The sequence below is a fragment of the Dendrobium catenatum genome, unplaced genomic scaffold (assembly GCF_001605985.2).
Source record: "Dendrobium catenatum unplaced genomic scaffold, ASM160598v2 fragScaff_scaffold_1483, whole genome shotgun sequence".
Classification (NCBI taxonomy): domain Eukaryota; kingdom Viridiplantae; phylum Streptophyta; class Magnoliopsida; order Asparagales; family Orchidaceae; genus Dendrobium; species Dendrobium catenatum.
The window spans coordinates 2,059,323-2,127,525 of NW_021319945.1; the positions used below are offsets into that span (position 1 = coordinate 2,059,323).

The window sequence follows — 68,203 nt, forward strand, 5'->3', positions numbered from 1 at the left end:
TATTAAAAATATATAATACTTAATTTTTATTGCAGGGTAAAAATTAAAAAAAAAATCAAGTTAGAATGTTTTGATTAAATTTTTTATCATAATATATTTTTAATTCATTAGATTTAATTTAAGATGAGGGTCATATAAATTATTTATATATTACCCTCATCTAATAATAATCTTTAGTGCTTTTTCAAGAAAAAAACTGAAGAGCAAGGCTCATATTAAATATTTTGTTGATTTTTGTTTTTGATTTATAGTCACATATTGTATTAAATTATGTAACTAACGATCCTGTTTTTTATCACAGTTTTTTTATAGATGTGAATTAAAATATCTTGTCGGTATTGATCTTCACAGAGCGGTATTCCTCGTTATTACCAAACAATACCTAACAATACCGACCAAATACCGAGCAAAAACCGAGTAACAAGCCTCTGACCGAACGTAGAGCTACGTCCAATCAGAGGACGTAATAAAAGTTCTCAGGGAAGAGGAGAGCATAAGAAAAAATACTTCAAACTTAACATACACATTTTTATTCTCACAGTATCTCGTAAAAATTCAAATGAAACAATCCTGAAATAAGAAGTTTATAATGTAGAGTGGAATAGGATCAAAATGCTAAAATCATCAAAGAACAATATAGATTTATACATAAGCATTAGAGCTCCTTGGCAAGATCCAAGCATAAACAAATTGTGCTCATCCCTTTCAGCTATTTCTTGGTGGTTAATCTACGACATCACTCAGTTTGCTTAGGAAGTCAGATTTTCTTCAAAATATATCTGCAATTAGAACAAAGAGAAAAAATTATGAACCAGACATATAGATCAAAACCCAAGAAATTTAAGAGAGACCATGCCATATGTATATAGAACAAAAAGGTGTAGAACTGACCTTGAATGGAGCATGGCGACAGAAAGGGCAGGAGAGTTATTTGGGAGCAAAAAAAAACGTAATATTGGAGGAACTTTTATTTGGTCCAGTGCAAGGACCTAGAGGAAGGTTCGGTTTTGCCTAAAAAAGTGCAAATACCGAGTTTTTTGAAAAAATACCGAGTTTTTCAAAAAACTCGGTATTTGCACTTTTTGACCTATTTTTGCCTAAAACCGAACCTTCCTCTACATCCAGTGAAAGGACCTAATAATTGCTCATATTGGAGAGGGAGGCAGTCTCAGGAAGAAATAGGGTATTTACCAAAGGGATTTCCGACGGATGTTTCATCACAATTAAATAAAATATTGGCCAAAAAATTTTCAAAATTCACCGATATACTTAATAACTGACAAAATTTCCGGCAGAAATTTTTCTCAGAAAACTCTGTCTATTATGCATATATTTCATGTAGTGCAATAATGTTTTTTAGGCACAATTCTTTAATAAATGTGACTCAATTTTACTTTTTTTTTTTGTCATATTTTTTAAAATTATTCAATTATCGCTCAAATTTATTGAAATATCTGAAATCACTCAATAATAATTGGTGTTGAACCCCTTCACTATACATTTTATAAGATGAGGAAATAATCATCCCCCTCTAAAATTATATATGCACGTCACTTATGAAAACACAAAAAATTACATAGTTAAAATTAATTGATATATCATCCAAAAAATTATCTTGATCAGGCATGAAACTTGAGGCAAAATCATGTTGGAAACTTCTTTTCCTGAACTTCTCAGAATACAAATCCAATGACACCAAATTCGACCCAATCCGAGCACAAATGGGTCCAAATCGAAGACCCGAAGCACATTTGGAAGGTTAAAACCATAGTTTGGATTACTAAATGGTTTCCAAACATGACATGCTTATAGTTGAATCGAGCGGCTCGACGAAACAAATCCAACGAGCCCAATATCATTAAGACATTCAAAAGCTCAGTAAACAGTCCACGATTGAGGGATCAACATCAGACCTCCATTCTAATCATTCCCAATTTACCATTGATCTTCCTAGCTTCCATTTAATTGTAATGCTGTTTTAGAAATCTATAAATAGCCCCCCCCCCCCCCCCCCCCCCCCCCCCCCCCCCCACGCCCCCCCCCCACCCCCCCCTCACTTCTCATGAAAGGGGGGCCCAAACAAGGAGGGAAAAAAGAGACGAGAAGAAAATAAAATCAGAGCCACCAATCTCCCGATCGACGATGGACTTCCACCCATCGTCGGATTTCTACTCGACGCCGGACCTCCGCCCAACATTGGACTTCAGTCCATCGCCTTCTCCCCCAAGAAGGACTTCATTTGTAATCAAAAGCAAATACTAGTAGATTCATTCAAACTAGGCCAGACCCCGTAGTTTTTCCCTTTTTCAGGTTTTTCACATAAAAAATTAAAAATATTGATGTCTCTTATAAATGTTGCACCCTTTATTTTATATGATTTTGTGTTGGATCTTCGTTCAGAACTAAGACGTTAAACTATATTTTTCTCTATCACTGCGAATATTTCAGGACACAACAATATTTTTTTTATAAAAGTGGGATTAAGGATCTTTTTAGAATGGCTGTAAATATTTTTAAAAATAATTAAAAATTTATTTTTGGGAAAGTAATTTTGTTAAAACTGTTAAAACTTTTTGAAAGCAATGATAAAAAATAATCAAATAAAATTATGATTGCAATTTAAAATCAAAACACTAATAAGATTGACCCTAACAAACCTTAAAAACTGCTGTTAGACTACTAAAAAATGTCTACTGTCTGATACTTACTAAAATTAGAAGCATAAATAAAAATAGCTTGAATATCATAGAGTTATATGGTCGTAATTTAATTAACAATTGTAGCTAAAAGTGTAACCTTTAAGCATATTGTTTACATTTTTTTTTTTACAGTACTGGAAACATTATTTTATTACTAAAATTCACTGTTACATTGAATATCTTGCAAACAAAAGCATAACAAATCCAACTATATATGGCATTGCCTGCTAAGTACAGAAATTAAAATACTTGCAAATAATTTCTCCATTATATTTTGATACTCAATCACTTGCTGAACTTACTGAAACTTTACCACTTAAAAACAATACAACAAACATAAACAATAGAACTTCAACTATTTTATATGACTGGCATGCATGCAATATTTGTATGTAATAATTCAAACTACTATAGCCTGGCCTACTCCTAGTTAATGGACTCTTTGGTTATCATCTCATGCCCTACGCCGGGACTGTGGCCGGGCACAGTCGGTCGGGCGTCGTCGAGGGACACCCTTGCCATGCTACCTGCGTCTATGCTTTGGCCACCAGACTTTACAGTGACTTCAATGCTGTTACTTACTCTTTGTTTTCCTTCATCCTTTTGCTCTACTATGTACCTTCCTCCAGCTACTAATAGAACTTCTTCATTATGAATTATGAAACTCATAAGAAGAGCACAAACAAAGAATGCCTTCATGCCAGCCATTGCAATTGAGAGCTCAAACAGAGAAAGAGGAAGGAGGAGAGGAAAATAGAGGCAAATGGACGTCGAAGTTAGAACAATGAAGAAAGCTAGAGGAGCAAGGCACAACTCTGACCTCCCTTGTTCACCAATATTTATACAGGAAGAAGCGTACCATATGTGAGAATCTTTCATATGGAATTTCCACCTCTAAACTAAACTACACCTTCCCTCCCACTTCATTTTGCTGCTGCAAACTGTTGTGTGAGTAGAAATTAAGAATTTATGCATGTGTCACATCACATGATTTTCTTAATGGGAAATTATTCTAGTTTGAATTTAGTTTTTACTTAGTAATGTTTTTCCTGCCTTCACATTTCGATTTTTTTATTATTTCTTTGAACTTGTGCATTCATGACTATACATTATTAGTCAATTTAATATTTGAATGTGATCAGCTTTATATATCAAATTTCTTCTTTTATAGTTGAAATAACAGTGTTAAAGCTGACTTAAATTCTCTGTTTCTATATCATTAATCTAATTAAGTTATTAGAACCATTTAAAAATTTTTCCGACGCTCGATTTACTGTTTAAAAGAATTTCCAACGGAAGTTCGTTGGAAACTTTCAAATCCGTTGGAAAATGAAGAAAATTCCGACGGAAAATACGATGTAATAAATGATTTTCATGTAGTGTAATCTTAAGCTCATAGAAGCTAGCTTTATCTTTTATATAAGGATGTTTCCTTAAAATTTAAACGTTCACTTTAAATTAAACGTATTATAAATCTCATTAGAGTTCAAAGCAAACCAACTATCCTTCGGTCTGTGGGCTTAATTGAAATTCCCCACTTTCCGCCTAGCTTTTAAACAGTTCTGTAGTTAGAATTATATATTAAGAGAATTGGACTGACACAACTCTCCTTGGCCTATTGGTTGAGAGCTTAGGCTTTCAAGTTCCAACTAAGAGGTTCAAGGTTCGAATCTATGTGTATGCGTTGTGTGTGTGAGTTTGTCTTAAATGACCTAAATGTCCCCAAAAAAAAAAAAGAGAATTGGACTGCAAAACGTCCCTTTCCATTTTCCACCACCAAAAGTGTGGAGGAAGGAAGCTGGCCATGTAAGTTGTTAACAGTAGTGACAGCTTGACACTTGTAATCAATTTGGATGGTTATTAGGAATGCTGAACTTCAAGCGTTGGTTGAGAAAGCAAGATCTCTTTACCGACACAGAATATTCACCATCAAATCTGCTTAGTTCCTACAGACGCGGGACTAAAGGCGCACGCTGATGATTTGAACATAGCCGCCAAATAAGGGAAATTCTTTAGACTAATTTAGTTCGACAATTCAAACTTTAATTTGTAGATACCAGCTAGCATAATTGAAATTCTTTACTTTTTATTTATTTATATAGAGGATATGAAATTAAATTTTATCTGTATTATATTTTTGTCTTCGTACTCATAATGTTAAGCAAACAAATAGAATTCTTACAATATTTAATACATGAATTTTGATTGATTTGAAAATAATATTATTTTGCTTCAAATTTGGAAAGATTCGTCATTAATTAAAAGGAAATAGTTCTTTCTTTTTTACGTTGATCTGGGTTTTGATTTTTTCTTTTTGGTTGCGGTTTTTCGGTTCATGGTGGTTTGGGCTGTTTTGTTGGGATGCTAGCTGTGAAGGTGGTGCTCGACTTTTGTTTGGAAAGGGTGCTGGGCGGGGGGTATGTTGTTGTGGTTTTTCGTTCTTTTGCTATGTTTCATAACTCTTCCTCTAGGTAGTTGCATTGTCCTCTTTTGCAGGTTCCTTTATGTTGGTATGTTGCTTATCGTGGTTATTGTGTTGCTTGCATGGTTGTCTTGATCGGATGGTTGCTCTCTTTGGGTCCTCCTTGGCCTTTGATCTCTGTTGGCCTATATGTTCCTTTAAAGGTTGTTGTTTCTTCTCTTATGTATTGCTTTTTTTCTTTGTTTTCTTCTGTAATAGATTTGATCGACGACTCGTAGGTTTTGTTTCAAATGATGTATTTTAGAAGGCTGTTGATTCACTAATGACTTTTAAATTTTCTTTTTATTTAGCGTGTAGGCACCATTGTGAGGGTTTTAATAAATTAATTAAAAAAAAACTCCAAGTCAATTCAAATATTCAGAACATACAAATATATATTATGTAGTCCAAATGAACCCTAAAGAAGGGAGACATGAACCCATCAATATCCTAAATGATTGGATATGTGTCCAAGTGAACTCAAATCTAGCACTTGAAGCATATTTAGAAACTTGTGAATTAATTGAAAAGCCAAATGATATCTAAATCTTGCATACTTATAATCAAAAAGAGCAGTTTGATGAGATAAATAAAATGAGTACATGATCATTTGATTCTGACATCGAAACACTCAAAATGCTAGATAAACAATTTACAATCAAGGAGATTAATATAGATTGTTCAAAAGAGTTTTTTTAGATTTTTGTTAAATTTACCTAAATCACGCTCTTAAAATGCTACTAAAAGTGCCTCATTTTCTATGTAAAGGGAGTTCCATAGGTGAGAGCTAAAAAAACTCACTTGTATTTCTTGGTGATCTCACTAATAACCACCATTAATAATCACTATATATATCATCTTCATCATCAGACTTTTATCATCTAACTATTAACATCTAACTTGAATTGTTCGTTTGTAAACACCATATAATTTCTGTTGCGGGCTAGAATATACGCGGCGGTAGAGTTAGTAAATTTTCATCTGAGCGTTGCACGAATATCTAGCATATACAAAAAGAAGAGAAAAGAACACTTGGATTTTTACGTGGAAAACCCTGAAAAGGGGAAAACCCAAGGGGCCACGCCCAGTTGAAAACTTCCACTAGTGTCGTTTGAGATACAATAGGCTGATTCGTCCCACAAATTAGGACGATCAGATTACAATGAGTTTCTTCTGAATTGAAATTCAGTTACAAAGTTGTGCAGAGTTCCGGCGTCACCTGAATATCCGGCAAAATTCCAGCGTTATTCAGGCGGCGGAAGGAACTCCGGCGGTGGTTGAGGAGCTGATTCTCCTTCTCCTTCTCTTCTTCTTCTTCTCTTTTTTCTTCTTCTTGCTTTCGGTCCCCTCTCATGAGAAATGAGAGATCTATTTATAGATTTTCTGGAGTGGCATAGCTCATAAATAGGTGTGAGATCAAGGGCAAATAGGGAGTGGTCGAATGGACGGTCGATATTGAATCCCTTGATCGTGCACCGTTCGTTAGATATTTGAAGGTCTTAACGATGTCGCAATTCGGTGATCTTGGGCTCGTTGGATTCATCTCGTTGAGCCCTTCGATTCGAATATAAGCTCGTTAAAATCAAAGATCGTTTGGTAACCCAAATTGCAGAATGAGCTTTCCAACATCACTTCGGGTGCTTGATTTGGGCTCATTTGGGCTCGGATCGAGTTGAATTTGGTGTTGTTGGGTTTGTATTTCCGAGATGCTCAATAGATTTTCATGCTATGATATAATTTAGCTTGAATCAATAAAAAAAAAGGCTGAGGATGAAATAATAATATTCTTAATAATATATATTCCAAAACATTAGATTTATTTTAAGATGAGTATAATAAAAATTTCGATTAATCTTTTATTCATTGTTCTTATCTCGAAGCAAATTTAATTTGATCAAAATATTCCAACCTAATTAAAAAAAATTGTTTCATACTCATAAATTTTTCATTCGATTTGAATTAGGAAACCGCTGAAATGATTTTTTTTTTAATTTTTTTATTTAAAGTTGAGAACTGCTTGGCCGAGCAGGAATTGATGCTAGTCCTTAAGCCCTGCTGATGTGATATAATTCTTTTTTTAATAATGTTTTATTATTTTTAAATTTAAATATTTTTCATTTCATTTTTAGAAGAAAATAAAGACAACTATAAATAGTCATTTCTATAAAATACTACACTATACAATTAAATAGGGGCATGACTTAATTGAAATAGTTCATTATATAATTAAACTTATAAATGTCAACTCTTCTCCACATTTGAAGAAGAAGAGGGTTTCATAACTGATAATAATCATCAAATGCTCATTGTAAAAATTATAAAAGAAGTTATTGATGGGGGAGATGATTATACAATGTCAATTCATTAGCTTCAATGTAATAGAGGTTTGATGCTCATAGTTGGACAGCTGAAGTCAACTAATTGGATTATTAGTTAGGCGACAATGGCCGTGGTTGCTGATGGTGGAGATGATCATACAATGTAAATTGTGCTCATCCCTTTCACCTACTTCTTGGTGAGCTGATCGACGGTATCACTCAATTTGCCAAGCTAGTCAAATTTTCTACAAAACATGTCTACAATTAGGACAAAGGATAAAAAATTATGAACCGGATGGATATTTAAGAGAGACATACCTTCCATATCGAACAAAACGATCTAGAAATGATCTTGAACAAAGCCAGATGACAAAGAGGGCGAGAGAGCTATTTGGGAGGAAAAAATTCATTATGTTGGAGAGGTTGGTAGTCTCAGGACGAAATAGGGTCTCTACCAGCAGTTTATTTGGCAAATTTTTCTGTCGGAATTAAATAACATTTTTGCCGAAAAAGTCCGTCCTAATTTCCTACGAGACACTAATTAATAACTGACATAATTTCTGGCAAAATTTTCCGCCAAAAATCCAATCAATAATGTATTTATTTTCTGTAGTGCACTAATGCTTTTTAGTCGCAATTCTTTAAAAAAAAATATTTATCAAATTTTTTATCATATTTTTAAAAATTATACAACTCTTGGTCAAATTTATTGAAATATTTGAAATCACACAATAATCATTGGGGTTGAACCCCTTCAGTTTACAGTTTATAAGATAAGGAAATGAACATCCCCGTTGCAAATTCTAAAATTATATATGCACGTCACTAATGTTAATTAACATAAAAAATTACATAGCTAAAATTAATTATATATACTTCTCTTAATAGTGGGATTAAACTAGGGATGATTGCAATTTTTTATTAAGATGAATATAAAATTATTATTGGGAAAATAGTTTTTTTTAACTATTATTTTTTTTAAAAGCAATGAGCAATAATCAAGTAGCATTGCCATTGCAGCTAGCCTAAAAATAAAAAAACAATAAAAAAAATTGTTCCTAAAAATTAAAAACTTCTGTTAGACTAATAAAAAATGTCTACTGTCCGATACTAAAAGCCGAAACATAAATAAAAATAGCTTAGAAATCATATTGTTATACTGTCGTAATTTAATTAACAAGTGGAAAAGTGCAACCTTAAAGCATATTTTTTAGAAATTTATTTTATTTTTTGTGTTGCAAAAGAAATTATTGTTAGCCAACTGGCACTAGAGGTTTCTTTGTAGCGGGGTGTCAAAATGGGTCAGAGTTGGGTTGAACCTAGGTTAACTCGGGTTCAAACGGATTGACTCTAATGCGACCAAATTTTATAAACAGATCAAAAATTTAAGCCCAGATCCGACCTGTCGGGTTACCTGGTTGATCCAACCCGTCCCACTAATCTAGATTTTCTCGGGTCAAGTGAGAACGTGTCGGCTCGATTAGCAAGCGTTGAGCAAGAGATCTTTAAACAGTCAAAACTATCTGTAGGTTGCTTGTTGTCATAGCAGCTTGCTCAGGTAAAGCAGAAAAACAGCAACTAGTAGAGAGAAATGTTAATACGATAGATATATTAATATTGAATATAATGGTATAATATTTATATAAGGACTACTAAACTTAGAGTTACTAAACTACCCATAGGTAGTTATATAAAGCTGAAAAGTGTTTCTATGCAGGCGGCTTGCTCAACAGGGAACTCAGGGTGATGGAGCAAAGAGGTAGTCGTCTTAGTGTTGGAGATGGTGTGGTTATCATTATCACGAGCTAGGATGCTAGGGTGTGGGAGCGGGGGAGCGGGCATGATCCGGGTGCAAGCACGTCAACGGTTAACCGAGATGGTGAGAGGCGAGAGTGGGACGGCGGAGGGTGAGCACGTTCGGGTGAGGGGTATGGTCCATCCGGACCCGAGCGCAAAATGGCACCATAGCCGGAGGGCTAGCTCGGCTGGCCTATCTTGCACGGTCACGAGCGTGGGAGAGGCGGACTGGCCAAAATCTGTTGCGAGCGTAAGCACGGAGTGCATCTAGCAGGAGGTCGGACCCGAGTTAAATCAGATCAATTTCATCAATACTAAAATAAAAAATAATGGAAAAGAATTGGACACCTTACGAACAGTACTGGAAACATTATTTTATTACTAAAATTCACTGTTACATTGAATATCTTGCAAACAAAAGCATAACAAATCCAACTATATATGGCATTGCCTGCTAAGTACAGAAATTAAAATACTTGCAAATAATTTCTCCATTATATTTTGATACTCAATCACTTGCTGAACTTACTGAAACTTTACCACTTAAAAACAATACAACAAACATAAACAATAGAACTTCAACTATTTTATATGACTGGCATGCATGCAATATTTGTATGTAATAATTCAAACTACTATAAAATAGATACAATTTCCCGCCATATATTGCAGCCTGGCCTACTCCTAGTTAATGGACTGTTTGGTTGTCATCTCATGTCCTACGCCGGGACTGTGGCCGGGCACAGTCGGTCGGGCGTCGTCGAGGGACACCCTTGCCATGCTACCTGCGTCTATGCTTTGACCACAAGACTTTACAGTGACTTCAATGCTGTTACTTACTCCTTGTTTTCCTTCAATCTTTTGCTCTACTAAGTACCTTCCTCCAGCTACTAATAGAACTTCTTTATTAAGAATTATGAAACACATAAGAAGAGCACAAGCAGAGAATGCCTTCATGCCAGCCATTGCAATTGAGAGCTCAAACAGAGAAAGAGGAAGAAAGAGAGGAAAATAGAGGCAAATGGACGTCGAAGTTAGAACAATGAAGAAAGATAGAGGAACAAGGCACAACTCTGACCTCCCTTGTTCACCAATATTTATACAGGAAGAAGCGTGCCATATGTGAGAATCTTCTATATGGAATTTCCACTTAGGAGAGATTATTCTGTGTTGAGAACGGACCGTCTGAATTTGTTGTGTTTTTAATCTTTTTGCTGCACTTTTGTAAATAATGAATAAAAGAATAACAAATTTATAATTATGAATGCACTTTTGTTAAGTATTTGTTGTGCTTTTACCTAATTGTTGCGAACAATTATTACGTCCTCTGACCGGACGTAGAGCTACGTTCGGCCACCAATAACATGTCGCGACGTGCTCTTACTTTTTACCGTGCGGCCCGACAACTTGACCCGGACCGGAACCCAGGAATGCTATGTTCTGGTATTGCGAGTTATTACTCGGTATTTGCTCGGTATTGCTTGGCAATAATGAGAAATACCGCTCTGTGAAGAGCAATACCGAGCAATACCGAGTTGTACCGAGTTTTTATAAAAACTCGGTACAACTCGGTACAACTCGGTATTGCTCGGTATTACTCGGTATTTGCTCGGTATTTGCTCAGTATTGATTATTGCCGAGCAAAATCAACCAATACCTAGCAATATCGAGCAATACCTAGCAAAATCGAGAAATACCGAGTCATCCTGGGTCCGTTCCGAGTCGGGTTGTCGGGGCGCACGGTAAATAGTGAGAACACGTGGCACGATTCTACTGGCGGCCGAACGTAGAGCTACGTCATGTGACCGGACCAAATAAAAGTTCAATTGTTGCAGCATCAAAATGAAGTGGGAGGAGATATAGTTGGATTAGATGTTAGGAATTAAAAAAATAATAATGTATATCTTTAAAAAAAGTAAATATTATAGTTAAAGTTGTCATTTTCAAGAAAACTAATAAATAAAGCTGTTTTTTTTTTCTTTTTGTTTGGGAAACAACATTGAAACTGATTGTATTAATAAAAAAAAAACTGATTTCATATTCCCAAGAATAAAAAACTTACGGTTTCTTTAAATTCTTTGACATGTTTTATTTCAAGTCGTTAAACAGCTGCTAAAGTTGTAGGTTAAAAAAAAAAAAAAAAAAACATAAAAAAACCTGATTTCATACTCCCAAGATGAAAAATTTTGCAATTTCATTAATTTCCCTGAAATGCTTTTTTTCAAGGCGTTAAAAACCTGCTAAAGTTTTAGTTAAAAAAAATTTATAAAAAAACTTATTTCATCTGCAGTTTCATTAATTTCTTTGACATGTTTTCCTTCAAGGCATTCAAAATCTGCAGCAATCTTTGATATTTTTTTCGTTCTTCTCCGGCGGGGTGATCACCGCCTACTGCAGAGCTACAAACTCGCCAGCCAGTCCTTATTTTCACGAGCTGAGTTCGAGCACATCATTTAAGCTCGACTCATCGTTTGACTGACGAGTTGAGCTCAAGTTAAAGATAACTCGAACTCGACTGGACTCATATACACTCCTAATTAAGCTGGCCATGTTAACAGTAGTGAATGGTGGCGTGTTGATACTTGCAATCAATTTGGACGGTTCATAGGAAAGCAATATCTCTTTCCCGACACAGAATATTCACCATCAAATCTACTTAGTTCCTACAGACGCGGGACGAAAGGCGCACGCTGATGATGTGATCATAGCCGCCAAATAAGGGAAATTCTTTAGACTAATTTAGTTCGACAGTTCAAACTTTTGTAGATACCAGCTAGCATAATTGAAATTCTTTACTTTTTTTTTTATTTGTATAGATGATACGAAATTAAATTTTATCTTTATTATATTTTTGTCTTGATAGTTGATACTCATAAATTTCAGCAAACAAATAGAATTCATACAATATTTAATACATGAATTTTAATTGATTTGAAATTAATGTTATTTTGCTCCAAATTTAGAAGGACTCATCATTCAACTCTAAGTCAATTCAAATATTCATAACATGCAAATATATATAATTTAATTTGAGTCCAAATGAACTCAAAACAAATGCGACATGAACCCATCGACATTATAAATGATTGGATATGAGTCCAAGTGAACTCAAATCTAGCACTTAAAAGCATATTTAGAAACTTGTGAATTAATTGAAAGGCCAAATGATCTCTAAATCTTGTGTGTGTATAGTCAAATAGAGTAGTTTGATGAGATGAATAAAATGAGTGCAAGATCATTTGATTATGACATCGAAACACTCGAATGTTAAGATCAAGGAGATTAATATAGATTGTTTGAAAGAGATTTTTAGATTTTGGTTAGATTTAACTAAATCACGCTCTCAAAAATGCCATCAAATGTGCCTCATTTTCTATGTAAAGGGGGTTCGAGAGATAAGAGAGCTAAGAAACTCACTTGTATTTCTTGGCGATTGCACTAATAACTACCATTAACAATCACTATCATTATCATCATCTAACTACTAACATCTAACCCAATTATTAGATTTTGAATTGTTCGTTTGTAAACACCATATTTTTATAATCCCTACTACGTTAATTTGATAATTATTATCAGCTATATATGTAATTCCATCTTCTTTTAAATGTACCGTTGAGCATATTATTATATATATAACTATATAGTGTATTATTACTATTGAGCTAAATCACGTGAATTTTTTTCTTTCGTCAGTTTTTCATGTATAAAACTTATGACCTATTACAGCTTGTATCTTTTAATGTTAGCTTTAAGTAGAAAATTAAGATATGTATATACCAAAACATTAAATTTATTTTAAGATGAGTATAAGAAAATTTTGATTAATCTTTTATGTATTGTCCTTATCTCGAAGCAAATTTAATTTGATCAAAATATTCCAACCTAATTAAAAAAAAAATGTTTCATATTCATATATTTTTTATTCGATTTGAATTTGCAACCGCTGAAATGATTTTTTTTAAAAAAAAAAAATTAAAGTTGAGATTCTGCTTGTCCTAGCAGAAATTGATGCTAGCCCTTAAGCTCAGCTGATGTGAATATGTGATATAATTATTTTTTTTAATAATTTGGTATTATTTTCAAATTTAAACATTTTTCATTTCCTTTTATAAGATAATAAAAACAACTATAAATAATTATTTCTATAAAATAGTACACTATTCAATTAAAACTTCATTTGTGACGGCTTTCGTCATGCTTCTTAAAGCAACTTTCTAGTGCAAAGATTTTAATTTTTATAGTAGAAAGTTGTTTTAAGAAGCAGTAAGAAAGTCATTCTCAAATGAAACCTAAATATGGGGCATGACTTAATTGAAATAGTTCTTTATATAATTAGATTTATAAAATTTAGCTCTTCTCCACAATTGAACAAGAAGAGGGTTTCATAACTGATAATAATCATCAAATTCTCATTGTAATAATTATAGAAGATCGAAGTTATAGACGGTGGAAATGATTATACAATGTCAGTTCATTAGCGTCAGTGTAATAGGTGTTGGTTGCTCATAGTAGGACAGTTGAAATCAACTAATTGGATTATTAGTTAGGCGATAATGGTCATGATTGCTAATGATGGATGTCAGACCGTCGAGCAATGCAATAGACTTCCTAAAATCTCTTAGCCCCCAAACCTCTCCAATATAGAAAGTGATGCCTTCTTTATTGTTTTTTTATACATTCATTCTGATAAATTTGATCGAAATTTAAAATATTCTATCAAACGACTCAAATTAATCTTCTTGATCATTGGTCATTTAATAATCTCAGAATTGAATGACTTTGGCTCATCGGATAGGTATGGTCGATCCACCCAATTTGACTATGTGCATGCAATACTCTTATTATATTTAAAGTTCTCGATTCGCGTTCATTTAGAGTTGGAACTGATCACTTGTAGCATCGTTAGAATTATTTGGTTAAAATATAAATTTGTTGAAATTAGAATTCGGATGTTGTTAAATTTAATTCCTAAAAAATTTAATGTAAAATAATGCATATATGCTCAAAGTAAATTTTTTTTTCTCAAAAAAAAAAAAAAAATAAAAATTAATTTTTTTTCTCAAAAAAAAAAAAAAAAAATCGTGAATTCTCTGATGGCGGGCGTTCAAGCGCTCACCTAACTTCAAAAAACAAATTCCCATAGAATTTCCTGCCAATTTCCCCAAAAAAAGAATTTCCTGCCAAAGCGCCCACAAAAATGTGGCTAGATTTGCGCTCCTTTATCAAGAATGCATGAATTTCTCATGGTTCAATGAACAAGCATTCAATTTGAATTACGGTTGAAAGTAAAAGAAAAGGGAAATTTGGCTTTGTATGGTCCATAGTATGACTATTTGAAGAAATATTATTGATACGTCATCATGAAATTATCTTGATCGGGCACGAATCTCGAGGCAAAACCCAACCCGAAAACTTCAAAAATTAAATCTGGGAGCACCCAAACTCCGATTTCAGTAAGCTTATAGTCAAACTGAGCGTCTCGGAAATACGAACCCAACGACACCAAATTCAACTCAATCCGAGTCCAAGTGAGCCCAAATCAAGCACCCGAAGTGCTGTTGGAAAGCTCGTATCAAAATCTGAGTTACCAAACGGTCTCCAATTTTAACGAGCTTATAGTCAAATCGAGCGGCTCGACGAGACAAATCCAACGAACCCAAGATCGCAGAATTCTGACATCACTAAGACATTCAAATGTCCAACGAATGGTGTACGATCGAAGGATTCAATATCAGTCGTCCATTCAACCACTCCCTATTTACAAGCGATGCCACTCCAGAAAATCTATAAATAGACCCCTCATTTCTCTTGAGGGTGGACTCAAGTAAGAAGAAGAAGAAGAGAAGAAGAAGAGAAGGGGAAGGAGAATCAACTCCTCCTCGACCATCGCTAGAGTTCTTCTCGCCGCCCGAACACGCCGGGATTCTACGTGATATTCGGGAGAACACCGAAATTCTGCCCAACTTCCACGTGATGCTGAAATTCTTCCCAATTAACGACAGAGTTCCCTTCTGACGCCGAAACTCTGCCAAAATGATGCTGGAGTTCTCCTCGTCCACCAACAGATGTCGGACTTCTACCCGACTCTTCGCCAAGTTTCTACCCGACACCGGACTTCTACCAGTTATCGGACTTTCGCTGGACGTTTATTCGAAGATGGATGAGGACGCAATAATTTTTCCAAGATTGCAGAATTCTGACATCACTAAGACATGCAAATGTCCAACGAATGGTGTACGATCGAGGGATTCAATATCAGCCGTCAAATTCAACCACTCCCTATTTACAAGCCATGACACTCCAGAAAATCTATAAATAGACCCCTCATTTCTCTTGAGGGTGGACTCAAGTAAGAAGAAGAGTTAAGAAGAGAAGAAGAAGAGAAGGGGAAGGAGAATCAACTCCTCCTCGACCACCGCTAGAGTTCTTCTCGCCGCCCGAACACGCCGGGATTCTACGTGATATTCGAGAGAACACCGAAATTCTGCCCAACTTCCACGTGATGTTGAAATTCTTCCCAATTAACGACAGAGTTCCCTCCTGACGCCGAAACTCCTCCAAAATGATGCTGGAGTTCTCCTCGTACACCAACAGATGTCGGACTTCTACCCGACTCTTCACCAAGTTTCTACCCGACACCGGACTTCTACCAGTTATCGGACTTTCGCTGGACGTTTATTCGAAGATGGATTTCTTACCATTGTTAGACTTCTCCCTGACGCCGTCCTTCCAACCTTCATCGTCAGACACAGTCCTTTCAACCTCTGTCGCCAGACGACTACGGTTCTTCTGATTTACGTCGCCCGCCGACTACAGTCCTTCCGACCTCCGACGCCAGCCGACTACAATCCTTCCAACAAAGCAAATATGTCAATAGTGACTCTTTGTATTCCCAACACGTAATGTACTTCATATAATGTACATCAAACACATCCCTTCCTCAAGGAAGGGCCTCATTTGTAATCAACTACAATACTAGTAGATTCATTCAAACTGGGCTAGGCCCCGTGATTTTTTCCCCTTTTTAGGGGTTTTCCACGTATTTAAAAATCTTGGTAGACCCTCTCTCTCTCTTATCTGATTGCGTGCCGGATTTTCGTACAACGCTAAGACGATAAATTTTAAATTTCTCTACCGCCGCGAATATTCCTGGACGCAACAATTATTATTATTATTATTTGGAGAGTTATATCAAGAAGTTTGTTTAGATAAAATTATTTTTATTGAATACTCAAACTACTTGTTGAAATCTATTTTGAAAAAAATTGGCATTCGTCGAGTATTCTACTGGCAAGCTCTCGAATGTGAATACTTCTTCTCTCACGCCACTGGCAAATTATTGGGTCAGGTGACCGGAGCCAAAAGATAAGTTCGGACAGCCAATAAAAATTTGCCGCGTCATCTTGCGCTTTAGTTTCGCTTTTTGACTTGCGCTTTAGTTGCGCTTTGGTTGCGCTTTAGTTGCGCTTTGGTTGCGCTTTTGTGTCATTTTTTTTTAATAAACAACAATCTATTAATAAAGAAAACCCAACGGTTACAATATAAGAAAGAAGGAAAAAAAAAAAGAGAAAATTACAATTAAAAAAGTGGGCTCAGTTAGCGGTCGAGGCTTCCAGCGTCACAGCTGAAACCACGCTAGGACCGTCCAATAAGGTGGAGAACGCGACCAACTACGAACCAGCCCGAAAAAAGCCACACCAAAGGTTGCCACCAACGAAGCAGCAGGGGCGCGAGCCCCAACCATATCATTGCCCAAATCCCAAAAAACCAGCATATCGCTCAACATAAAAGTATAGAAAACTTGAAATAAGAGTAAGGGACAAGCAATAGAACACGAAAACACTATCGCCTACACCGGCCTCTTCCACGAAATCTTCCCCGAGAGCCAACATTGAAAGTGGGTCTAGCACGAACAAGAGTGAAATCATTACCAGGGTCCGAACCCCCACAGAAATCCGGAGAAGCCAGACCACCATCTGAAAATTCGGATTTAGGTTCAACTTCCGAAGAGCTATCCAACCAATTAATATGGTTCCTAATATCCAAACCAGAACTATCACCAAAGGTAGTGCGCATATTACGCGTATCGACCAAACTAACAGGGACATCAATTAAATTATTGACAACCGGAATGCATTCATGTATCTCAGCCTCAGCCAGAATAGGAACCTCAACAAGAATTTCCGCGGTGTTAACCGGCAAAATCACATTACTAGTAGACGGTAAACTAGGTGGAAAAAATGGTAAAGCATTTTGTGATAAGCCGTTTGTAACAACCTCAGTTATAACACTGCATTGTTCAAGCCTTCCAACTCCCTCCCTAGCATCCATCGTACCAGACACAGACCCAATTAACGCATCCTGTGCTGAAACCGTAACAGGGTCAACAATAGTAGGAGTAGTATCAACACATAAGGGGACATCAGACGAAACCAACTCAACAGTTTTAGTCTGACATTCATCCACAACCTGATCCGTCAAAGATAGAGAAGCCTTCCCAACAACAGGGGTTGCAGACGGCAAATCAACAACAGGGAGAACCACAACATTCGCATTCTCACAATCCAAAACAATATGAGACGTAACATTTTCAGCATTGAGAACGTCTAGATTAACGTTAGGGGGGATGGGAGAGATCTCGTTAACAGGCTTAACCGGATGGCAATTTCCTAGTGAATGGTCAATGCACTTACAGCTGGCACAGAATTGAGGGAATTCATCAAAAACTACCTCTTGAATGTAACCTAACGATTCCGAACCTAACCAAACATGCTTAGGGTAGGATTTTGTAATATCAAGCTCTACTAAAATACGAGTAATGGATGGACGGGAACCTACAGCGGTAGCTTCATCGATTTTCAGGGGCTTACCAAACAAACCGCCAAGACCAGAAAGAATCCTGGGAGAGAAGAAATGCGGTCGAAGTCGAGGAAACGAGATCAAGACCGGGATATAACCGGCGACTCAACACCAATATCTAAACTAGGCGACCATTTAGTAAGTTTCATTAAACAATTGAAAACAAGATAGGAGCGATGACAAAAAACCCTGTAGTAGTCTAGATCATTGACCAGTTTGATCAGGATGTGAGAAGGATCCAAAACCGTCATAGAAACTTCTCCATTCAGCTTCAAATTAAAAAAAAAAAATTCCAAATAGAATCGAGAGGGGGGACGTTTGGAAGTAAAAAAAAAAACCGACTAACGAAAATCGGAAGGGGGAAGCAAGCTCTTTGATTTCCTCATCGGAAACCCATAAGGACGGCAAAACACGATAACTAGAAGTCCTCAAATCCGAAAAGGAAGAAGAAGAGCCAGCAAGTGCTTCAAGAAAAGACTTAGGGTGAGAAAATCCACTAAAAAGATCGGGATCCTTCAATTTATCCGGCGCCATACACCGCCGGCTAAAAAGAAAATCAATCCAAGCTAAACGCCTCCAAAACCAAGAAACAGAAGAAGAATAAGAAACTTCCCTGAAATTTGAAGAGCAACGAAGCCAGAACACCCTGCCGAAGCAGCAAACCCTAACAAAGACAAAGGACCACGTTGACTTTTCTGTGTCATTGTTCCATCATATTTGATAGCTCGTGGAGACTATGCTATGAAATGTGAAGGGTAAAAATGCAAAATGAATTATTGCTTTAGAGTACTAGATGGTATAAATAGTTTATTCACAGGGTGCTAATTGTCAAGTAATGCCTGAAAGTGTAGGTGTTTCTCAGGAATTCCACTTACTTTAAATAATCCGCATTTTTTCTCTTATAAAATAAATTTTCTTATTTTTCAGAAAACCCCTTTAAATAATCAGTGTCACTATTTTCTAATTATTAAATGCTAAATTTAGTAATGTTGCGTCCTGAAATATTCAGAATGGTAGAGACATAAAGTTTTGCATTCTAATTTTGTACTAAAATTCAGCACATAAATATATAAAAGAGTAAGGTGCATGATGCATAGAAGGCACCAAAAATTTTATGTGAAGATCCCTTAAAAGGAAAAAAAAATCACAGGGGCATTAGACAATTGAAATGATTCCACTAATATTGGTGGTTGGTTACAAATGATGCCTATCCTTGGAGGAATATGTTGACTCAATTTAACAAATATATAATGTATATAACACAGTACATAATCAGATACTGGCATGATGGCATGACTATTACTCTTAAGAGAGTGTTGGCATTTTTATTTGATTGGTAGGATCGTAGTTGGTGGGCAATAATAATCGGAATGACAATAGTCAGCGGGCGACAATGATTGGAAGGATTGCAGTCGATGGGCGACGATGATCGGAGTAAGGCTCATTAGTGGCATCCATATGGAGGTTCGACGATGATGGTAGGATAGAGGTTCAACAGCGGCAGCCTAGTGGCGCAACTCGACAACGGTTGTGCCGAGGTGAAGTTTCAACCTCAGAGATCTTCTCGTCTTCCTTTTCCTCCTCCCCCTTTCATGAAGAATGTGGTCTATTAATAATTTTTTGGATATGATATAGCTAGAAAATATGGAGAAAATCGAGAGCATGTTAGAGTGGTCTATCCGAGAGCTCATAGTGATCTCCTTAATCATGAAACATTTATTAAACATTTAGATGACCTAGAGATGTCAGAATTGAGTGATCTTAGGCTTGTTGGATTCATCTCGTCAAGCCGCTCGATTCAACTATAAGCATGTCATATTCAGATATCATTTGATAGTTCAATTAATGCTCTGAAGCTTTCAAATAGACATTGGACCTTTGATTTGGATTCAATTGGGCTCGAATTGGACCAAATTTGATGTCGTTGGGTTTGTCTCCTTGAGATGTTCAATTTGACTATAAACTTAATGAAATTGGAAATCAAAAGGTCCTAATTTTAATTTTTTGAAGTCTCAATCTTATATATTGCATCGAGATTCGTGTCCAATCAAGATGAATTTTTTGTAATATATCAATTGCTGTCTATTTTCAGACATTGAAGCTTGCAGAGTCCGAAAATATATAATTGTATATTTCTGAGCTGCTTGTGATTGAAAATTATAATTATAAGGCACGACCACCTCATTGACGTCAACGCGGACCTCCACTCAAGATTGTAAACCAAGTAAAATATCATTAATTATAATATTTCTTGAATCGGATGCACTGACATAAGTAATAATTTTTATCCAAAATTCTCTAAACTCATTTTAAAATTAGTTATAGGATATTTATTATGCATTGAATGTGTTAAAATTATTTTTTCATCATATATAAAATTGAAGTTTTATTTCTAAACAAAATTAATGATTTCCTCAATAAGAAAAAGGTCATTTTAAATAAATTAATTTTCTTAACAAAACTTCAAGAGGTTTATTACTTAAAAATCCTATTATTTACATTACTTGGAAATAGCATGAAGAGAAAGCTTAGGAAAAAATTTTATTGTTTGTGCTGTATACATGTGAATAGTTCCAAGCTATTCATGAACTAATAATGTAATAGTTTCAGGAATATATTTTGTGCCTTTTAAAATGTGAAAATTCTTTAAAAATATGAAAAATTTTAGAAACACTTTACCTAAAAAGAAGCGTTTTTTTATTTTTCAAAATTTCGAAAAATCCTTAATAAATTATGAAAATTTTTAGGACTAATTTTTCATAAAGAGGAGTTCTTTTTTTATTTTTATTCCCAAAAATCTTTAAAAATTTATGAAAATTTTTCTAAAAACTTCATATTCTCTCTTCTTCGTTCTTATAAATACCTCTCTAGGAAATAGAAAAAAGTGCACTCTCTTATGCCAAATCAAGTCTTCCTTTGGTTTTGCAGCTCGGAGATTGTCATTGGTGAAGCAGTCCAAAAATTTTGAAAATAAAACATGGAAGATATTGTGAAGGCTAGCAATCGTTGGGAAATATTGAATCTATCAAATGCTGAAGCAACCAATGCATCCAAAGTTACTTTATATGTTCCCCATCAAAGAGATGATAAGAGAAAACCGTTTAAAGCAATTGAGTACGTGATGTCCATGTTATTTATGAAGCCTTGGCGGTGATTCATAGGAAGTTTCATCTTCCAAATGAATTCACCCTTTAAAGGCATATCCAATCGAAAATTACAGTGAAACCAAAAAATGCTATGATTCATCTTTAATGGAACGCCATTTTGCCCCGTAAACCGTCGTTCTCTTCATTCGCGCCTTTTTCCCAAAGTTCGGTAGAGATAAAAGAATGGCAAAGCAAACAGTGCAACGTCAATATTGACGTCGCACTGTTCATCCGCGATCAAATGGCGTGAAAAATGACGGCCGGTTGGAGCAAAGCAAGAACGGCAAAGTGTTTGCCGTTCCATTGGAGTTGCCCTAAGAGTTCAGATTTCAGTTTTCTTGATTTTTGTACTATTTTTAATAAGTTGGAGCATGACCTATTTATCATTTGGTTAGTTATCATGACATTTTTTTTTTTTTTTTTTTTTTGAGAAAAATGATAGTTTTCAAATCCAACCAAAGACCTGATTTTGAGAAACTTTCTTTCCACTCTACTTTTCAAATCTTAATCATAATTTTTTTTAAAATATTGTTTTTTTTTTGCGTCTTAAAAATAGTTTGAACAAGAAAACCACTACAGAAAATGACTAATTTCCGGCAGAGGTTATTTTGACATTTTCTTGCAGAATTTTTAAAAGGATATCGACAAATTTCCATTAGAAAATACATTTCTACCGAAAAATTTTCCGCGGTAAAACACATAAGGGCATCTCTAATGGAACGACAAACAATCGTTTGCCGTTCTACTGTTGCTCCAATCGAGCGACAATTTTGACACTATTTCATCGCAAATGAACAGATCGACGTCAATATTGACATCGTACCGTTCACCAGCCATTTGTTTTTTTTTTTTTAATTCGAAAAATAATTATCAATTTTAAAGATTCAAGTTTAAAAAATTTTAATTACTAATTAAGAAATAATAAATTAGAAGGATCTTATTTTTGTAGAAATCTAAATATTTTTTACATAATTAATTAATTTAAGATACAACATTAAAATAAAAATAAAGATAAAATTTGATAAATAAAATTTATGATTAAAAATATATGAAATGAAGTATGAAAAAGAATATACTAGGAATATATATATATATTTTTTTTATTAGAAAATGGAATTTGTTTGAAAACAAGTTACTATATTTTAGCGTATTACTGCATTTTAGGGTGAAAAATGAGGTTTTAGGTTGGAGATGCCCTAAGAATTAATCACTAGCGAGAAAAAATTCACTCGAAAAAGAAATATGTCAAAATTTCCGCTGGAAATCCTTTTCATAATTAAAAAAACCACCAAAACAAGTTTTTCCTTTGCTGAGCGATCGTACTTCTTCTCCGCCTCGTTTTTTCGCATCCTGTTGCGGATAAGCGATGGAAGCTCGCCGATAACCCTCTCCGCCTTCTACAGCGATGAAGTTACGCAGCGGTGGGATCTCGTTATCGCACCTTTTTCCCGCACTTCATCGCCGAATAAATCTGGAATTTAAGGCAAAACAGATACGAAACAAGCTAAATCCTACATCCAAACAGCCTCCTAGGGTTATAATGGGCATACCTGCTGGTGCTCCAGCGAGGGATGTCTGAAGCCCTTCTCTTTCCGTTCATTGTCTATAATGTCCGGAGCCCTCGTTTGTCTTCCCCAAATCTACGTACCTAAATTCAAGAATCCGTCGACGATATAGAACCGAGGAAGTCGTGACGTTAACTTCGAGAATTTCCGGATTTCCACCAGTCGACTTACGCGGTTTGCTTCATTCTCGCCATCTTGGAGGAGGAAGATTAGGACAAATTCTAGGAACGAGAAGAGTATTTGAAGCTGTTTTGAGAACGGTGAGGGTAAGCGATGGGTGAATCTTTGAATCGTTGGATTAGATGTAAATGAATGGTTTAATTTAATTAGTTGAATATTTATAAATATTATTGATATCAAATTATATATAAATTATGAAATATGTATGACTACCTATAAGTGCATGAAATATGTTAATAGTATTTTAAAAATCAATTAGAGCATAAGAAAATTTATTATTCATTTTTTAAAAATCATATTCATTTTTAAAAAAAATTAATATTTACTTAGTATGAATAGTTTCCATTAGCATTTCCAATAGGTAAATGAGGATAATCGTTGTTTCGCCGATCAAAGCTCTAGTGGTTAATGAGGATAATGGCTGTCATATGGTTAATGAGGTGAATGTGGATATTAATAATGTCGTTTTAATTGATGGGGGTGTTGACGTATCAATTGCTGATTTGCCTTTGATTTCTTGTAGCAACAAAGAGGATCTTAAAGTGGGCGTCATTCCTGAGTATCTCAATATGGGCGCCACCCCTAGTTTTATTGTTGGTGGTAACGAGGATGATGGTTATGAATCTACTCCTTTGAGGCCTGAGGCTACTTGCCCTGCAGGTAGTTTGGCTTCAAATTTACTTGATGTGAATGTTGAGTTGGATTACGAGAATTTACCTATTAATGATAATGTTGTTGTAGATGATGAAATAAATGTTGATTTGAATGCCCCTGCCCCTCTCATTGATATTCCTATTTCTCTTATTGCTAATGATGATTTGCTAGCTCATTTAGCTGTCAACTTGAAGGAGAGTGTGGTGATTCAAGGTGATTGGCTTGATGAATGTGATTCAGCCTCTGATTGAGATACTGAGGAAAAGATGGATGTGCCATTAATGCATTTAAGGGAATTGATGAATTAAATGTGATTCAAATAGCCGAGGAGAATTTCTTTAAAAAAGTTAGTAAACGCAAGTGGAGGAAATCCAAAAAATTTTGGGTTTTCTTTTTTCCTTTGCGAGTTCGCATTTGGCTTGGCCTGCTGGTTGTGCTCTCAAGTGCTTTGAGAATTGGTTGGTTGTTGCTCCTTGTAGGGTCTTGTTTTGTTTGTTTGGGATTTGCTGGTTTCCTTTTATTAAGGTGGTTGATGGTATGTCCGTTGGTGACCATTGGTATTTTTATGGTGCCCTTCTGGCTGCTTGTTGCAGAATGATTTTGTTTGTTTGCACTCTTGCAGGTGCTTCTTCCTAATATTTTTTTATATGTGTGGTTGTTTTGCTCGTCTTTATGTGGATTTGCTGCTGCTACCCTCTTCTATTGCCCGTTTTTTACCATGAAAGAGAACAGCAGCGGCAGGAAGAAGAAGACGGAAGCAGTAAAGAGGGAAATTAATGTTATTAACCTGTACACGGGTTACAGTAGCTTTAAATATAAAAACAGAGGATAAAACCGTAAATACATTTATGTGCTAATAGGTACAACAATCAATCTGTCATATATGCCCCTACTGATCACTTAATGTTCGTTCCTAGCTTCATGAAAGTAGATTTGTCCCTGGAAATGTAATTATAGCATGAGATGAATGATAATAATATAGCAACACATCCAACAGTAAAATAAAAGAAGGGAAGACTAATTGTTGCATTAGAATTATAGTTTTTGATAGTATACTGAGGATTGGAATGCTATCACTTAAGATATGAATCATTTAATTGATAATTGCAAGAAATGGCCATCTGTTGTACTAGAATCATAACTCTTTGTTTTTTTTTTTCCCCAAAATTTTACACCCTAAGGATTTAATAAATCTAAATTTACAAGATTCACTAAATCCTAATTTAAATCCTACAAGAGTACATTTTTTAGATATCTTGAATCTATTATTCTGAGTGATCGTAAACTAGATGGGGATATTATTAGCAGAATTCACGTTGAATGGTTGAAGTGGAATGCATCGGGCTTGTTGTGCGATAGAAAAGTCCCCCTCAAACTTAAGGGAAAATTCTATAAGATGGTGGTGAGAACTGCAATGCTTTATGATGCTGAATGTTGGCCATTAAAAGAGAAGCATAATGAGGAAATGAGGATGCTCAAGTGGATGAGTGACTTTACCCTTAGAGATAGGATATGAAATGAGCATAATATACGTGAAAAGGTTGGAGTAGCTCCAATGAAAGATAATATTAGAGAGAGTTACCTTAGATTGTTTGATCACATTAAACAAAAGCCTTCCGATGACCCTGTTAGGAAAATTGAGGTATTAGATTTGACTTATGTTAAAAAAGGTAGAGGTAGACCTAAAAAGACTTGGTTAGAAAATATTAGAAATGATCTTTCTTTATTAGATTTAAATGAGAATTTGACTTTTAACAGGACACAATGATGAAAAAGGATTCATGTAGCTGACCCCACACTTAGTTGGACAAAGACTTGATGTTGTTGTTGTTGCTACTTGTTGCCAAGTAGCCCCCAAAAAACCAAACAATTTCCATTCCTTTCAGACCTTACAAAAACAAAAATGCCTCAAAATAATCATTATCTTCTACCTCACTTTCTATACTGCTAAAATCTCCAATTTTCCTGGCAACCATAGCTAACATATCAGCCATGTCAACATTTCTTAAGTGTCTCCCATCCCCAGACATGAACACTTGAACTCCATCACCAACTTGTATAGAGCTGCATCCAGGCTTTTTCTTCAAAAACCTGTTTCTCATTAATCTCCTCATATTCCCCACATCTTCCCACATTTTCTCTCCAGCATACATGTTTGATAGAAGCACATAGTTTCCTAAGTCATCTGGTTCCAGCTTCGCCAACTCCTCCATCGCCATTGCTGCTACTTCTACATTTCCATGACTTGCACAGGCACTGAGCAGAGAACCCCAGATAGGTGCATCCGGTGAAATCGGCATGTTATCGACGAACTCCACAGCAGAAGAGATGAATCCCGATCGACTCAGAAGATCGACGATACAACCATAATGCTCGACTCCAGGTTCAATTCCATAAATCTCTTTCATCGAACTGAAATACTGAAGCCCTTGTTGCACCAACCCAGTATGAGCGCATCCAGTTAATAGCCCAAGAAAAGTCACACCATTTGGCCTTACTCTTCTCTCGTCCTCCATTTGTACAAACAGTTTCACAGCTTCTTCTCCTCTCCCATTCATCGAAAGACCCAAAATCATAGTGCTCCAGGAAATAACATCTTTTTCAGGAGTTTTTTTGAAAATCTGTAGAGCTTGCTCAATGCTCCCACACCTACAGTGCATTTCAATCAAAGCATTGCAAACAAAAGTTTTCTGGAGAAATCCATGTTTTTCTGAATAGAGCTGAATCCATTTTCCAAGCTCGATATCACACGCGGCCAGAACGGAGACAATGCTCACTTCATCAGGCTCGAAACCTTCCATTTGCATACAGCGAAAAATTGCAATTGCTTCAGAATAACGACCAGCCATTGAGTGAGAGGAGATGATTATAGTCCAGGAGACTAAGGTTCTATTCGGCATGGAATTGAAGATATCAATGGCTTTCTTCATCTGCCCTAACCTCGCATGACTGCTGATCAGTATGTTCCAGGCAACCGGGTCTTTAAGGGACAATTCGTCGAACACCTTCTGCGCGTTAATCAAATCATCTACCTTGGCGTACATCTCTATAAGAGAATTGTTGACAAAAGGATTAGAGCTCAGACCGGAAGTGATTGTTCGGAGATGAATCTGCTTCCCAAGTTGATGATGAACAAGCCCTGCGCAAGCTTTGAGGACGAAAGGATAAGTAAATCTATCGCCTGATTTTGAGCGGCTTAGGATTCGCTTGTAGAGATCGATAGCTTCGATGAAACGGAGGCTTTGGGTGCAAGCTTTGATCATGGCGTTGTAAAGGAATATATTGGGATCGAGAACTTGGTTGAAGACTTGACGAGCACAATCGATTCTGCCATTGACGTTGCAGATGTTGATGATTTGGGTTGAAAGGAAGCTGCTTTGGGAGAGGAAAGAGACCAGGATTTGAGCGTGGATCTTCTTTAGTTCTTGGAGACTGGTGCATTTTCTTAATTGGAGAAAGATTTGGTCCTCAATTTCTCTGACTAACCAGGTGGAATTTCCTCTCATCGAACAAGCGGCGCTGCCGGCAGCGGTGCTGGTGGATAGCCGGATCGGCGTCTGCTCGTGGAAGCCAGCACCATCCAGTGGCTGTTGAGGGGCAAATTATTGCATCAGGTCACCGAACAGAGAGCATCCGAACTTCTGTCTATAATAAAGCGCAGGTCACTGTAGCAGCTAATAATTTGCCCTGTTGAGGATGCCTTGTGCAACAATATAGAATCATAACTGTTTGTAATATATTGGTGATTGATGAGCTAGGGCTCAAGATATGACTCCTTGATTGGATAATTGTAAGAAAAATATTGATTATATAATGTGCTAGAATTATAATTTTTTGTACTATATTATATACTAGTATGCTAGTGTTTAAGGCATTTAGTTCAACAAAAAGTTGAGTATATAGCTCTATTTGTACTTCCATTTATTTTGGGTGTTTTTATAAATGTTTCTTTTCTACTATTTGATATTGCTTATATGTTATGTTCTTGTTATGGACTTTATTGATTAAATAAAATATTAGTTACTTCTTTAGTTTATTTCTAACTACTTATAATTATATGCAATTCTCTTATGCCTACAAAATAGGCTTTCATCTATTTTAACGTTTATGATTTGTTCTGAGAGTTGAGGTCAATTATTTCGTTATGTCCCGTGCTGTTGAAGTGTATAAACTTATACACCCAATGTGACAATGGGTGACAGAAGTCACCTATCCCATAAACGATCTCAATATTTAAGAGTTTAACTTCATTTAATTTAATGATTTTACGGATTCAATATTTTGATAATTGTAAGAAAACACTCACTATTGCACTATAACAATGATACCAAATTGGTGATTTGAGTGCTAGTGGTTGAGTCATGGTTCATTGATTTGTTTGGCTTTTTAGTGATCATTAGGCTTATCTCAATTATTTGATTGATAAAAATTAGGGCAAAAAATATTTTTGAGGGATTCAAATGAGATGAAATTGGATGATATAATAAATATAATTAAAATTATTCAAATTAAAAATAAATGATATAATAATTATGCAATAATATAAATTTGTGATTAAAAAATAAATTTAGTTTACATAAAAATTAATAAATTTAACATAAATTATTATTATTTTATATTATATATTAATTTACAACTATAAATCATATACTTAATTCATATTATAAAGTTGCATCTATAAATCATTCATATAAGATCGCTTATCATTAATAAATAAATAAATATAATTTTTAATAGAGTATTATTAAAAAAAATCAATAAATAATTAAGTATGATTAATAAAAAATAAATAGTATTCACATTATCAAAAAAAGCAATGGGTTGTTGCGGCTTGTTAATAAATAATTATTATAAAAATTTAATACTCATTATAAAATTAAAACACACAAAATTTAAATTATTTATTAAGTTTAATTTAATATAGTGTTCCAAAATTTATTAAATTAATCTATTTAATATTTTAAATCATATAGGTTCAATAATTCGACCAACAGTTCTTATCAATTCATGCTAATTTGATACAGGCTGCTTTTTAAGATGAATCAAGCCGACGGTTCACGATCTAATTTTCAACGTTCAATATGACTCAAAAAATTATCTTACTTGATTTATAATTTGGACCGAATTGGCTCTACTTGAAATGAATAGATTTTATTATGGCTAATAATGAATTCAAATTAGGTCAAAATTATTAATTTAAAATTTATATGAAATTATTTTTACTCTAATTTGAATATGATCGCATTTGAAACATTCCAAAATTGAACATCACATAATTTTTTTGAAAAAGGCATATTCTTTTCTAAACAAAAAATAATTTTATATGTACACACAACTTCACATGATTGGTAGTTTCAAAGAAGAGGGGCTTTTTGGATTAATCATTTAAAATTTTATAATTTAGACACATTAATTAAATCCTTAGACACTTCATTAAAATTTATTTTTCATTATAAGTTCCTTGTTTAATGAAACAAAATTAAATTACATACATAGCTACACAAGTAAACCGTTAGAGGCTAATTTTATCTATATCCTTCCCTTATGTCTCCAATCCCCTCATCAACGAACAATTATTACGTCCGGTGACTGGACGTAGCTCTACGTGCAGTCACCACTAAGTTACTCGGTATTTGCTCGGTATTGCTTGGCAATAAGAAGAAATACCGCTATGTGAAGACCAATACCGAGTTTTTCTAAAAAAAACTCGGTATTGTTCTGTATTGCTTGGTATTACTCGGTATTGCTCGGTATTTGTCTTCACACAATGGTATTTCTCGTTATTGTCGAGCAAAACCGAAAAATACGTGATTTTGTGCATTCTACGTGGTGCGATCTCAGTGCCGGACGAACGTGGCTCTACGTTCATTCACCGGACCAAATAAAAATTTCTCATCAACAAGCACGATTTATGTGTTTTCTTGAAGAGTAGTGCTTAAAAAAATAAATAAAATTGGGTTTGCATAGTTTTTTCCGTCTCACCTCAACGAACTGTCATCATGACGTCAGTAACAAAGAAGAAGCCGAATCCCATTTAAACGAAAAACATGCTGTTTCCGTCAGAACGTGCCCACCACTCCGTTGCTCTAAACAGAAAGCATCATCAGGCTCAGATTGGCATTTGATAAATCACTTTCCATTTCTTACTACACAACAAAAGGACAGCTTGATACAGTTAGTAGAAGCATTATTTCTTTTTCATTTGACATTTAGGCCAATTAAGATAGCCAAAACTTATAATTAACATATTAAAATGAGATGCATATGTGATTATCTAATTGCTTAAATGATGAGTGCAATTTAAATGTGAGGGTTTCTCTTGAAATGTTGGCGAAAGAAGAAGAAGATGAAAAATTATAAACCACCTATTTGTGTATTTTAACTTTTCTTCTTTGCTTTCCTGTCTTTTGGCCCATTTGGCCTTTCTTTTTGTGTTTTCTTTTTTGTTAGTTGAGTGTTTATTGACTTTGTGATTTTTTGTTCTGAGGCTGGTTGTGTGTCTTGGATGCTTGTGGGTTCTTATACGATGTTGCAGTTGGGGTTATTGTTTCATTTTCCTACGTTTTGCCTGTTCTTTCCTTATCTCTTTTACAATTTACTATGGTAATTTGCTGCTTCTGTTGGTTCGGGCTGATTGTTGTTGTCATGCTGCTTGTGCCTTATGTGGTTCCTCTATTAGATGGCTTTAGGCCTTCTTGCTGGTTTGTTTATTTGGTTGTTTTCCTTATTTTTATTTTTGATTGTAATAGATTGAATTATCGACTCGTATGTTTTACTTTAAATGTTGTATTTTTATGGAGCCGAGGGTTCACTATAGACTTGTAATTTCTTTTTTATTTAATGCGTAAGACCCTCTATAAATTTTCCAAAAAAAAAAAAAAAAAAATAGATGCATTCTATATTGTCCAACCAGAATAAAGGTTGCCACCCAGGTAAGATCCAGCCTTATCTCTTAACAGCATCAAGAAAGGAACTCCATACTTTCTCTTTGCCTACTCTTCTCAGTTCTCCCACTCTCTATACCATTTGCCAGCAAGAAATGAGACATCTAAGGATTATTAATTAGAGGACTCTTTAATGATGCTCTCATTATTCGCATCAAATGATCATTGAGGCCTCTTGCAGTATAAATCTTATAATTAAATCATAGAATATAGTTTACTGTTTTAGCCGTGAAGGGTACGGGAGGAAACTGTAATTGGTACAGATGATTGTGATGGTATCATATGAAAACAAATATCGGTACCTATATTCCTTTCCTTTTTTAAGTTTTTTTTTTTTTTTGCTGTCATACTTTACTCCATTGACAAATGCTTGAAAATGTTCAACATATTTGTACATTAAATAGCCTCAACAAACGCAGCACTCAAGACAATTATCACACACATCAAAGACTCCATAATTCTTCGCTGTGTTAACTATGGATGAATTGGACACTAGACGGCGAGCACTGTCCGGTTTGTCTCTGTGTTTTTACTGTTCATGCTACGTTCTTACTATTCGCAGAAACAAAATCAGACGATTCTTCCTGTCTGGTGTCCACACAGAATAATCTCTCGGTAATTATGAACATGTAAGCAAAAACCAAACACAAACGGCGAGCGCTGACCGGTTTGTCTCTGCGCTTTTACTGTTCATGCTACGTTCTTACTATTCGCAGAAACAAAATCAGACGATTGTCCACACAGAATAATCTCTCGTTAATTATGAACATGTAAGCAAAAACCAAACAATGCTTGAGAATGTTCGATCATATTTGTGTTAAGCAAATTGAAGAGAGACGGCTATGGCTCCAAAAGGTATCTGAATTTGAACTCATATGGAAGCACTTGTATTGGCTGAGGAATTGCACTCTTCCTACCCATTTCAAGGCACTGAACTGCATCATTCCTTAGTTCTGTTGGCAGTTGCAGGCAAATCCAATCCATTAGAGACTCCATATCTTTTGCAAAATCAACGAGGTACCAATCCAAAAGCTTCGGTATTGCCAATCGGCTCGGCATTGAAACGCCAATCGCAGCTTGCAAGTAATCCCTCTTGCTGTCTTCAAGCTGCTGCTCTACTTGAGAAGCAGTGTAGATTCTCACCTATTATAAAATTAAAACATGCTACAACCATCACTGATTGAATTGTGAGCCGGAAGAATTTAGATGCACAAACTTTTCTGGAATCAATTTAAGGTATAGTGAAGGAGGAAAAAACAAATTAAATTTGGTCAACTTACCGCAGGGGAGGACCAACTTCCACATGAAAGAGCAAATGTGACCAATGGTTCAGGCCAATCTAATCCAAACATGCTCCACCTTGTCGCCTCCTCGCCTTTTAATCGCTTGGGTGAGGTCTGTAAAGTAGAATCAATTTTGATTATTTAGGCTTCCTTTGGGATTATTTTCTTAGTGCTTCTTAAAGCAGCTTTTTAGTACAAAAACTGTTTTAAGAAGTACTAAAAAAGACGTCCCAAACGAAACCTTAGTCGACAAAAATTTGTTTTTTGTCCGGTTTGGTCTTTCTTTGGTGGTTATTTCCCTTTGCTAGTTGGGTGGTTGTTGCCTTTGTAGTTTTTGGGTTGGGGTTGATTGTGTGCCGTGGATGCTTGTGGGATCTTATCCAAAGTTGCAGTGGGGGTTATTGGATCATTTTCCTCTATTTTAGTTGTCCTTTGCTTATCTTTTTTACAAGTTAATGTAGTATTTTGCTGCTTCTGTTGGTTGGGGTTGATTGTTGTTGTCGTGCCTTATGTGATTCCTCTATTAGATGGCTTTAGGCCTTCTTGATGATTTACTTATTTAGTTGCTTTCCTTGTTTTTCTCTTTTTATTATAATAGATTAAATCATGGGCTCGTAGGTTCTACTTTAAATTTTGTATTTTTATGGAGCCGAGGGTTTACTAAAGATTTATAATTTCTTTTTTATTTAATGCGTAGGACCCTCCTTAAATTTTCCAAAAATAAAAAGAGATGCATATGTATTCTATATTGTCCAACCAGAATAAAGGTTGCCACCCAGGTAAGATCCAGCCTTCTCCCATAACAGCATCAAGAAAGGGACTTAATACTTTCTCTTTGCCTACTCTTCTCCCACTCTCTATACCATTTGCCAGCAAGAAATGAGACATCTAAGGATTATTAATTAGAGGACTCTTTAATGATGCTCTCATTATTCGCATCAAATGATCATTGAGGCCTCTTGCAGTATAAATCTTATAATTAAATCATAGAATATAGTTTACTGTTTTAGCCGTGCAGGGTACGGGAGGAAACTGTAATTGGTACAGATGATTGTGATGGTATCATATGAAAACAAATATCGGTACCTACATTCCTTTCCTTTTTAAGTATTTTTTCTTTTTTGCTGTCATACTTTACTCCATTGACAAATGCTTGAAAATGTTCAACATATTTGTACATTAAATAGCCTCAACAAACGCAGCACTCAAGACAATTATCACACACATCAAAGACTCCATAATTCTTCGCTGTGTTAACTATGGATGAATTGGACACTAGACGGCGAGCACTGTCCGGTTTGTCTCTGTGTTTTTACTGTTCATGCTACGTTCTTACTATTCGCAGAAACAAAATCAGACGATTCTTCCTGTCTGGTGTCCACACAGAATAATCTCTCGGTAATTATGAACATGTAAGCAAAAACCAAACAATGCTTGAGAATGTTCGATCATATTTGTGTTAAGCAAATTGAAGAGAGACGGCTATGGCTCCAAAAGGTATCTGAATTTGAACTCATATGGAAGCACTTGTATTGGCTGAGGAATTGCACTCTTCCTACCTATTTCAAGGCACTGAACTGCATCATTCCTAAGTTCTGTTGGCAGTTGCAGGCAAATCCAATCCATTAGAGACTCCATATCTTTTGCAAAATCAACGAGGTACCAATCCAAAAGCTTCGGTATTGCCAATCGGCTCGGCGTTGAAACGCCAATCGCAGCTTGCAAGTAATCCCTCTTGCTGTCTTCAAGCTGCTGCTCTACTTGAGAAGCAGTGTAGACTCTCACCTAGTATAAAATTAGAACATGCTACAACCATCACTGATTGAATTGTAAGCCGGAAGCATTTAGATGCACAAACTTTTCTGGAATCAATTTAAGGTATAGTGAAGGAGGAAAAAACAAATTAAATTTGGTCAAATTACCGCAGGGGAGGACCAACTTCCACATGAAAGAGCAAATGTGACCAATGGTTCAGGCCAATCTAATCCAAACATGCTCCACCTTGTCGCCTCCTCGCCTTTTAATCGCTTGGGTGAGGTCTGTAAAGTAGAATCAATTTTGATTATTTAGGCTTCCTTTGAAATGATTTTTTTAGTGCTTCTCAAAGAAGTTTTTTAGTACAAAAACTGTTTTAAGAAGTACTAAAAAAGACGTCCCAAACGAAACCTTAGTCGACAAAAATTTGAAGCAAATGATACAAGGCCCACTCACATGCTTCCAATAGTAAGGCAATCTAAGTATGAAGTGCTCGATAATCATTGCACTGAACAAATGCCCACCAACATTTACTATTGCCTGAATAACAAGAGGAAAAGAGCTGTTGTTAGAGATTGATTCTGTCAAGAATAGCTATGATATGTCGAGAAAGAAGGTAAGATACCTTCGGCATCAGCGCGATTACCATCTCTGGTGTAGTAGGTATACCATTCTCGAGAAAAGCCTGGAAAACAACAAGGATTTCATGAACTGCTTTACTATTATGTCAAATTATAAATGTTCAAACTGAAACAATCTACAGAGATGAAGCAAATAGTATTGAACAAATATGAAAGAATAAGCTTACATTCATCATGCATGAATTATAAACATTAATCCAGAATGCAAGCTTTTGCTGTTGAGTAAGCTCTGATATAAAAACAGATGCAAGCTTCCCGAGTAGTAGCCTAAATTGAATTAAAATTCTTACGAAAATGAGGAGAAAAGAAATCATTTTATCCATTAAAAAAAACTCACTTTAGTTTTTGAGAACGAATCGCAAATTCTGAGATAAGATTTGTATCAATTGAGCTTGAATCCAAAACATGAAGATGTTTGTATGGGCCAATGTCTCTCCATCCAAATTCTTTGCAAATACCATAAGGGTCCTGAAAGTCTACATCCTTTGAAGTGCCAGAAGTGCCTGATACTGATCGACACATCTCATTCTGTGCTAAAATGCTTAAGAGGCATCTCAAGATCTCCTCTGACAACTTGTTTGCATCACTTATCTCTTCACACGCCTTCTCATTAGAACTACCTTGAATGCGAGGAGCTTGTTGTCTCTCCTTGTCAGTTTCGTGGCATTCCGGCTGTGGAATGAAACAAGCAACAAAATCGCTATGAATTCACAAACAGTACAATTTACCATAATTAACAGTTTTGACAAGAGGTTCACGGTAACTAGTTCACCTGAGAATCCAGAATTCTTGATCCCGAAGCTTTCTTCACAAATGATTGCTTGACATTCATGGCAGTATTTATACTCGACTGATTTTCTTTTCCCCTATGGTCTTCAGCAAATGAAGAAATGAGTTTCTTAGGAATCTGTTTTCCATTCGAGAACCGAGTAGAGGAAGACAGGTTGAGATATCCATCGGAAGACCACCGCATTGAAGACGAATTGTAGCTGATTGAAGGATTAGAATCAGTTAAAAGAGAGGGAGCTTTGTACTGCTCTGAATTCTTTGCATTCTGTGATGGGAATCCAACATGGCACATTTCCACTCCATTTTCCATGTTTGTTTTGGTTGAAGAAATGTAGATGGCCTCCTGGTAGAGACCTTGCCTAAAATTCAGTACTTGGGCTTCCAGCTTAACCACCTCCTCCTCTAACACAGCAACTTCAGCAAGAAGCTCTAAGGTCTTGAGATAAAGGAAAGAATAGAAATTCAGAGTTAATTTTCTTGAACATGAAAAGAATGCCAAAGTAAACTTGTTGAATGCATTTACTTGTGAAGGGAGAAAAGGAGGGAGGCGAGAAAGAGCACCCAATGGCCTTGTAAAAGCTCTCTCCAAGGCTCTGTGGACATTCTCTTCATGCTTAAGCTTCTTCCTCAGCTTATCAACCTGCAATTTATTTTAGTTGGAAGAGAACTGTAAATAGAAGCTCATATATTGAAAAGGGTGGAATTGCAAGCCGGAATGAATCAAGAAAAGTATACATCTTGTAGCAGAGCAATTTTCCTTTCCCTCCTCCACATGCTTCGTTTTGGGCCATTGTAGGAATCTTTTAATTCGCACCTATCCGACGCCTCCGACTTCCTCTCCTCCATCTTCTTCACGGAAAGCGATTTACAGAAGAAAGTTGCATTAGTAAAGATTGTTTGCTGGTTAACGAAGGAAGATAGACAGTTTCTCAAAATACCTCGCTTTCTTTCTGATTTGAGTTGCTCTCGTTGTCCGCATGGGAGGAGATTGAAATCGAAGCACCCATTGTATGCTGGATTGAAATGGAAGAGTTTCCTCCCTGAAAAAGAGAGAGAGGCAACTTGAGAAGAAAATGGGACAATTCTAAAACAAATACTTATGGAAACACTAACATGAAGTGCTAAGAAACCGACAGTTGTGAAAAAATAATAATAAAATAAAAGGAAGAACGAGAAAGGTTTTAGAAAAATCCACCCCCTCCATAAATCAAGCACAGCACCTACTTTCGAGAAGGAATTGAATTCAATAACACAAAGCAGTCAATCGAAGCACAAGAAAACCACAAACCCATATCAAATTTCAATAAAATTCCGAACTTTTGGTGGTCGAGAACACCGAGACAGAGAGGAAAGCAATAACCCTCTCTTATTTCTGCCAAAAAGTCCTTACTTTATCGTGCTTCGATGCTGCTTTCATGGTTTGCTCTGCAATCCATACTCCGGAATTCATCTCCTCTCCTCCGCCTCGTCCTGCTCCTCGCGACCGCTCTATTAAACAAAAAAGAACCAGTCCTATAGGAAGAAAGTGAAAGTGCGAAAAAGCTGCAATTCTTAACAAACCATCCCGAGTCCCCATAACCATTACAGTATAGTTTGCACTGACTTGCCTGTCACAGAGAATGACGAGACGGACTATCAAGAAAATCCATGAAGTTAAAAGATATCAGCCTTCAAACCCTGTCGATGATACGGAAATTTCTTTGGAGCATTTTTTGGTGTAAAATTTAATTCTCTTCACATGAACTATCTTAGGATTCCTCTGACAACAAGGAGACTTCTTGTCAAAGATTATAATGTTTTGATTGATATGCTTAATGATTAGTTTGTTGGCTGGAAATTCAAATTGATTTCTATGGCTAGCTAGAAGATTAATTCCAGCTATTGGTTCCTGATTTGAATTTCAAATCCTATTAGCTTAGATCGGACTCAATCCAAAATTGTCTTCAACAAGATTACTACCAATCCTATTAGTTGGTTTTCTCCCCTTTAATTTTACATAATGCTGTTTACAAAAATGAAAATTATTATAAAACTTTTATTTACTTCTAACTTTTTTTTTTCTCATTGGTGTTATGTTTGCTTTGAGTTTGGTAATTTATCTTATCATTGAAGGAATCCCAATCTATAGATCCATTATCAAAAAATTATCTTGACCGGGAATGAATCTAGAGGCAAAATCAAGTTGGAATCTTCCGAAATTAAAATTGGGACCATCCGAACTCCGATTTCAGCAAACTTATAGTCAAATTGAATGTCTCGGAAATACGAACCCAACGACACCAAATTTGACTCAATCTGAGCCCAAATGGGTTCAAATAGAGGACCCAAAGCATTTTTGGAAGGTTCAAACCACAATTTGGATTACCAAATGATTTTCAAATGTGACATGCTTATAATCAAATCGAGCGGCTTGAAGAGACAAATCCAACGAGCCCAAGATCGTGGAATTATGACATCGTTGAGACCTTCAAATGTTTAACAAATAGACCACGATGAAGGGATTCAATATCAACCGTCCATCCAAACAACTCCCCATGTACCCTTAATCTTCCTCCTATTTACGGGTCATGCCACTCTATGAAATATATAAATAGACTCCTCCTTCCTCTTGAAAAGGGACACCTAAGCCTAAGGAGAAAAGAGAGAGATCGGAAATCACTCTTGCCTCCTTGCCTCCTGGACCACCGTTTGGAGTTCCGCGGGACCACCATCTGAGGCCTCGAGCTCCGCCGAACCACCACTTGAGGCCCTGAGCTATGTCGGACCACCATATGAGGCCCTCAGTTCCACCGAAACACCACTTGAGGCCCTGAGCTCCGCCGGATCATTACTTGACGCCTGAAGTTATGCCGGACCATCACTTGAGGCCCTGAGTTCCGTCAGACCACCACTTAAGGCCCTAAGCTCTGCCGAACCACAACTTGAGGCTCTGAGTTTTTTCGGACCACCACCTGAGGCCCGAAGTTCCGCCTGACCACCACCTGAGGCCCGAACTTCCGCCTGACCACCACTTGAGGCCCAGAGTTCTGCCATACCACCACTTCAGGCCCAAACTTCTTTCAGACCACCACCTGAGGCACGAATTTCTGCCGGACCACCACTTGAGGCCTGCAATTCTGCTGGACCACCACCTGAGGCCCAGATTTCTGTCGGACCACCACCTGAGGCCTGGACTTCCACCAGACCACCACCTTATGCCCAAACTTTTGTCGGACCACCTCCTCATGCCTAAACTTTGGCCAGACCACCACTTAAGGCCCAAATTTCTATCGGACAACCACCTCAGGCTCAGAATTTTGACAGACTACCACCTGAGAGCCGTACTTCTGTAGAACCACCACCTGAGGCCCCGACTTCCATCGGACCATCGCCTGAGGCTCGTACTTTCGTCAAAAGACCACCTTAGGCCCGGACTTCCGTCGGACCACCACCTGAGGTCTACAGTTCTACCTGACCACCACCTGAGGCCTGAACTTCTACCGGACCAGCACCTGAGGCCCGATCTTCTGCCAAACTAGCACCTAAGGCCCAGAGTTTTGTCAGACCGCTGCTTGAAGCCTAGACTTCTATCGGACAACTAGCTGAGGCCCGAAGTTCCGCTGGACCACTACCTAACTCCAGAGTTCTGCCGGACCACCACTTGACGACCGAAGTTCTGCCAAACCATCACTTGGCGCCCAGAGTTTTTACTAGACCACCATTTGATGTCGGACTTCTGTCGGACCACTGTCCGAATTTTCAAGTAGCACCAAATTCTATGAGTCCACCAAATGATGCTGGACTTTCATCCTTGTTTGTCACTAGATTTTAACCATACAGTTGGCATTTGTAATATGATCACCCTCAAGGATGAGTCTGCCTACTGTAATCTACTCGAATTCTAGTATAATTATTTTCAACTGGCCAGGCCCCGTGTTTTTTTCTCTTTCTAGGATTTTTCATGTAAAAAATCTTGAGTTCTCTATGTTTGAGATGGATATCCATATAATGCTAAGATGTAAGATTTTAACTCTATCGCCATGCATACTCTAGCCCGCAACAATAGCCTTTTAAATGTGTCATCGGCTAACCTTTTTCTATTAATGATGTCTCGATTATTACCTTAATTAGTGATTCCTGGTTTAATGGAAGATAACGTAATAGAATCGTGTGCGTTAATTCTCACTGATGTTCATCCTTCCAACTGATCTTCCCAAACAAATTTGTTCTGCTTTATCTATATCAGAAATGTTAATATTTCACGAATTTGCTCTACTTGCCTTAACCTATCAAGCAAAATAATGCTTAATTAAAATAGCACTTCCAAAATTTTATCAAATTAAAAATATCATAATGTATTGTTAGTTATGTGTGAAATCTGATTGTGACGATCAATCAAGTTGTATTATTGACTCATTCCTCAATTTTGTCGATCAAGCTCGTCAGGAGGTTGCGGCGGATCCTCCCCCTACTTGGGTTTGGGGGCCTTGCATCAAATTTTATTTTATTTTTTATAGGTATATTGAGTTGCCGTGCTATGAATTAGGGCGCTACAAAACTGTTGTAATAACCCATAATTTTATGAAATGAATTTATTCTGAAATATAAAAATTTTGTGCATCAATGTTGCGACATTGTGTTTGAAGTCTATGTTTTATGGCGACTCTAGATTCAACATGCAATGCAGCAACACTATTGTTCGTGGAGCCGTGGTGCTGGATAATGAATAATATTTTAATGTATTTAACATAAATATCCCTCACCACTCAAGCCATTCCAACCTCGCTTGGTTGCCTTATCGGGGAATGAAAAAAGGAGAAGAAGAGATGGGAGAGAGGAGAGATAGAGAGACAGGAGAGAAGATATCTTCCGGGACTTTTTCATCCGTCACTTTTATTACGAATTTTTTTTTATCATTGTAAGTGGCATCTGCTCTACTTATGTTTTCAATTATTCTAAGTTTAGTTCATTTTCTCCCTCCTGAAATTGATAAAAAAGTACCCTCCTGAAATTGATAAAAAAAGTAATCTCTCTTTATAACGAACTTTCTATGTATAACTTTAATATATGATAGACATCTTTATTCTAAATGTTTTAATTGGTTTATATGATAATTTCGTCGATCAGTATATATATATATATATATTATCTGAAATTAGTAGGAAAATATTTAGTGCAAAATGGTTAGAAACAAATGTGCTGAATTTGGACTTGAGATACATGATATACATATGATTATTTTTTATTTAGCAAAACATGCATTTTAACATAATACATACATACTGATGAGTATACTAAATTGATTTACATGTATTTATAATTGCATAAGATATGCATGTACAAGATATTTGTTATTATAATATACATGATATGAAATGCATGTAAAAAAAGTCTAGGTTGGCTATAAATAACTTTGTGTTAGAAATAATATGCTTTGCTCATATATCTATTCTGGATTACTCTATTTTGTGTTGGATCTAAATAACTATATGTTGGAAATCATATGCTCTACTATGGCAATTATATCTTTGTCCTAGATTATTCAATTCTATGTTAGCTCTGAATAACTCTATGTTGGAATTACTTTGATATGCTCTACTTCTAAGAAGTTGGAAGATGGTAAATGAGAGTTATAAGTGGACAATCATATATGTGTATTTTTACATTCATATTGATATGTGAGCTTAACCTAATATTTTATACATATATTATGGATACTAGATGACTAGCAAAACCAATGACAAATGTGATAGATTGATAATACATATGTTCGATAAGATCAATGACTGATGACATATATGACAGATGACTATATAATAGATGATTGATATGACAAATGTGATAGACATATAATAGATATGACCAATAAATTAAGCTTATGATAGATAAGACGCACGATTGATATGACCAATAAGAGATATGACAAATATGATATATGGATGATGGATATGATTGATAAGACAGATGACTGATGATAGATATGATTGATAAGAGATACGATAGATGTGCTAGACATGTGATATATATGATGAATAATATCGATGATGGATGTGATAAACTGATGATGGAGAGATAAGATCGATGACACATGATAAATGATATACGATGATTGATTGACTGATGATATTGATTGATTGCTTGATGTGATTGGTTGAATGATATAAGAGACATGATTGATATGTAGCTAAACTGATATGATATTGATATGAATATATGATATATGACACATATGATAGGATTGATCCACTTGATGCTGGAATGACAAGAATGTGTACGAAAAATGACTATTTAAATGAATATGATTTTTCATACAAATATTATTTTTGTTGTGTGCATTAATTTCAACTATAAATACATGTTATTTGTTAGGCTATGTGTTCATTATGTGATTTTTACATATTTTTAAGCAAGTGAAGTTGATTTGAGCAGCTCGCTTAAACTTTCCTTTTGCATGTCTATCTTTCGCTCTTTTTGCAATCATGTTGTAATTGTAGTGATGAATCATTGCTAGTTGCATATCATGGCTATTGCATATTATTTTGGGCATTTATCAAGGTATAAGTATTGAATGAATAGAAATGTAATTATGTTTTTGCTATTTATATTTTCTGAATGCAATTTGTAAGCTCTGGTTGTTAATTGTGATGATAAAAGATTCAATTCTTTCCAATTTAGATTCTCTAGCATTAAAACTATACACCATTGCCCTACAACGTCGAAGATTGCAGTGTAGCTACACTGTATATTTGACTTAGTGACAGAGGAGCACTGCATGTCACTCTAAACCTAGTGTAATTTAAGCGTGACAATTTGTCTATTCTGTGAAGAGAACGAAGAGTGAAGTGAGACAATGTGTGTGTGTGTGTGTGAGAGAGAGAGAGAGAGAGAGAGAGAGAGAGAGAGAGAGAGTGTGAGATTTGTATAATTTCTTCATATTTCATAATGAATTCATTGGTGCGGTGTGACTACATTCATTACAGAAAAATCAATTATTACCGGCGGCATTTTCCGGCGGTTTTTTTATTTAAGTCGGAATGCCGTCGGAAAATAGTCCGCCGGTAATTGACGATTTTCCTGTAGTGATGGTTTCCTCTTGATATCGATTTTTTCATATTAAATCCTAATGGCCATTTATGTTATTTTCTTTTTTTGCTTATTTCGTTGCTTGATTTACTTCCAACAAATATTAAATATTTATAGTCGGAAGATTATTATTATAATATATTTTCTTACTATTTATTTATTTTCATTTATTTCACTCTTCTATTACCTATATAAGATCACTCTTATATTAACATATTATTCATTTCAATAAAAGTCACTACAATTCGGTTTATTCTTTAAAAATTCATTTATTTTTCTTGAAACTAATATTTACATTTTTTTTCTCGATAAAAAGATATTCCTTTGTAAGGCTGCAAGCGAACCAAACGTTCAACGAGCTACTCATTGTTCGGTTCGATTAAAACTCGTTTGCGATCGTTTAATTAATTAAACAAACAAATTTGAACAATATTTTAAATACTCAATTCTTAAATAAACAAACTTGAACACTAATGCGTTCGGGATCATTAATGTTCGCGAACAACATCATTTGAAGTTCGTGAACAAACTTAACATTAAGCTCGATAAGAAGCTTGATAAAAGCTCGATTTGTGTTCGATTTTGAACACGTGAATAAGCTCGATAAAAATAATTAATATTTGACTATAGAATTAATAAATATAAATAATCATTACCTTTGTTACATAGACAATTGCTTTAATTTTATTATAAATGTGTTTGTTCATAGATATATTCATGAACGTGTTTGTTTGATAGTTAAAAAAATTCGTTAAATATGTTCGCGAACAAGTTTGATAAACACTAAACGAACGAACATGAACCGAACATGAACACTCCTTAATTTAAATGAACCAAACATGAACACAAATGCTAAAGCTCGAATAAACATGAACCAAACATTAACAAGCTGATATTAAATGAACACAAATATGAACCCTCACATACTCGGTTCGTTTGCAGCCCTATTCCTTTGGCTATATATTTTTACTTCAAATTAAGTTTGTTCTCTTTTATATATATTTTGAAGTTTTGCAGCTCTTAGATCTATCTTAAAATTACTGAAAATTTGATATTAAGAGGTTTCACTGTTCAAAGTACTTATGTTATATGCTTTTTTGAGTCTTAAATCATCCTCATCTCTTTTTTGTACGTAGATATGCGACATGTTAATTAAAAAAATTTGTAGCTAATGAGAACTATTTTTTTATTTGTGCTTCTCTATTCAATTTTCAGAAGTAGGCTCTTCTCAAGATATATCTCGTTGTTGTGGCTAATTTATGTTTTATTTGTGTTATTCTTTTTTATTATTTTTTAAAGCAACTTTCTCGTACTAAAATTTTGAAATAAAAATTTTTGCACTAGGAAGTTATTTTAAAAAGTAATAACAAATTTTTCCCAAATGAAACCAAAAGCTTTATTTGTGATAGTTTTCTTACTACTTTCTAAGATAAATTTTTTAGAACAAGAAATTTTTTGCACTAAAAAACTACTTTAGAAAGCAAAAAAAAAAAAAAAGCTATCCCAAATAAAGCCTAAATCTTATATATTAGAAGTCAATCGAAATAAATAAGATAAAAACATTTGCAAAAAAGACGCCAAAATTTTTGTTGAAAATCCAAAAAATAATAAAAATAACGGAGTTAACACCAAACCAATAAATCTATCATCAAAATGAGGAAATTTTTTTATAAATTTTTACTCTATTCTCTTGCTGCCTTCACACTCTTTCACATATCAGAACATAACTGTTATACTATTAAACCATAACTTGGCATGCATAATTGAGATCTAAATCAACAATATAACTCTATTGATCAGCACAAATCAAACTCTACAAATGACTCACAATGTGGCATGGGAGAAATTATTACGTGTGAATGTCGAATTTCGAAGGCCAATCAAAATATGTCATATCACCCAATATATAATTGTGTATTGTTCTAGTACATAGATGTGTATCAATACACAGTTATATATTGCTGACGTGACGGACTCTGATTGGTCTCCAAATGCCATTTAGTATTTCTAAGTAATAATTTCGTGTGGTAGGGACGGTTTACTTGGTTTGAAATTTGGTTTGATTTCTATTCACTGCGGCTCTTTTGTTTTCTGGCAGGATGGACAATTTGACTTTATAACTAATTTCATATAATTGTGAATTTTCTTATTTTAATTAATTTATAAGTAATTAAAGCTCTAAAATGCAATTGTCATCAGCTAAGCAATTAAAAATTATAAAATTGGTTGTCTGAAAAGCTGTCTAAATTGTTGTTTTTAAAAGAATTTTTTTGTATCATATTATTTGACTTTTTAACTGAATGGTTTTTTATGTTAATTTTTTTTTTTCATTTTCTTGTGTTTTTTTTTTAATTGAAAGAATGGCATTTACTCCTTAATTAATTGAACAAATTTCAATCTAATTTAAAAAGCTTAACAATTAAACGAAAGCGCTTTAATATTTAACAAGTTGCCGATTTAAATTTAATAGTGCTGACACTGTACATATTTGATATTAGTTTATTTACATTTATCATTTTATAAAAATATATCAAACTTCATCTTAAATATTTTAGGCCGAGCACGTTAAAAAAATATTAAATTGACAAATGCTATTATTGGTCAACATATTATGTAACTTTATTTAATTTTAGTTTTTTTTTACTTGAATATAAAAACATTTAAAATTATGTTTTCACCAAAATCACCTTAATCAACACGAAATTTGTCTTGATCAAACATGAATCTCAAGGCATATTTAAATTGGAAATTTCTAAAATTAAATTTGGGACCATATGACGTCTGATTACATAAAACTTATAGTCAAACTGAAGATCTCGATGAGATAAACCAAACGACAGTAAAATTGGTATAATCTAAGCCCAAATGAGCTATATCAATGGCTGGAAGCATATTTGGAAGCTTCAGGATAGTAATTAGATAATCAAATGATCTCCAAATATAACATGTTTATAGTTGAATCACGAGGCTCGACAAGACAAATCTAATTAGTCTAAGATCGCTTTTTCTAACTTCATTAATGCACTTAAATGCTAAACAAACACTTTATAATCAAGGGGATCAATACAAGCTATCTGATGGAGTGCTCCATATTTGCTCTAAGATTTTCTAGTATTTATGGGGCATGTCACTCCCTAAAATCCTAAATTATCTACAGGGGGATATTGGGGCATGTGGTTAGAGATTTAAGAGAGCGTTAGAGCTTGAAGAAACTTGAAGCTCTACTCAAGCACCATCGCTAAAGAACCCTCGCTGCTTGACCATCATTTATAGACTTTCAATAGATGTACACCTAGCCACCGACGGGGTACCTCCTCGTAAACATCCTCATCAGGCTTTTATTGGCCTATCATTGTTATACATCCACTCTAGTTGCCAAACACTGCTTTGAAACTCCGTCTAACCATCGTCCCCTGGTCTCCACTCGACCACCACCATCCAACCTTTGTCACTCGCCAACTATGACCGTTCTGACATTTGTCGCCCACTGATTACTATCCCTCCGACCTCCATTCCCCGACAATGATTTCCCTTACCATTGTTTCCTTACTACTATCCCTTTGACCTTTGTGTCTAGCTGACTATAATCTTTTTTTCCTTCCTCACCCGACTAAGGTCCCCCCAACCTTCATCATCCGACTACGCTCCCTCCATTGTCCGCTTTGGTTCCTTTGACCTTTGTCACTTCTCGATTACGGTCCCCCACCGACTACGGTTTTTGGGACCGCCTTAACCCACCAACTACGGTCCTTGGACCACCGTTGTCCGACAACAGTCACTTCATCCATAGTCACTCGACTATGATCTTTCTGTCATCTATCGCCTGCAGACTTAGACCCTCTGACCATTATCGTGCAACTATAGTCCCTTCGACCACCATCACATGACTACGGTCCCTTCAACCTCAATTGCTCGTATACCATCCCTATGACCACCGCCGCCCACCTATGTTCCCTTTTAATGTCATCTCCCAAACTATGGTTCCTTCAGCCTCCATCACTCGACTTTGGCTACGGCAACCTCCATCGCCCAACTACAACCCCTATAAGCTCCATCGCTCAACTATGGTCTCTTCAATCTTTGTCACCCAATTATATCCCTCTGACCTCTGTCGCCCAATTATTGTTCGTTTGACCACCACCACCTGAACATGGCCTCTCCATCCTCTATTACACGAATATGGCCCTCCAACCTCAGTCTCCCAACTATGGTCCCTCCAACCTCAGTTGCCGAAATATGGTCCCTCCAACTGTTGTCATATGACTTTAGTCTTGCTGACCAAATGAACAGACCTACAATCTCTTAAGAAAACATCCCATTGAATTCTTTCATCTCCAACTACTTAATATGATTTATACAATGTATATTTGTTATGTTGTGCCAACACCTTCCCTCAAAGAAGGGCATCTCTTAATTGTAACCAACGAAAAGTATTAGTGAAATCATTTTAGTTGGGTAAGACCCCATTGTTTTTTCCCTTTTAGGGTTTGCCACATAAAAATTCTAGTGTCTCTTATGACTTTGACACCCCACTGTCTCCTATAAGTGTATGTTGGATCATCGTAAAAAAATAGAATGTTAAATTATCTATATCTCTCTACCGCCGCGAATGCTCTGCCCACGACAATGCTATTGAATCATTCCCATTTTTCATGAATAATTATGAATACTTTAGCGTTAGATAATGATGTTGTAAATTTTAAGTCTAAATATTTTTTTTTTATTTTTTATTTTTAATTTTATTTTGTTCATACATCGTTTGCTTTATTTTGTAGTGTCGTAAGCTTGCAATTGAGCCAAATAATAATTTATTCAGGCTCTGTTTGTCTCTATGATTTATAAATATATATTAAGCTGAATATGAACAATTTCCAGACTTTTAATAAGAAAGGAAATTTTCTATACTTTTGTAATATATATATTTAATGGTTTTTAATGATAAAAATAATGCACGAGTTAATGAACTTCACATAAGTTAATATTTATATATTGAGTTCTTATGAACATGATTGCATGATCTCTTATTTAATTAACGAGATAAGAAAACCTTTGTTAACAGTTGTCTTATATGGGAGTTCAGCAGTTATTGAGTCAAAGCCAAGCTGTTTTGGACTTCTAGTTTTTTAGATAATCTAAGAGTAAGTAGATGCTATATAAATAAAACAATATTAATAATAAATGATATATATTTTGTGTATCGTGCTTAGATTATGGTTTCGTTTGGGACGATTTTTTTATAGTTTCTTATAGCAATGTTTTAGTACAAAAATTAAAAACGGCAAGCCTACCCAAACGAAGCCTAATATGCTTTCATCAATTTATTAGTGTGAATTAATGAATTAAAGGAATGCTCTTTTTGTAAATATGCTAGTCTTAGTAATTTTTGAAGTATTTTTAGTTGGCTTAAGACAATGCTTGCCACCGCCTGTCGTCAGGTAGCCACCACCGCCAGCCACCAGCACCGTTGACCACTATTTTTGTGCACTCTACATTATATTTATTTTACTTCGCATATGTACCACTACTTGCTTTGAAGATACTTGGTTTTATTTTATTTTATAAAGTTAATTTGATTATCGAAAATGATCAAACAAAAACTTTCTGTAGATAAAAATTTTAAATTCATCCATATTGTTACGTCATCATGAAATTACTTGATCGGGCACGAATCTCGGCGCAAAAATCAAGTTGGAAACTTCATGAATTAAATTCGGGAGCATCTGAACTCCGATTTCAGCGAGCTTATAGTCAAACTGAGCGTCTCGGAAATACGAACCCAACGACACCAAATTGACCTCAATCCGAGCCCAAATGAGCCAAAATCAAGCACCCGAAGCGCTGTTGGAAAGCTCGTACCACAATTTGAGTTACCAAATGGTCACCGATTTTAACGAGCTTATAGTCGAATCGAACGGCTCGACGAGACGAATCCAACGAGCCCAAGATCGCCGGATTCTAACATCACTAAGGCTTTCAAATGGCTGACGAACAGTGTATGATCAAGGGATTCAATATCAGCCGTCCATTCAACCACTCCCTATTCGCCCGTAATCTCACACCTATTTACAAGCAATGCCACTCCTCAAAAATTATAAATAGACCCCTCATTTCTCATAAGAGGGGACCCAAGTAAGAAAAAGAGAAGAAGAAGAGAAGGGGAAGGAGAATTAGCTCATGTTCGACCGCCGCCGGAGTTCTTCCCTCCGCCCGAACACGCCGGGATCCTGCGGGATATTCGGGAGAACGCCGGAATTCTGCACAACTTTGTAACTGAATTTCAATCCAGTAGAAATTCATTGTAAATCCGATCGTCATAACTTGTGGGACGAATCAGCTTCTTGTAACTCAAGCAACACTAGTGGAACATTTCAGTTTGGCGCGACCTCGTGGTTTTTTCCCTTTTTCGGATTTTGCTCGTAAAAACCCTGGTGTTTATTTTCCTTTCCTGTTTGTGTGTTGAATATTCGTGCAACGCTCAGACAAAAATTTTCTAACTCCACCGCCGCGTATATTCTAGCACCTAACACATATATTTTTGGTCAATTATGTTTTGCTTGTTTTAGAGAAGGCTAAATCTCAGGTCTGGGCATTTTCTCCTCCTTCAGAAAAATTTTTACTTTTAAACACATGTTCTTTTAGGCCCATTTACAATATGGAATAAGTGGGCCGGCAATCCCATTTTCAAGAAGAAAGAAGTGGGCCGGCAATGACATATTTTAATAGTCGCAATTGCGCATACGCTACAAAATGATATTCTACGGGTAGCTCAATTGAAACGTTCAAATTATTTTACAAATGGGAGGATTGATCTTATGAAATTCAGAATGTCCTTTTTAATCAAAATGACAATGCCAATGGCAATTCAGCTAAAGTTTTTTTTTTTTTTTTTTTTTTTTTTTTTTTTTTTTTTTTTTGAGATATTTAGATCAATTAACATAAATTCATGCACACATCATCTCTTGATTGACAGGCAAAGCTCCTAACCAATATATCAAAGTGAACTGTGTAAATTTAGCTAAAGTCATTGTACTTATTATCTCAAATCCTTAAAAGAAAATTAAAGCAGAAAATTTGTCTGAATAATTTTGATGGGATTTATTTAACAAGAAAATCATTAATTCAATTTAAAACTAATGGAATATAAATTTTTATAATAACTTTAAAGTTTTTTTTTAATAGTATAAAGATGTCATACAATTTTTTTAATTAAAGTTTAAGTTGGTAGTTATCAATAAGATACTGACTCATCAATGTAATTATTTTTATGTGAACAAATTAAATTAATTTATAACTTTTCAAGCCATTTGGAAGTATCACTTTGTCAATCCAGGTGTGGCGAAAAAAATTAAATGCGAAATAGAAATGAATATACATGTGTATAATTTTGATGTCGCAATTTTATTAGTGTCCGGACATAGAACTACATTCAGACTCCGTACAGAATAATTTTTAGGCTTCCTTTCAGACAACTTTTGTACTGTTTCATGAAATAACTATAATATAATTATTTTTAATGAAAAACTGTTTAGAAAACAGTAAGAAAATTATCGAAAAAGAAGCCTAAATGTTCATTATTGTGAAGTCTAAATGCCAATTTTTGAATTACAGAAGCTTCAAATCTAACTTCAATACGAAGGGTCAAGTCTATTGGTGTCACTCATAGTATTGGTCAACAAGTCAAATTTCATAGAGGACATAAGCCTAACCAAAATGAATTGATATTAAAAAAAAATCAATATGAATTGATATGTCTCTCTTATATTAAGTGAATATTAGACTGAATGTTGTGACATTCGAATCTTTAAGAAAAATAAAATGCAAAGAGATTGTGACACCAATAGAGGACTTCAAAGATCAAATATTTATGGTTTTCTCAACTTCCAATTTTAAAATTGGATTAAACAAAATAATATATATATATATATATATAATTTAAATTATTAACGTCTCAAAATAAATCTAATAGTTCTAAATTTATCCTAAATAAAATTCAATAACATTATTCTTATTCAGAATTTTTCTAATGTATACTAAAAAAATTGTACTAATAAATATTTACATATTGATATGAACTTAAATTAGGAGCAAAATAATTATTATTATAAAACTACTTTCATAATTATTGAATATAAATATGAACATTCTATTGATTTATTATCAGTTTTTATTTAAGAATGTGAAAATTTTCAAAATCCAAGAATATAAATCTTTATTGTTTAAAAATAAATAAAAAGGACTTCGAGTAAATCCATGCTGACTTGAGTATAACACGTGGACTTTGAAGCTTTGACAAGTCAAAATATCTTGCTTTCTGCATTATTGCTACAGGACATACAAGCTGGATGATCGAGATTTGAGATTCCTTGGTGGGAGCAATTATTATATTCGGTGTCCGAATGCGTTCAGAGACTTTTTTAACCACACGTCACATCATCTAAAACTCGGTATTTTGGACTCGGTATTGCTCGGTATACATTCAAACGGTTCGGTTTTTGACCGGATGTAATAATTTCTCTCTTGGTGGAGGGTAACTTTTAGAACGGAATATGTTGTCCGCGGGTGATTACGTAGTAGTTAGTAGGACCAAATAAGTAGTCCCATAATTTTTTTTTCTTTCTTATATTCTATAGTGGGCAACTTGCTCACTTAACAATTATTTTATTTTATTTTATTTTACAGTGACTTTTATATATAATTATGAACCCGAATTCGACCTATTTGTAAAACGGGATGAAGCAAATTTGAATTTTTCTGATTGGGTTCAGTTCAGTTTATACGATCAGATCAATAATTAACGCGTACGTGCGTGTGCATGCACTCGTGCATATATATACTCGTTGCTAACTTATCTCTTCGAATTCATCTTATTTGACTTTCATTTTTTTGGTGCAAGCAAGCTTGCTCGAAGTTACAATTTTCCAACATCTTTCTCAATTGAGGAGGGAATGATTTGTGTTGTTAAATTATAAGTGCAACTTTGCCTTATCTCAATATAGCATGCAAATATATATCTCCCGAAATATATTAATATGCAATAGTTCTACGTATTTTGGATAGATTTTAGTAAAAAAAAAAATGTAAATTTATATGAAATTTCATTAGTATTAACCCCTGTTTTGAATCTTCAATTGTCTATACATAATGTATTAGTTATTTAAATTTCTATTTTGTTTCCTCTTACTCCCAATATACTTTCTTGGCAAAAGTTAAACTACATCGATTTTCTACTCATGCTTACAAATCAACGACTTTCTTCGCCCATTCATCGTTTGTCACAGGTCGACAACTGACAATATCATTAACCATCTCACTATTGGAGATAATCCCATATAGCTTAAACTTTAACGTTGTAATCATAACTTCTTAATCTTAGAAAGAGTGAATCGCTATAATAAATGATTCATACAAGTTTGAACTATTTTTTACTAGACAAACCAATGGTTTTTTATTTTCAGATTTTTCATGTAAAAATTTTATTCCAACTATGTATACATTTCTCTTTTTTTTCTACAAGTTCGTACATGTTAAGTCCTAAATTTAAATCTCCACAATTGAGAATTTTCTACCATGCAACAATTTATGTCAATTCAAGCTCTACCTTTTATTTTCATAATCTATTTCATTTTATGGTTTGGATATAGGCTACAACCGACATTCTATGCTCATCTTCCAAATCGCCTAGTCTCCCCTCCTATGAAAAAAAAATCAGGTTGACTACCGCCAATATCTCGCACTTGGCAAAATGGACATTCGACGTCTGATATCTTCCATCATTTTGACACTTGCATTCTCAGCCGCTCTATTTTCCTTTTATCATGATAATAATCAAATCAATCGTCGACTCGTAGATCGTCATTCAATTCTTGCTCATTATTAATGTCAAATATTTTCCATCATCGACATCTAATACTTATCCTCTTAGTCGATGAGCCTCCTTCCTATTAAAAGAGTGATCAAATCAATCACCCTCTATTGATTGGCTTATTATATTCACCATCATTTTTGTCAAATACTTATTAGTAGTCAAGTCCAACACCTCAAGACTTCTTTTCTATCATATACAATTTATCTCACATTTCAAGCTAGTTACGTGGTATTAATGTCTTCTCTAGTTATAGGAAAAGAGTATTTTTATTATATCTGACTATTAGTTGAACAATATATAATAGGTACAACCTTGTGAATTTTTTTTTTTAATTCATTTATAAAATTTTATGTCTCATTACAATTCTCTCTCTCTCTATGATCTTCATATGATTTTAATCTTAAAATATTATACTCTCTCTAATGTTATAGATTTTTAAATGCACAACAATTTCTATTACTTACAAAGAACAATTTTACTTAGGCTTGATTTGGGATGGTTTTCTGCTTTTCTTACTGATTTGTAGAGGCTTTTTTCTGGACAAAAATTTATTAAAAAAATGAAAAAAAGTAGTTGCTTTTTTCCCAAACGAAGCCTTAGACTTCATTTATGACAGTATTTTACAATTATTTTTTTTGTTATATATATATATATATATATATATATATATATATATATTAAAAAATGGTCCCAAAAAAGCCTTATTTTCTAATGTTAATAATCATACAAAAAATGCGCATGAGGCCAGCGGTTTCATCTTTCTAGCAGCTTAAAGACATTTTAAATAAATGTAATCATACTAAAAGTCGAAGGATATCAAATCCTCCGCAACTCAACTAAAGATACAAAGGAGCTAATGATTGCAAAGTTATGATTAATTCGGCTTTCATAATGATTAGTCTAATCCTTATTGCGCTTTAAATGACGTTCAGAATAATGTTATAATAATGTATTAAAATTCTCCTCTTCTTACAAATAAGCCTTTTCGTCTGCTAGGGTTTTTCCCCTTTTGCTAGGGCTTTTGCCCTAGCTTTTTTCGCGCCGCCTCCGTCTCCGGCTCCGACTGCCCCCTTTTTTCATGGCTTCTAAAAGGTTAGATCCTGGCTTTTTGGAGGATAAGCACTCGAAATCCTTCAAAGATGTTTTGTCTGGTTTTGATGCTTCAGATAGTTTTCCGGATTTTCGTATCTCTACGATTCGTGATATACTTGCGTTGTCGTTCTCGGAAGATGAATTTTTACATCTTGCTAAACCTTTTTGTGTTTGCTTTGGTGGGGAAATTTTTCCCCTTAAGCGGCCGAATTTAGACTCTATTCGTATGTTTTTTTTCAACCTCAAGTTATCCAGCGAATTTTCTGTCATTGTATTGGATCTATCTAATGTTTTGATCAAACTTTCGAATGATCTTGACTATGGGAGAATTTTTGCGCATCGATCTTACTTCGTGTTTGGTTGTTTCATGAAAGTCATTAAAGGTCGCCTCTTCTTGACCTGTCGGAGGAATCACTGATTGTCCCTGTTTGGATTTCTTTTCCTAGATTACGCCCTCACCTTATTTCCCCTCGGATTCTCTTTGGTTTGGGGTCGATTTTTGGCCGCCTGATTCAAACCGACAATGCCACGGCTGTTGGCTCGCGTCCCTCTGTCGCTCGTATTCTGGTTGAAATTGATATCTCTAAATCCTTCTCTGATTCTGTTTGGCTGGGTCTGGAGACTTTCGGGTACGTTCAAAAGGTTGTTTTTGAAGGTATGCCTAATTTTGTTTGCACTGTAAGGCGGTGGGTCATAAAAAGTCGGAATGTACTAAGCTTTTTCCTCATTTACGTCCGTCTGTGGTGTCGGCTCCATCGCCGGTGGATGTTGTCTCTAAACCTTTAGTGACCTCTGTTAACCCTGTTATTTCTTCCAACCCGATTGTTAACTCGAATCCTCTCGATGAATTTAATGAGGTTAATGGTGTCGTGCCTTTAGCTCTAGGTCCTTTGAACTGTGACGATGTTATTAATATTGTGGATGAGGTTGTTGTGCCCGCTGTTGAATCACCTTTTTGTCCTCCTATTGCTGTGGAATCCCCAATTATGTTGGCTACTTTTAACGGGCTGGGGGATGCTGTTCTACCTGGTTGTGAAGTTTGGGGTTCGGCCCCTTTGATTTCGCCTGCTAGGGTAAATCTTCGTAATGGTGTAAATTGCTTTGTTGTGGCTGGGATTGTTGAAGCAGCTGCTCCGTCGCCTGGTGCGGAGATTTCTGGTTTGCAGGCTATAACTAGCGATAATAATGTCGTGTGTGTGCTGGTGGATAATTTGGAGAGAAATTCAGTGTGCTCTAATAATTTTGTTGATGTCCCGGTAAATTTAGTCGACAAACATACTATGGTAAATCATTTGGGTGATAATTCTGATTTTGATATTAGGAACCACGTGGATTGGCTGCATGGATCGTCTGAGTTTGAATCTGAATCCGATTGTTCGGATTGTGGTTTGATTTCTCTGAATTTTTGCGGTGGGTCTGATCCTGAGAACAATTTTTCTATGGCTCATGAGAGACCTGTTGTCTCGGTTGCCTCTCGTGGGAGATTCCGTGGGAGGGGTCGTAGAAGGCGTTAATTGTTTATTGTATTTGCTTATTTACCCTTTTTGTTCGGGTTTGGCTTGCTGGTGTTTTGTCGCTGTGGTGGTCCGCCGTTTTTGGGGCAATGATGTGGTTGGGGCTCGTGTCCCTGTCATTTTGCTGGTGGCAACCTTTGGTGTTATTCGTAGAGTTGGCTGGTTTCTGGATGTTGTTTTCACCTCATTGGATGATCCGTGCGAGGTTTCGGGGACGCTGGGAGCATCGACCGATTACTGAGCCCACTCTTGATTGTATTTTTCCTTTTTTTTTTCCTTTATTTTGGGTTCCTTTTTGTTGTGACCGTGGTTGTTTTATTAATATATTAGTTTAAAAAAAAATACTCCTCTTCTTATTGTACTAAGTTCAGCATAAAGGAAAGGTCCACAAAATATGTTAGAAACTTTGCAAATCAGTTTTAAGCCGATTAAAATACCATTTGATATTATTATAATATGAGCCGACCCGACCTTTTTTTTAACATATTTCGAGTGTTTAATAGTAGAACGTCACGAATGAATTTGGTTCGAACTTTGAACTAATTCAAATATGAACATTGTTCAGAGACATACGATTTGAATATGATAAAAATAATGTTTAAATGTTTTTTAGACCTTATTTAAACTGCCAATCAAATTAAATGAAGTAGCCATTGAGATTCCAATCAACGTGAACGACATTGTTGGAAATTTTGAGCAACGTAGATGCTGTCATTGTTCGCGATACGATAGTTGGATAAAATATTGTCTTGATAGGGGCCCAGAGTTTGTTGGGGATGGCATCATCGAGATCAACGACATATGAAAATGAGAGGTGTTCATGATAGAAGTGTTAAGGACTGTTAGATAATTAGCATATATACTTTGTGTGAGACCTCGTTCCCTTACTGTTCCTCTCTGATTTGGATTTTTCCTCTCAGGATCGTCCAGGACGATTGGAAATCGTCCAGGCCGATCGGCACTGTAGAAAATATCGGCCTGAGAATAGTTCTGGGAGTCGTCCAGGACAATTTTTCTGGTCTGATCGTCCCGGGACGATTTGGCGATCGGCCGGGCCGATCAGACAAATGATTTAAAGAAATCAGCTCGTTTTGAGGAGAGAGAAAATCATTTTTAATAAAAATATCTGATTTGAGGAGAGAGAAAGAGAAAGGGAAAAGAGGAAGACGACACGATTGATTGAACTGATAGTATTGACTGATAGAAACTGCTACGATGGATAGACATTGACTGAAAGCACTTACTGATTTGATTGCTAGGAAATTAATTTATCGATGTTTTTACCGCTGTATTGATAATCTACTATTGATTTTCGTACTGATTTGATTTCCGCTGTGCAGACTTGATTTCTGTGACGATGGATTTCTGCCTTGCATAGACTCATTGACCATTGATTGACTTGATTTTTATTGACCTGCATATTGATAGCATCGCCGTGCTTTGATTTCAGTTGTAGGCTTTGGTGACCTGTTGGGCTTTGTAAGCTCATTATATGTGGTTGATATTTTCAGGTCCGAGCAAGGCAACTGGAATGGAGTTCGATCAGAATGTCAGACGAATCCTTTCACTATTTGATTCTGGGGCATCACACTTTGTTATCCAATAAGATAATTACACGTGTATCTTTATTCATATGTAAGGCTATATATACATGTTAGTTTGGCTGTAACAGAGTGACAGAAAACATTAATACAAAATCATTCCAAAATTCTTTATCTCTGCTTCTTCTTCTATCTTTATTGTTTATTGTTTCTTATATTTCTACATGGTATCAAGAGCCGGACGATCTTGAGGATTTTCCAAATGGCGAATCAGGCCTCCACTTCCTCATCGATCGGAACTACCACAGGAGCCGCTGCTTCAACTCCGGGCATCTCTCCATCACTCAAATTCGTGATCTCGAATCTCAAATTCTTGGTTCCGCATGCTCTAACACCGAACAACTTCCCCATTTGGAGCACTCAAATCGCAAAACTGTTCAAGGCAAACGGTTTCGCCGAGTTTCTTGATCCAAAATCGACCTTAGAAAATGTCGATCCGAATCAAGATTCGCGAACCTGGCAAATCATGGATCAAAATCTTGCAACGGCCATGTGTTCCATGATTTCGCAGGCAATTCTCCCATATGTGATTCATCTTGAATCAACACAAGAAATATGGGCAACGCTCCACACTCGTTTTCAATCCTCTAACAGATCCAAGGTTATCCAGCTCAAAAATGAGCTTCACGATGTCTCGATGCAAACAATGTCAATGACTCAGTATCTTACTGAGATCAAGAAGATTGTGGATCAGATTTCTTCTGCTGGTTCGTCCGTAGATCCGGAAGATGTGATGATATACATCTTGAACGTCTTACCTCCGGCCTACCAGTCGTTTACAACTATCATTCGCACAATGCAAGGTTCGCTGTCTCTTGACAGCTTGTACGCTCTTCTCATAAGTGAAGATATCCATCTTAAATCAGCGGCATTAAGGAAAAAAGCTCGATGGAGATGTCATTAATAAGCCAGGCATAGCACTGCAACACTGCATGTCAATTTTCAAGTTGTTGTAGAACAGAGACACAAGAGCTATAGCGGCATTTTCTGTTATTGTTGTGCTCTTATGCATAGCACTGCAATACTCCCATGCCTTCATGTAAGAAATATTAGTATTGAATTTTGCTTCAATTTAGCCTATGATCTCTTAGAGCTCAAGGTTTATTTATTTTCTTATAGCAGGCAATATGAAGTAGCTGATGAAATGGAAATTACACTATTTGTGGCCAATAGTAAGAATAGGATTGGTGCAAGTGTGTTGATGCCTTATAGATGATCCTTTCCAAATATCACTTAATCCCTTAAACTTGCACGCAACCGTCATATACAAGGCTTGAACAGACTTTCAAATTGAATACAAGAAACAATTAATTTCTGGTTATTTAATGTAAGGACAATAAATTTAGCATTATTCATGATAGACTATGCAATAACTCAAAGTCTTAACTATCGAGTAGATGTCCACTTTGGCCTAAGGGCCTCACAATTTTTTCATATTCGTGTAATTTCCCAAGAGGTCACCCATTTAAGTATTTCTCCACGAAGAGCACATTTAGCTACAAAGTTTATTAATGAAATTACAACCATTACAATAAAAGGTGCCTCAATGTTTAAGGGTTTAGCCTTTTTTTTATTTAAGGGGTTTCACAATCTCTCACACTTAAATAACTTATGTCCCCGCCTGTATCTTTATCTCTGAATCATTCATTGGCATATAGAATTCTAAATGTGGCCCCTACAAGTTCAAGTGGTGACTCCCATCACATAATAGTTTGTCCCATATAGGGTTCAAGAGATGACTCCTATGACATAACACTTTGTCTTGTATGACACTTAGTTCCCATCTTCCGGGTGTTGTATTGCTCTGATATCATTTGTGATGGTCCAAACTCTTAATTATCAAGATATTGTCTGGTTTGGCTCGAGGGCCTCACATTTTTGTCCTATTAGTGTAACTTCCCATGAGGTTACTCATTCAAGGATTTCTTTGTAATGCACGCTTAACTGCGAATTTCTTAATAAAATTTCAATCATTACACAAAAAAGTGCCTCGATGTTTAAGAGTTTAATTTCTTTACTTAAGGGATTTCACAAACTATCCTCATAAAATAAATTTGAAGTTTGTTTTCTGCCTAAAGTACATCCCCTCAATCACTTTAGTTGAAATTGAAAATTCTTCATCTGCTACTTTAAGATCACTATTATTGTCAAATGTAATTTCCTCGTCCCATTGATAGGTCATCCAACATATTTGTATGTATTCGTTGTTAACAACCATTCCATTTTTTGTATCGACAATCACACTATAATAATTTTGTATAACTTCATGAATGTCATCATGATTTCCAATGTTCACCACGTTTAAATTTGACAGTAAATCATCATCACTATCACCATCCTACTCGCTTGATCCACTTTCCATAGTTTCATAATCTTCGGCACTTACAAAAAATGATTTCAACCCCAAATATATGTTGTGCAAATTTACGATTCACAGTTAATTGACCATCAAATATGAGCATTAATGATGCTAATTGTCCACTCATTATGAACCCCTAAAACCCCCAGTAATCCAACCAATTAAAGCTTAATCATCATCATCATCATTTATTCTCTTACTAATATCTAATTAGCTTGAATAAAATAACTATAAGAATAAATTTAACTGATTAACTTAGTATATTACCAATATATAATTATTACAATTATTATACATTAGTTAAATCTTAGCGATCAAATATAACAATGTTAATTAATTTTTACTAAAGATAAGTTATTACTTTACTTTCATTTAAATAATAAAATAAATTGCTTGATTAATTTCAAAATAAAATCTTCTCTCAAACATGTTTACACCCACACCACATACCATTAACATGAAAAACAAAGGTCAAAATATTCCTAACAATTAAGCATGCATGAAATCGCCTTTCTTCCCACGCTCTCAATCACACAAACGACATTTATATGAACAGATCCACGTTATTCTCATGTTTTTCACAAAGCATGTAAATGATTTGAGGAAAACAAAAAACTCACCATTAAATCTTTACAAAACAAACCAATAAAAAAAAAACTAACCTTTCTAAAGAAAAATTGATCTAAACGGTCAGATCTGGAGAAGCTCGCGCATGAAGAAAACAAAGCAGCAGGGTCCAGCTACTAAGACTTTGTTTGGGACGAATTTTTTATCGCTTCATAAAATAGAGTTTTAGTAACAAAACTTAATTTTTTACTAAAATTCTGTTTTAAAAAGAAATAAAAAATTTGCCTTGAACAAAACCTAAATGCGCTGGGAGAAAGATAATTGACTCAAAATTAGTGGATGAAGTAACACTAAAAGGGCACTAGGGATAGCTAGAGTCCTAAAGATGAAGGCAACACAAATTTAAAATAATGGGTGGAGTGATACTAAAAGATTGAGGAGGCTACTTAATGTTTCTTTTTTTCCACAAAATCAAAATTTTATTCAATAAGAAAAAAGGTTACAACAAATAAGACCAACAGTCGGAAGTACAATATATTAAGATATAGAAGGGCACGAAGCGCAAAGGGACTCAATACGGAGGTCCCCGTACGCCAAACTTGCAGTCAAACATGAACCATCCTAAGGAGTCAGTAAGGTATCAGTGATGAAGACACCACAATCTTAAGAGAATTGCTGAAGTGACACTAAAGGTTTGTGTGTATAATTAAAGTTGATAAAGATGATCCTTATCCTGAAGACAAAGTAAGTATGATTTTTGGGTGACAAATAAGAAAAAAATAAAGAATAGCTACGGAATAATCCTCTTTTTAGAGGTAAATATAATACAAATCTTAACACGATAGAAATAGACAATAATAATAGGAGGTAATAAAAGCTTCTCCTATGATCCAGCACTTTACAATGACTCAAATGAGCTACATTGAGAGATATTTATAGATTTTGTGATCAATATTATAGTTTTTATTTGAAATGTATTGAAATATTTATCTTACTTATAAATACAAATAAAGATATTGTACCTTTCGTGTACAAAATATAGTTCTACGATCAGGGTCCCACATTGGCTCTTATTATTTCTCTAATTTGGAGAAAGTTTCAATGCAAAATACTATTATAAGTAGCCTTCGTTATAATAAAGCAAAAAACTCAATGAGATAGTTGAGGTGATTCTGTGAGCTTTCCGCATGGAGTCAAAGTAGACGGGATCTGGAGGCATTATTGAATGAGGAGGTAATAAGGATGGCTAGGAAATTCGTCCACCTGTAGGTGAAGGTAGAACGACCATTTTAAGTGCATGGAAAAGGTGGTGGTGTAGAAACGTCGTAGTTGTAATTTTAAGTGAGCGGAATTATCTTTCTCATGAAGATATGTGAAATCCCTTAAGTAAAAGAAATTAAACTCTTAAACATCAAGACATATTTTGATGTGATGATTGAAATTTTATTTAAGAAATTTTGCAATTAAGCGTGCTTATTCAGCGCCTTGCGACGAGACGCGGATATTACTCATGCTGTGGTTCCCTCCGGTCCGTTCCCGGGTTGGGTTAGGGGAACATCCGAGCTATTGCCTTCGCGCAGGAGCAGTTGCAGAGGCAGAGGAAGGAGCAGGAGAGGTTCCAGGCCCAGTTGTAGATCGTTCGATCCTCTTTCGGATAGGCCCTGAAAGGAGAAGGAAGGCTGGAATGCCAACAGACATCTGTCTATTATTCTCTAATTCACCTGACCCAGGCGAGGTGCGTAGCAAAGAAATGAAAACTATCTATAACTCCATCTGCTCTTCCATTGGCCTGCTTGTGTAGATTGTAAAGGTCTACGACCATTTTGTCCTACGGGATAGTGTGATCGTACCCTTTGCATTCGAACCACACGAGCGGAATCCTTTTGGAGACCCATAGTAGGGGCGGGCGCGCTCTTTCTTTTTGTGTGGGACGATGCCGGGGAATGCATCGAGGCGGCGGACGTTGAGTTTTGAGCTAGAAAGACTGGAATGAAATGAAGTAGGCTTTGGACGCTATTAATTAAGGGATAGGTCGTCTAGGAGGTTGTTGGTATTCATCGATAGAATCGATGTACCGTTGGATTTCGGTCATTATCTAATATCTGGGCACTAAGCACATAGAGAAAAGAATGGGAACGGAAGCACAAGAACAAAGGCAGTTTTCCGTTCGGACACGTAGATCTGAGTAGGCTCAACATAGGGAATACCCTAAACGTGGGAACCGGGGCCTGGCCATCCCGGTCGACGTTTCTAGGATGGTTGGCCTACTCGGAAGTTACGCCAACAATGCAAAACTGTAAGGCTCTTAGGCCAAAATTGACAATATCTCAATAGTTAAGAGTTTGGACTGTTACAAATGGTATCAGAGCAATACATGACTAGCCGGAAGATGAGAAATAAGTGTCATACAAGACAAAGTGCTATATCATAGGAGTTACCTCTTGAACATTGTATGGGACAAAGTGCTACATGACGGGAGCCATCACATGAACTTATAGGGGTCACCTCTAGAATCCTATCTACTTGGTGGATGATTATGGGAGAGGATGTTAACTACTTAAGTGCCGAAGATTGTGAATCCCATCAAGTAAAAGAAGTTAAACTCTTAAACGTCGAGGCGCCTTTTGATGTAATTCACTACAGGAAAGTTGCATATTTCCAGCGGAAAATTCTAAAGTTTCTGACTGATTTTGAAATGTTTTCGACGGTAAATCAAGCGTCGGAAAACTTTTTCGTCGAAAAAAACTCGCCGAAAATTTCTTTCCAGCTGAAAAAATCGGCCGGAACTTTTTTCCGGTGGAAAAGAACCGTCGAAATAAATAAAATGGATGTTTTTTTTAAATAATTCCCACTCCGGGCCTGCACCCCGCAGACACACCCCAGCCCCGTTTAATAAAATGGATGTTTTAAGTAGCGGAATTATCTTTCTCATGAAGATATGTGAAATCCTTTAAGTAAAAGAAATTAAACTCTTAAACATTAAGACACATTTTGATGTGATGATTGAAATTTTATTTAAGAAACTCTGCAATTAAGTGTGCTTATCCCGGAGTAATTTTGGGATGGTTGACCTACTAGGAAGTTACACCAACAATGCAAAATTGTAAGGCTCTTAGGCCAGAGTGAACAATATCTCAATAGTTGAGAGTTTGGATTGTTACAAATAGTATCAGAGAAACACATGACTAGCCGGAAGATAGAACTAAGTGTCATACAAGACAAACTGTTATGTCATAGGAGTTACCTCTTGAACCTTGTATGGGACAAAGTGCTATATGACGGGAGCCATCACTTGAACTTATAGGGGCCACCTTTAGAATCTTATCTACTTGGTGGATGAATATGGGATAATGATGTTGACGAGGATGTTAACTACTTAAGTAGCGGAGATTATGAAGTCCATCAAGTAAAAGAAACTAAACTCTTAAACGTTGATGTGCCTTTTCGTGTAATTGATTGAATTTCATTTAAGAAACTCTATGGTTAAGCGTGCTATTCCCGGAACAATTCTGGGATGGGTGACTTATTAGGAAGATACACCAACATAACAAAACATTCAGACTCTTAAGCTAAAGTGGACAATATCTCAATAGTTAATATTTTGGATTGTTACAAGATAGACGCTAAACAATTGTAAATCAATGGAGAAAATGGCATATGAAGGTAATTGGTGCAATTGAGCGTTATCTAGTTTTCTTTTCTCTTGGAAGCAAAGGCATAATCTCTTGAAGTCTATGGATGCAGTAATATAGGAAGATCATATGTATAATTAAGGGTAACTTGCATTGTCCTCCTAAAAATAAAAGTGGCATGACCTTGAAGTAATCCTCCTTTAGAGGCATAAGCTGCACATCCTAAGTTGGTGGCTGAAAAAAGTGCTAAAAGGTTGAAAAGACCAATAAAGATTATTAGAACAATTACTCTTTTAAAGTTGGAACAGGCATTACCTTGGGGCTTATGATGGACAAGAATTAAAAGGTAAAAGAGGCAGGCCACTATAGAAGATTATGACAATCCTCCTCCTAAAGATGATAACATCATGGCCTTGAGAGGATGAATAGATAAAAGGTATACTCTTCTTGGTCATCTAGGAGACCACTAGCGACATATAAAAAAAAACTGGTCATCTTTTAGGGAAAATTTTTGAGTGTGGAATGCAGTTATACTTTATTCTATCATTTAAAAATATTGATCAGTATCTTCAATTCCAAGCGTCATAGTCCTATAGCAAAAGTTAAAAATAAAAAGTTCATTATATCATTAAGCAGAAAAAATAATCCATATTTTTAAAAAAGATCATTCTGATCATCAATCCAAAACTCACACTGATGACTCATTTGGAATAGCTTCCTTACTATTTTGCTTTTCAAATACAATCATAATTTTTGTTTAACAACTATTTTTAATAAATTTTTGTAATAAAAAACTTCATTCTACAATAACTTTCAAAAAAGCTATTTAACCTTTACAATCTTTTATATAAAAATTTATAACCATTTCAAATGAATCTCTTCTAAGTGCAGACATCGAACGCCGTCATGAGACTAACGAGAATGCATCATGTCACCCATACAGTCGACATGACACATTTGATTAGTCTCCAAACAAGATTCACCAAATACCAACTGATCAATGGCTACAAGTGGATGAGTAAATATTTAACACATCCATGGCTCTGCATACCTTCCACGTTCACATTATTAGCAGCCTCACAAAAAATCATCGCCTGTCAAACTCAGTAATTTAATAAGTTTACTGATTAGATTTTTATTTATTTAATATAAATAACAATTACAAATATTATCCCATTTCAAACAAATAAATAAATAGAATTAACTTGCTTTTCATTGGATGTCTTTGATAAATATATTTTATGAACTTATTATAATAATCTTCCCAAAAAAAGGTATTATGATATTATCGTCCTTTATTTATATTTTTTGGATGAGAATTAAATTTTTTTTTAATAAGAAAATAGAGGTATAAATAGTAAAGTCAAAATTTTCTATTTATTTTTCACGATATTCGATTGTATTTATACATTTGAAAAAAAAAAAGATGAATAAACAAAAATTATTTTTATTCAATTGATTATATTATGCAAGTGCTCGAGTTAAGGGAAAAAACTTCTAATTTATTATTAATTGATTATACTCAAGAACTTATCAAAATACGTAATAATTTATTTTAATTCTATTAATATCTTCAAAATATGATCAATATTGTGTATACAATATTGCATCAAATAAACATAATATGATTTTTTAACAATAATTATTTTTTCTTATTTTATAATATTTAAATGTATATAACTCTAAAAAATATTTTGATATAATATATGTCTTATTATTAAGAAATTAAGACTTGATCCCATGAGTGATCTAGTTAGCGTGTATAATTAGTTTAGCATTGAACTAGGGAGACCCAGTAATAACCGACAGTTCAGTTGATGCATTTACAAATTAGTCCCGATTTAATTAAAATGTTTGATTCTAATCACCATTAAATTGTAATCTAAGCGGTAGAAATTATTCTAACAAAATAAATTTATAACATATATAATTTTAATAACTCCTAGTTAACCCTATCTAGCTATCCCACAAAATCAAGATCCTATCTTTTTCTAGGCCTTTTCATATGAGGCACGAGGCTTGAGGTATGCAATGTGAGACTTTCTGATGGGGATTCACTTCCTACAACCTTTCTTCTTCAACCGCACGTTCACCACCCAATGTCCTTAACCACCATTTCGCTACCACTCTTCTTGAACAATTTTATAGTCGCTAAGTTTCCATCTCTTCCATTACCTTTTTCATGTATCAATAGTGCCTCTACTTGCAATTATAGCCACTTACTCCACAAGCTATGCCTTACTAAGCTCTTATTATATGTTTATCCTCTCACATCCTTTGACTCTTTCAATACTTAGATGATTTTTTTTTTTTTTTTTTTTTTTTAATTTTTTTTTTTTTGTATTTTAATCTTTTATTTTTACAATATCATTTTTCATAAAAGATGAAAATGAAAAATTTCGAACAATTTTATAATTAAATATGTTAGTAACTTAAATATTGAAGGTATTTAAAAGTGAACTTATTTAAGATATTAGTTGCATATGATCTATAATTTATAATACAAAATTATTTGTCATATTATTTTATTATGGTATCATTATTATATCATTCAATTCATATTTAAATAAATTCAATATTTATTATGTCAGCCAATAACATCTCTCATTCAACTCCAATTAAACTTTTGAATGTTCAAGTTTTTTGTTGGTGCACACTGATACTTAGCTTGGTTGGTGGGTGAGTACTGTTGAGAACCCCCCCTCCCCCCAAAATTCGTGCACGATTTCACTTGAGCGGCAGTACCTCTTGAGTGGGGCCGAATCAAGTATAGACCAAGAGATTTTTGGGGTAGGTGCCTCTTCTAGATCGGTAAAGGATTAGTCATGCCGCCAAATGTGCTTTCAGAAATAGTAGCGGGTGGATATACTCTTAAGAAAAAATTGTCTTAATTTATAGAATCTTGTTTGTTATGTAATAATTAATCTAGAGTACATTATTTTAAAAAATGACTAAATTTTAGCACATACCTAATATGCAACTACAACTTTACTATTAGTATTAAGAGGTGGTATGGCCCACCACAAAAAGCGAAACATAGCAGCCTCACAGTCACCATTACAAACTACCAAAATAAAAAAAATAAAAATAAAAATAAAAATAAAAAAGATCCTTCCAAGATGACAATCTGGTCATGACATTTAGAAGGAATTACGCTCATGCCATTAATAATTTATTTATAAAATTATCATCAACGACAAAAATTTTAACGGATATATTCATAAATTTATGAGTCATAATAAAATTGTTATAATTTTCAATAAGTAAAAAAAATGTATTGAGTGAGATTTTATTTTGAATTTTAACGTTTGTATTAGATTTTTTAGAGTGAATTAATCAAACTTGAGAACTTGCGTATGATTAACTTTCATTTAGAGTGAATTAATTTTTTAGATTAACATTCATAAATTTAGATTAACTATAGAAATAATCAAACTTGAGAACTTACGTATGATTTTGCTCAAAAATTCAAGAAATAATGGCATCTTCAACCAAAAAAACTCTTTTTACACTCTAAAATACACAAAAATTTCAAAATAGCATAATTCATCTTCAATAGAACTTCATTTTTCTCCTCGTGCACGTGCTTCCTGCTAATCATTTCTCTCCTCTTTCGCACATTTTTCTTCGCTTTCCCGCTCTTCTTCGACAAATTTAAAAGCGAGGGTTTTTTGGCAGTAGGTAAACAGTCTGATGTCAACATTGACATCGCACTGTTCACTACCAAATTTTAAAATAAAATTTAAAATTTGAATGCAACAAATGACAGATAGCATACAATGGTATGTTAATGATTTAATGTGCTTTCATGAAATTGCCTTCTAAAATGGCTAATATTTTAAAATTTAAATCCCTATAATTAACGATCTTTGCTCTATAGATAATTAGTAGTGGCAGTAGACTAGTAGTCCTTTTCCCCTCCCTCGCCTCTCCCGCTCGACAACTCAGCCGTCTGCTCCTCGCACCTTCCTTCCACAGCCATACCACTCTTCATTCATCCTCCATATAAATTCCCTTTCTCTGCCGATCTTCCCTCTGAAGGGAGACGAGAGAGAGCAAGAGCGAGCGGGGAAGAAGAGAACTGGGGAAAGACATGGAAGTGGTGATGCCGGTTCAAGAGTTCCACTTCGAAAGCGCGACGACTACGCCGTACATGAGCGCGCCGTCGAGCCCAAAACACTTCGGCGTAGATCCCATGGAATTCTACTACCCCTACGCCGGCGCCCCAACTAGCCCCACCGCCGCCGAAGTTGAAGACGAATTTGCCTTCGACTTCAGCGGCCATCTCGAGAAGAACGCGCAGCCGCCGGCGTTAACATCAGCCGACGAATTATTCGACCAAGGCAAAATCCGACCCCTCAGACCCCCTCCCCGTCTATGCTCCCCTCCACATGACCCCTTCGCCGCAACCGTAAACAGAGGAAGAAATAGTACTCCCTACTCTGCCTTTTCGCCCTCCATTTCCCGTTCCCAAAGCCCAAAAAAATCGAGATCTTTATCTCCTCTTAGAGCTGGAAAAGGAAGTACGGATCACTTCCAAACTCCAGTCTCCTCTCACCCTCCTCCAATAGCAACCGTCTCATGCTCTTGCAAGGGCGGCGGAAGCGATGGAAGTTGGAAGTGGCTTATCAAGGACTTTCTACTCTTCCGCAGCGCGTCGGAGGGCCGCGCCATAGGAGGCAGCAGCAAGGATTTTCTCCGAAAGTTCACAGAGCTACCTTCCTCATCATCTTCTCCGCCAAAGCTTAAGAAAGCAGGCAGCGGAGATGTGTCCAGAAGCTCGAGTTTCCGGTCTGTGGATAGCAGTGGGTCTGTGTCGCGGCGAGGTAGCACGAGGCGTGCGGTGTCGCCGCACGCGAGGCATTATACGGCGAACAAAGCGGCGGCGGATGAGATGAAGAAGAAGACGGCGCTGCCATATCGGCAGAGCTTCTTTAGCTGCCTTCGCTTCTCTCCGGCTCTTCACAGTCTTACCAGCAGGGGTTGATGATCGCCATTTCTCCAACCTTGGACGACCCTGATCATGAAAAAAATTCAATCAAGATGATCCTGAGAGAAAAAAAAAAAGTTAAAACCAAGACGAGGAAATTTTTGCCGTTAATTTTGTATTTGGATCGATGCAAATTTAAAGAGGCACCTGATCATAGTCTTATTTGTTCAATTTGACTTATTTGAGAAGATGAGAATTTGCAAGTTTTTGTTTGTTACTCTGTTGTCTGTGTGTTTTGAAATGGTAAGACACGGCGGAGCAGAATGTTCTGTTTTCTTGTTTCCTGCTAGGGGTGTCAACTTTTGACCCGACCCGAAAATCCGACCCGGACCCGACCCGGAAAATCCGGGTTGAACCCGACCCGTTTGATAAACGGGTCGGGTTCGGGTTCGTAAATTTGACCCGTTTGATTAAACGGGTCGGGTCG

The 68,203-nt window shown here is 35.5% G+C and overlaps 4 protein-coding genes and 1 long non-coding RNA gene across 5 annotated transcripts; 1 reads left to right on the forward strand and 4 right to left on the reverse strand.

Moving 5' to 3' along the window:
- Positions 1–22,534: 22,534 nt before the first annotated feature.
- Positions 22,535–23,126, reverse strand: LOC114581047. Its single transcript, XR_003702854.1, has 2 exons — positions 22,834–23,126; positions 22,535–22,754 (listed from the first exon to the last, which is right to left on the reverse strand). It is a non-coding gene; the product is annotated as an uncharacterized LOC114581047 (long non-coding RNA).
- Positions 23,127–25,254: 2,128 nt separating this feature from the next.
- Positions 25,255–27,283, reverse strand: LOC110115413 (pentatricopeptide repeat-containing protein At2g20540-like). Its single transcript, XM_020848628.2, has one exon. The coding sequence runs from the start codon at positions 27,186–27,188 to the stop codon at positions 25,572–25,574; it is 1,617 nt and encodes a 538-aa protein (XP_020704287.2). The 5' UTR covers positions 27,189–27,283; the 3' UTR covers positions 25,255–25,571.
- Positions 27,284–31,380: 4,097 nt separating this feature from the next.
- On the reverse strand, positions 31,381–31,978 carry LOC110115469. Its single transcript, XM_020848715.2, has 2 exons — positions 31,907–31,978; positions 31,381–31,769 (listed from the first exon to the last, which is right to left on the reverse strand). Exons 1-2 carry the CDS (start codon positions 31,976–31,978, stop codon positions 31,467–31,469), a joined length of 375 nt encoding a protein of 124 aa, XP_020704374.2. The 3' UTR covers positions 31,381–31,466.
- A 1,354-nt stretch (positions 31,979–33,332) lies between these two features.
- On the reverse strand, positions 33,333–36,598 carry LOC110115468. The gene is made up of 11 exons (XM_020848714.2): positions 36,485–36,598; positions 36,033–36,134; positions 35,830–35,940; positions 35,618–35,734; positions 35,078–35,530; positions 34,643–34,977; positions 34,473–34,572; positions 34,290–34,349; positions 34,121–34,204; positions 33,832–33,948; positions 33,333–33,694 (listed from the first exon to the last, which is right to left on the reverse strand). The coding sequence occupies exons 1-11, from the start codon at positions 36,542–36,544 to the stop codon at positions 33,392–33,394; spliced, it is 1,842 nt and encodes a 613-aa protein (XP_020704373.2). The 5' UTR covers positions 36,545–36,598; the 3' UTR covers positions 33,333–33,391.
- A 30,096-nt stretch (positions 36,599–66,694) lies between these two features.
- Positions 66,695–67,979, forward strand: LOC110115464. Its single transcript, XM_020848706.2, has one exon. It carries the CDS (start codon positions 66,880–66,882, stop codon positions 67,771–67,773), a length of 894 nt encoding a protein of 297 aa, XP_020704365.2. The 5' UTR covers positions 66,695–66,879; the 3' UTR covers positions 67,774–67,979.
- The last annotated feature ends 224 nt before the right edge of the window (positions 67,980–68,203 follow it).

Excerpts from the sequence above, each read along its gene's own strand:
- LOC110115413 (XM_020848628.2), bottom strand. The coding sequence starts at position 27,188 with ATGAGAGGAAATTCCACCTGGTTAGTCAGAGAAATTGAGGACCAAATC.
- LOC110115468 (XM_020848714.2), bottom strand. The coding sequence starts at position 36,544 with ATGAATTCCGGAGTATGGATTGCAGAGCAAACCATGAAAGCAGCATCG. Across the intron at positions 34,205-34,289 it reads TAATCGCGCTGATGCCGAAG|GCAATAGTAAATGTTGGTGG; the intron begins GTATCTTACCTT and ends CTTGTTATTCAG. Across the intron at positions 33,949-34,120 it reads TGCCTTACTATTGGAAGCAT|ACCTCACCCAAGCGATTAAA; the intron begins GTGAGTGGGCCT and ends TCTACTTTACAG.
- LOC110115464 (XM_020848706.2), top strand. The coding sequence starts at position 66,880 with ATGGAAGTGGTGATGCCGGTTCAAGAGTTCCACTTCGAAAGCGCGACG.
- LOC110115469 (XM_020848715.2), bottom strand. The coding sequence starts at position 31,978 with ATGTTTGGATTAGATTGGCCTGAACCATTGGTCACATTTGCTCTTTCA. Across the intron at positions 31,770-31,906 it reads GAAGTTGGTCCTCCCCTGCG|GTGAGAATCTACACTGCTTC; the intron begins GTAAGTTGACCA and ends ATTTTATAATAG.